Source organism: Nannobrachium achirus, assembly GCF_963921795.1.
Source record: "Nannobrachium achirus genome assembly, chromosome: 22".
Taxonomy (NCBI): Eukaryota; Metazoa; Chordata; class Actinopteri; order Myctophiformes; family Myctophidae; genus Nannobrachium; species Nannobrachium achirus.
The window spans coordinates 25,601,491-25,672,334 of record NC_137829.1 but is presented as its reverse complement, the minus strand read 5'-3'; the positions used below and the strand labels follow the sequence as shown (position 1 = coordinate 25,672,334).

The 70,844-nt window shown below is 39.6% G+C and overlaps 7 protein-coding genes across 8 annotated transcripts in view; 3 read left to right on the top strand and 4 right to left on the bottom strand.

The window, feature by feature from the left end:
• Window positions 1-4,481, bottom strand: part of phgdh (phosphoglycerate dehydrogenase) — a gene marked incomplete at both ends in the record, with an annotated part of 13,900 nt that extends 9,419 nt beyond the window's left edge. Inside the window, 9 exons of the mRNA XM_080752624.1 lie at window positions 374-512; window positions 1,446-1,598; window positions 1,740-1,888; window positions 2,008-2,140; window positions 2,244-2,342; window positions 2,530-2,584; window positions 3,277-3,342; window positions 3,476-3,627; window positions 4,344-4,481. Coding sequence (XP_080608750.1) covers window positions 374-512; window positions 1,446-1,598; window positions 1,740-1,888; window positions 2,008-2,140; window positions 2,244-2,342; window positions 2,530-2,584; window positions 3,277-3,342; window positions 3,476-3,627; window positions 4,344-4,481 — 1,084 coding nt within the window. The remainder of the gene's footprint in view (window positions 1-373; window positions 513-1,445; window positions 1,599-1,739; window positions 1,889-2,007; window positions 2,141-2,243; window positions 2,343-2,529; window positions 2,585-3,276; window positions 3,343-3,475; window positions 3,628-4,343) is intronic.
• A 1,094-nt stretch (window positions 4,482-5,575) lies between these two features.
• cfap210 (cilia and flagella associated protein 210) lies at window positions 5,576-10,637 on the top strand (the record flags this gene model as incomplete). Its single annotated transcript, XM_080752789.1, has 6 exons — window positions 5,576-5,761; window positions 6,429-6,602; window positions 6,697-6,902; window positions 8,521-8,713; window positions 8,832-8,996; window positions 10,284-10,637. The coding sequence occupies 6 exons, from the start codon at window positions 5,576-5,578 to the stop codon at window positions 10,635-10,637; spliced, it is 1,278 nt and encodes a 425-aa protein (XP_080608915.1).
• A 432-nt stretch (window positions 10,638-11,069) lies between these two features.
• ppig (peptidylprolyl isomerase G (cyclophilin G)) lies at window positions 11,070-19,269 on the bottom strand. Its single transcript, XM_080752596.1, has 13 exons — window positions 19,164-19,269; window positions 18,482-18,569; window positions 18,325-18,399; window positions 17,328-17,435; window positions 17,119-17,163; window positions 16,945-17,032; window positions 16,789-16,818; window positions 16,504-16,643; window positions 16,220-16,382; window positions 14,669-14,854; window positions 14,471-14,552; window positions 14,149-14,282; window positions 11,070-12,706 (listed from the first exon to the last, which is right to left on the bottom strand). Exons 2-13 carry the CDS (start codon window positions 18,540-18,542, stop codon window positions 11,689-11,691), a joined length of 2,130 nt encoding a protein of 709 aa, XP_080608722.1. The 5' UTR covers window positions 18,543-18,569; window positions 19,164-19,269; the 3' UTR covers window positions 11,070-11,688.
• Window positions 19,270-23,412: 4,143 nt separating this feature from the next.
• Window positions 23,413-40,364, top strand: cers6 (ceramide synthase 6; the record flags this gene model as incomplete). 2 transcript variants are annotated; one of them, XM_080752649.1, is made up of 11 exons in its annotated part: window positions 23,413-23,582; window positions 24,983-25,088; window positions 25,198-25,328; window positions 29,909-29,966; window positions 31,711-31,761; window positions 32,058-32,150; window positions 34,226-34,354; window positions 35,199-35,305; window positions 37,054-37,210; window positions 37,481-37,504; window positions 39,468-40,364. In XM_080752649.1, 11 exons carry the CDS (start codon window positions 23,413-23,415, stop codon window positions 39,624-39,626), a joined length of 1,185 nt encoding a protein of 394 aa, XP_080608775.1. In that variant the 3' UTR covers window positions 39,627-40,364. The 2 variants fall into 2 exon arrangements, with proteins under 2 accessions (XP_080608775.1, XP_080608776.1); XM_080752650.1 differs by lacking the exon at window positions 37,481-37,504.
• An 891-nt stretch (window positions 40,365-41,255) lies between these two features.
• Window positions 41,256-47,343, top strand: nostrin (nitric oxide synthase trafficking). Its single transcript, XM_080752695.1, has 16 exons — window positions 41,256-41,285; window positions 41,491-41,576; window positions 42,498-42,581; window positions 42,813-42,875; window positions 42,976-43,057; window positions 43,240-43,302; window positions 43,615-43,713; window positions 43,811-43,936; window positions 44,113-44,211; window positions 44,324-44,449; window positions 44,652-44,760; window positions 44,890-44,978; window positions 45,078-45,203; window positions 45,315-45,564; window positions 45,662-45,754; window positions 47,149-47,343. The coding sequence occupies exons 1-16, from the start codon at window positions 41,259-41,261 to the stop codon at window positions 47,283-47,285; spliced, it is 1,659 nt and encodes a 552-aa protein (XP_080608821.1). The 5' UTR covers window positions 41,256-41,258; the 3' UTR covers window positions 47,286-47,343.
• Window positions 47,344-49,272: 1,929 nt separating this feature from the next.
• On the bottom strand, window positions 49,273-53,342 carry spc25 (SPC25 component of NDC80 kinetochore complex). Its single transcript, XM_080752680.1, has 7 exons — window positions 53,264-53,342; window positions 51,942-52,101; window positions 51,456-51,521; window positions 51,076-51,222; window positions 50,853-50,957; window positions 50,347-50,445; window positions 49,273-49,575 (listed from the first exon to the last, which is right to left on the bottom strand). The coding sequence occupies exons 2-7, from the start codon at window positions 52,090-52,092 to the stop codon at window positions 49,451-49,453; spliced, it is 693 nt and encodes a 230-aa protein (XP_080608806.1). The 5' UTR covers window positions 52,093-52,101; window positions 53,264-53,342; the 3' UTR covers window positions 49,273-49,450.
• A 2,883-nt stretch (window positions 53,343-56,225) lies between these two features.
• Window positions 56,226-70,338, bottom strand: abcb11a (ATP-binding cassette, sub-family B (MDR/TAP), member 11a; the record flags this gene model as incomplete). Its single annotated transcript, XM_080752788.1, has 26 exons — window positions 56,226-56,426; window positions 56,978-57,124; window positions 57,495-57,701; window positions 58,233-58,430; window positions 58,715-58,871; window positions 59,401-59,642; window positions 59,909-60,112; window positions 60,647-60,808; window positions 61,149-61,253; window positions 61,703-61,870; window positions 63,396-63,498; window positions 63,605-63,686; window positions 63,770-63,965; window positions 64,476-64,646; window positions 65,524-65,727; window positions 65,816-65,941; window positions 66,030-66,140; window positions 66,260-66,373; window positions 66,620-66,794; window positions 66,963-67,087; window positions 67,740-67,911; window positions 68,269-68,402; window positions 68,580-68,664; window positions 68,750-68,982; window positions 69,399-69,447; window positions 70,199-70,338. 26 exons carry the CDS (start codon window positions 70,336-70,338, stop codon window positions 56,226-56,228), a joined length of 4,011 nt encoding a protein of 1,336 aa, XP_080608914.1.
• Between the last annotated feature and the right edge of the window lie 506 nt (window positions 70,339-70,844).

Below are 70,844 nucleotides of genomic sequence, written 5' to 3'. Positions count from 1 at the left end.
TTTGGGTGAAGAAAGAATTGAGGGCCAAATGCCAGAGCAACAATGACATAAAATAAAAATGATTTTACAGAAAATAATGATTTGAATTTAAGGGTTACAGATTATTTTATATGTAGCAAAGTAACTAACTCAAAAAACGATTTACTTCACAAAATAATACCTCTGTGAGGTAGAGAATGTGTGAATGAAAACATTTTAGAATTACACCACCAGAGGGAGTTGAAGACCAACATTAGAGGGCCATTCACCAATGATGTCTTTTGTTATTCCTCATTCAAAGTAAAAAAAAAATAGCCTTGTCATAAATGTATGTCTTCTGCTCTAACTTACAGTTGGTCACAATAAAAAAAGTGTATAACGTTCAAGTTCCTACCACGAGTAGTGATTTGCACTTGGCTGAATGGATGTTTGGAAGTACTACATGATTGCAGTACAGCTCCGATGGCTTTTCCAAGTGTGATCCACTGATGTGATTCCTGGGAGAATGTGCTTGCCAAAACCTGTGCGTTCACCTGTATTGGGACAAGATCACATTATGGAACATTTGTATTAATAAAATGCAGACACACAGTTGAACACAAACTTTCACAGTGGCTTGATTCGGATGCCCAGATCAAGTTTCTCTACTTCTTTGGCAACAGCGTATTGTGCATTCCTGTGCCTGAGGCAACCTGGCAACCACAGAACACCACCTCTTCCAGGAATAAAGAGAAAGAGCCCATGTTTTGTTGTGGACCAAAAAACGTCTTCATGGACGACACTGACACAGCCATTTTGCACACACATCATAGTATTTTTTTTTATTGCAGTACACGCTCGATTTTGGCTTCAATTACTACATTTACAGCAAGTCACTTTGGATAGGACCATGAGTTCAGAGGTGAGAATATAAATTATGAATGGATACTAAACAAATGCATTCAAACGCACAGTTAAAATGCATCATTTTAGGTAGATTTGAATTCCCCCTGAAAGGAGGTGTCATTCACTGCCGCCGCTTATGCATCTGTGGTTTTGTTTTGTTTTTTTGTACATATGAGATGTATTGATGTGTTAATATTCTATGCTATGTTGATAAATTGCTATCAAATACAATTATCCTATATATTATAAAAAATAAAACCAAGGATTCTTTCTCCCCAGGACTTTTCTTTGATATTCTTTTAGGCTTAATGTCTGACTGTACCCACACAACGCATCTGTAAACCAGTGAAAGTTGACTGATACAAGTTTGACAGTACTAGAACATACTGTTTTGTGATTTCAGATTGACTCTGAAATGGTCTTCACTCATTTGCAAGCCTCTATATACAATATATACGAAACAATGTTGGAATATGTTATAAAAGCTAAACTACTGTATTGTCAGGTCCTATTGTCTTCAACCTTAATTTGTGTTTTGTGTTAAGACTTCAACCCTGCTTTGTTGCAAAATAATAACTCACAGCTCCAACAAGGCTCTTGCCCTTCACCATGTCCACTATCTGGAGGGCAATGTCTTGTCCACAACGCGCCTGAGCCTCCTTGGTGCTGGCTCCCAGGTGAGGACAGCTGATCACATTGGGGTGGTCCACCAGTGCACGGTCCTTTGGTGGCTCCTGTGGCCAAATGATATAAATGAAGTAAGATTACGCAAAGACAAGATTACAGTATCTTCATGTTAGTACTGAAGGGTTATTTAAATAAATAAAACCTTTGATTTACAGTAATCATATAAACATTGTCCTGAATATCCTTGCCTCAACAAAGACATCGAGGCCTGCTCCTCCACACTGTCCGGACTCCAAAGCTCTAAGGAGAGCAGCCTCATCAATGATGCCCCCTCGTGCACAGTTCACAACCTTCACTCCTTTCTTGCACTTGGCAAATGTGGTATCATTAAGTAAACCTTGGAAAAATATTGTAATTGGATATTTAATGTAGGACCAGCATTTGAGTTGGGCCTAAAAATCTGCCACAATGTTGATAATATTGTTCTCCACATAGTAAAGCCCTATCAAAACTTACCAGCTGTGGAGGGCATTAGGGGAGTATGGACAGTGATAAAGTCACACTGAGGCCACAGCTGTTCCAGCGACATCTGCTCTACACCCCAGGTAGCAGACACTTCATATGGAGTGATTGGATCATAGCCAATAGTCTGTCATGAAGAAAATAATGTATGGTTGAACAAAATAATTAAAATGCCACAGTACCACCCTGAAAGACATGTAAGGACGCAACGCTGTCATCTCATGACCTACCTTCATGCCAAACGACTGCATTCTAGTTGCAACTTCCTTTCCTATTCTTCCAAGTCCAAGTATTCCAAGGGTTTTTCCATAGAGCTCTGCACCCATGAACTGCAAAATAATTAGCAAAACATTGTCCACGGTCCAGAAGCTTGAAAACGGCACAGACTCAAGTTATCACATTTAATTAGTGATGACTGAATGAACAATGGGGCAGACCATGTGACAGTAATTGCACACAGTAGTGCCAACATCTCCATTCTGTATGCAACCAAAAATTGTTCCCCCCATACATTACCTTCTTGCGATCCCACTTCCCTGCTTTCATCGACATGGCAGCTTGAGGAACATATCTGAAAACAGAAGAATACATAAATCAAAATTATGTGTGTACAGTGAAGAAGTGTGGAAAAGTATGCCCTATATCCAGCTATGCACGTAATGCACACATAATATAAATAAGGTGTAAAAGACAGAAATATTCATATTGAATGTGCATACACTAATCCAGGATAGATCATGTATGCATTCATTGAATTAATTAATTCATTCAAACTTTATTTGTTCTCGCAATGAGGGAACAAGCCTTCATTTACGATGTATTGAAATATCAAGATAGGAGTATAAAACATAATGTTTTATTACCCATAGAGTAGTGATCAAATTAAAAAGCCATTCTCAATTATACACTGGGGAACAAAAAATACAAATTTAGGTCTGGGAAAATGGCATTTCACAGGGCAGGAATTAAACAGAGGCCATGATGGCCATGGCTGTAGTGTCCTCTCAGTTTGGCCTTATGCCCCTGAAAAAATAAATAAGGATATGCCCTGTAGCCACGTGGCCATGCTCTGCCCCAGCTCATTTCACTGTGTATAGTGTATTTAGCTTGAGGAACATAGCACAACTTCTCCATTGAAATCAATGGAAGCCCTGTTCATTTGTTTTTAAATGTGCTACCCCAACCATTGAGTTTCAAGTTTTAGTTGCGGGCGGCTACTACAACAAAACAAATTGTTTCATGAAATGAGTTACATAATCTTGCCTTGAGAGGCTCATCACAAGGGTACATGTCAGCTCTGCAGCACTGATGGTGTTGCCACTGGGTGTGCTGTAGGAAATAAACACATTATTCAGTTAATACAATAATACAATTATAAGGAACATACTGCAAGTTAACAAGAACATGCAATGGGCAACACAGCAAAGGGGTTTCAGACCTTAGGTATAGATTTCAAACTTACTTCATGACAATAATGCCCCTCTTGGTGGCAGCATCAACATCCACATTGTCCACACCAGTCCCTGCTCTTCCAATGATTTTGAGATTGTCAGCAGCATTGATGACTTCAGCTGTTACTTTTGTTGCAGATCTGACGACAAGGCCATCATACTCCTAGAGATGTATGTAAATGTTTATGTTTGTTAGCTACAGTACGAAGAAGATGATCTATTGTCAACACTACAGCACACAGTGGCATGTGGAACAAGGCTGTTGTTTGTTGGTCTACCCTAGCTGGCAGCATATTGTGCAATTTATAACTTATTATATTTACATTAAACTATTGACTATATAGTTTAGTCATTTCTAATTGGCCATGCTCTTCGTACAAGAAATCACAGCATTTGTAACCTAACCGGCCCAACTGAACTGAACTGATGATGAACTGATTTAGGTCACATCTGGACAGGCAGACAAAAGTGATGATGAGGCAGAGGGTGTGTGGCAGCAAGCCTTGGATGCAGTTGCATCAGATAATGGTACACGAGGGCGGTCCTATAGCCGAGCAATCCATTTTTGTTCTTTGCCACAAAAAAATCGAGCTGAGCGCAAAAGTGTAAACGTATATCCTGAGGTTAAAGTGCATCCTTCAAACAAAACGTATGCCTAATAATGTAAACTTTTTTCACGTGTTGACACTTTTATTCTATCATTTGTCGTTAAGATAATCGTTATATAATAGGCTATGCTAATAAAACTTAACACGTTTCTCGACTAAAAAGGACACAAAAAACACTGATTGCAATGCAGATCATATGCATGCACGCACGCTTTTATGAAAAAGAAAGTGCGTGTGAACGCAGTCATTCTGAGACCGAATACAACTTTACCTTTAGCTCTGCCATCAAATCATCCTTGCTCATATTTGGCTTTTCCGTGACTTGGATTCCATTCTCTTCCAAAATCTTCTTGCAGCAAGCATCCACACTTTCGCTAATTAATATACTTTTGATGTCTATCGGGGCCATTTTGCAGTGTTCTCCTTTTCAGTAACTTGGTGCACAAACTTCTGTTGGTGTTGGATGGGTAGGAGTGGGTAGGATCTAGGATGGATTGGACACAGAGCTCGTCTGAACGTGTTGAATGGTAAGACTGCCCCTTTAGAAGTAAACCCGCCTCTTCATCCTTTGTGGCAAACCCGTCAGTCTGCAACTGGCAAATCCTGTTTTTATCCAGGACGGCCATCATTTCTGTACAATCTGTAGCGTACGTAACAGGTTTCGTCCCCAAAGAAAGCAAATAAGGATATTTTGTTTGTTTGTTTACCAATTAAAATTACCGTTACCACTCGCACAAGTAGGCCCATAGGCATCGAGTCAAGCGATCGATCCATTGGCACCAAATTATGTGAAAGTTCAACACACACAGTCCATCACCTGACAGACTCTCACATGACAGGCATTTCAGATAATTAGGCTACTGCTACTAGTTTGGTAGCTGGAAACCGTGGAATGAATGAAAAATGGTGGTTGGTAATGAATGAACTGAAGCGTAGCCTAAAACCAGAAGGAATGGCGCCATCTGCTGTTGTCGACCAGCAACCTGTTTTCTAATTGGTTTAAGCGTTGCTTAGAAACATCTAACAAATGACCATTGTTTCCTCACTCTCAGCCTACTTTGAGGAAACCTCTTTTCTTTTATATTTAGAAGTCTAATGTTGAGGACACACATGCTATCTAATTCAAACACTGTAGATAATTGTGTATGAATGCGCTGTAGGCAGCCTATATTATGGCAGCATTGCTACAGCAAGGTCAAAGGAGAGGTTTCAGCATAAAAGGTGAGAGGAAAGTGAATATAAATGAATTTGTTATCAATGTCATTTGTTATCAATACTGTCAATAACACAAATCAGAATAATTTTAAATTGTTCTTGTTTTTTTTTATATGTTGGGTTGGTATTTGGGTATTATTGTTTACTCTGGCATTTTGTTTTTCACATAATCCTTGACATTTCATTGTTTTATGTAACAGATGCTTTCATGTGAATATACTGTATGGATTTTTTATATTTTGTTTATTTGCTTTGTTTTCAGGTGAGGTAGACGTAGACAATGGGGAAATGCAACTACCAGATCTTCGTCAGGTCACTGTTTTGCCCAAAGCCGAATGGCTTCGAATTCAAGGTAGTTCAACTTCAAACCAGTACAATAATCAAAAGGAGCGCATCAGAGATGCAGCACAACAACGAGAGGCCATGCATCTGCGCTCCAAAGAGATGGTGAAATTCTGGACCAATACCATTTCTGTACGTAGTACGTTATTTACTTTATTGGCTTGAATGCACTGAACATTACACTGAAAATGAATTTCCTTATGCAGCAGATGTGGAAAGTAATTGTACTTTTACTCAGCTGTAGCCTACTTTATTGGAACTTCAACTACACATTTCCCCCACTACATTTTCAGAGGGAAATATTGTAGTTTTTACTCCATTGCATTTATCTGACATATTTAGTTACATTGCAGACTAAGGAGCGCTTCACTTCACCCATTTTCTGTTCACAGCTTACCTTTGAGACAGACTAGAGTGGAGTTAGTGACCCTAAATTGGAGTTAGTGTAGACAGAAATGCTGCCATCTTTTAATTATGAGCATTAGTGAGGACCATTATATTATGTTAAGATTGGAAATAGGAGACGTGCTAGTTTAATACAATATGAATCAACAAACAAATTACTATTTTAGCAAAGAATGAATTGATGAGTGGGGGTAATTTACAGGCTATCCAGCTTGAATTATGAAGTAATGATAATTTGTACACCTGGTACTTTAATATTTTGATCTTAACATTTTTTGTACTAGTAAGATTTTAAATATAGGACTCTTTCTTGTACCAAAGTATTTACTACAGTGTTAGTAAAAGATTTGAGAATTTCTTCAATCACTCTGTATAAAACATACGTTTGTTATAGGGTCAAAGACAAAAGAAACTCGAGGCAAAGAAGATCCGGGAGGCCATCGAGGAAGAACAGAGAAAATTAACCGATATAGAAGAGGCCAAATATCAAGCACAGAAGAGGAAGGAGGCTATTGCAAGAGCCAAGGCTCAGCAATATTATCAAACTGACCGTGTCAAACAATTTCATGTTTGTATATCTGTTGGAGTTAACACCATTGGCAATTGTACAATAATTGGAACAAACTTTTTAAAATGTTACTGAATGTACTTTTGTTTTGCAGAGTGCACTCTTGCTGACTGAAGTTTTGAAGGAGAGGGAAGCACAGGTCGAAATGAAGCAAAGAATACAGAACAACTATAAGGATGTAGATAAAGAATTCAAGGCCAGATTCAAATCCCAAGAGGATGAAGCTTTGAAAGTGGAGCAGCAGAAAACACTTCAGAGCAGGCTTGAGAGGCAGGCTGTTGCAGAAGATTTGAAACATCAGTAAGTTTTACTTAAACACAACTTCAAAGAAAGTGCAACTGAATCCTTTGTAATACCCATCACTAGCCTATTGTTTATGATTCAAATTCTCAACATGAATATAATCAAGTCAAATTATTTATTATAATGTTATGTGTTTTGTCGTGGTTCCTTTAATGTGAAGGCAAGCATGTTTCTCCTTTCTCCTATATGGCACGCTTCATGAGTTAAATTTGATGTAACCGAATTTTAAAATGAAAAATAGAATTGCATTGGCAGAATCCACCCTCATAGATATAGAATAAAAGTGCGGTGTGACGGTGCCCTAAGGACATAAATAAACAGTAAAGTAATGAAACAAACAACCAATGACAAATATAGATAACATCAGGGGGAATCAAAAGCTAGTCTATAAAACATCTTGAGCCAGGGTTTAAAGAAATCTGACAGGGAGGGGAATGCTGTCACACAGTCTAGGCTCTAAAGACTCTAGGGACTGCGACAGCAAAGGCAAAGTCATTCCTGGACTTGAGTTTAGCCCATGGGACAGCTAGGACCCCCAAGTCCGCCAACCTGAGGAATCTATGTGTGGAAAGAGGGGTTGATAGGTAACAATGCAAGGGGGGAAACATATTAAGGGCTTGTAAACACCACAGTCAGGAGAATCTTTAAATCAACTTTAAATCATGCTGGCAACAAGTTGAGAGGCCAGGACAGGGAAATATGTTCCCTCTTCCTGGTACCTTTCAAGAGCCTGGCTGAGTTGGGTGGGTTTCTTCAGGAAGGGCTGCAGTCCATCAGAGTTAGTTCTGACTTGTATCTATTTGTTTGTTAAGTAATTTAATTTTAATTATTGATTGTATTCTTCTTCTGTGATTTATTTTTTCTTAATAACTTTGCTTGGTTAAAAAAAATATATTATTATTTTCTTTTAATCCTCATCTCCTTAAGGATGAACGAACGTGAGCTGGTGAGAGAGAGAGAAAAACAAGAGGATAAGAAAGAGGGAGAGGAAATACAAAAACTTCGGGAACTTTATCTATGGGAGCAAAACATGGAGAAACAAAGCCAATTACAGCAGAAGAGAAACATCATGCAGTCTCATTTGGTAGGGTTTGAGCAAGAGTTATTGTTGTTGACATATTATATATATATACTGTAAAAGAAAACAGTGTTAATTTAACTCTCTGTATTATTATTATAATACACATGATGTACTTACAGGAGCACCTCTCCAGCAAAGATATCATAAAAGCAATAGATGCACAAAAACAGGAGATGGAAGCGGAGCAAAGGAAATGTTATATGGCTGCAAAACAAAAAATAATGCAGTTAAGGAGAAACAAAGAGGCAGAGTTGTTTCGGTAAGTACAAGTGAAGTGCTTCAAGTTAGAACATGACTTTGAAACCTACAATAGGACATCCTCTGAAAGTCCAAATCACCTTGCTCAGCCACATTGACCATCTCAGCTCTGACCTGCTCCTTTGTCACCTGTAATGTGGTGATGCAGAAATCGAAGCATACTTATGTTACAGTTTCACTTGTTCTGAATCACCCTGGCAGGATAACACTATAAGACAAATTAATGAAATATGATGCAAGTACAATGATGTAATATAGCTTAATTTTGTCCTTCAGAGAGGGTCAGATGCTTAGGGATAAGATCATCGACAAACTAACAGTCACAAAACAGGAGCAGGTCATCAACGAAGAAGAACTGATCGCTAAGGCCATTGCTGAGCAAGAAGCTAAGCAGGCACAGAAACAGAAGGAGGAAGATGACACAAAGGCTGCAATGTTGACGTCAATTACTGCACACAGGGAACTGATGGTAAATCATTGAGTCACGTTGAATTTGGATGAATATCCCAAAGTATACAAAGTTGTTTCTCCATTTTTCTCTTGTGAGAACTAAACGTTTACATGGCAATTTTCATCTACGTTTTCAGAGGCAGCGAAAGGAGCAGAACAATCTGGCAGAACAACAGAATTCACTGGGCATTCTACAAGCCAGGAAAGAGGCTGACCGTCTATTCTTTGAGAAGCAACAATTGAAGGCTCAAAAGAAGAAAGAGGGTGAAAGAATGTTACAAGGTCACTACATCAATCAGATGGTAATGACCAGAAGGGTGACTATATCAAACAGTGAATTACATATTACTTCCATGAGTAACAAGCTAATATAATGCATTACTTTTATACATAGGGTTACTAAACTTAGGAATGCATACATGTTTTATTATTACAATGAATTAATGCATACTATTCACAATGCCGTGAACTATTTGGACTTTTATTACATTTTGCAAAATATCCTGTTCCAAGAGAGTGCCGGAGCTTCTGAGTTGTTTCATCATTTTTGAAATGTAGGCAGATAAAATAGCACTTCAATACCAGTAACATTACTGGGGCATTATGTTTCTTTAAAGGTAGTTAAGTGATATTTTTGGGTTAAAACTAACTTTTTAGGTTGAAGCACTATTTTCTGATAGAAATAATTGCTAGTGTTTGTTCACTAACAGGAGTATTCCCCATCTCTCCTGCACAAAATGTTCAGGCAGTTGCAAAATTTCAGCCAAATCAGGAGATAGCACCCATTTATCGGTTTCATTTTTAGTGTTCCAGTTCCAATTTTGTGTGCTAATTTCTGTCCCATCACTTCAAATTTCACTTGTTTTATCTGTATCCTGTCTGTTCTTTATCCTGATTGGATAAAAGTGGTATCCCGAACTGAAATGCATTTTATGTTTGATTAATAGCTGGAGACATGGAGAGCCCAAATAACTATTTTACGAACCATTTTATTTTAACCCCTCAAAAATTACTTACCCTACCTTTAATTAAATATTTGCCTTAGTACTTGTGTGCTTCACTTGAGGGTGTTTTGTCTGTCTGCCTTAAAAACATTAAATGGAAAGTCTAGCCTGACAACCTGAATTACAATTTCACTTCAAAAAGCATGATTAGCTGGATCCAGGCAAACAGTTGGCAAAGATAGTACTGTTGTGTACCATGTAACTTAAAGGACAACTCCCTAAATAACATCTAGGCTCATTTTCCTACTTATATTTATCCCAAATTACTGTCCATGGGGTCTAGTAGGCCTGTTGTCCAGTTTCCCCAGCATAACACAGCTGCCCTCGTAGCTTAGAGAGTGGAGCCTATCGCTTTTACACTATTTGTTGCAGTCACTCTATGCTACGAGGGCTGCTGGGGAAACTGGACAACAGGGATATTTCTGCCCAATAAAGAGTATTTTGGGATCAATGTAAGTAGAAAAATGAGCCTAGATGTTATTTAGGGCTGAGTTGTCCTTTAACTTTAAGGAAGGCTTTAGACTTTAGAGACAAGTGGAATGACATTTCAAGATTCAATTAACATTTTCATTCTTTAATTTGTAGGCTGAAAAATGTGCTATGGACCGGAAACTGAGAGCAGCGCAACTGGAGTTTGAAGCAAAGAACACGGACGTTGTTGTTGAAGAGGAGAAACAATTCAGACAATATGCAAAACATGTGATAAATACAGCAGCAGAGGCCAAGCGAAATGTCCTTCCGCTACGCAAAGCAGCCAGGGAAGGAATTGGAGGTGGGCTTGGACCCATTTTTGGGGGAGTTAGACCTAGCTACCAGGTTCATGATGTTACTGGTGTTGAGATGCCAACATATATCTGCGGTGCAACCCAGAATATCAAAGATCTTCATGAGACCTCAGATATTCTTGAGGCAAAGAAGCGTCTTGGTTTCACATGGTAACGGGTTAGCCTTTTTGACAAATTGTGACCAGCTGTCAAAAGTGAAATTGTTAAATGATCACTATGGAGGTGTTAAAAACGACATTATACAACTTACTTCTCACATCTCCTATTTTACTGTAAAAATGTCCCCAAGACACTGAAATGAATGCACAACCACCATATTGTACTCTTCACATAAAGTAAATTCCTTACAGGAAGGCAGTTTTAAATAAAATGATTGGAGTGACACTATTTTCCACTCGATATTTGTGAAAATAAAAAATAACTTCACAAATAGGTTTTTGTACAAACTCATTTTATGTTTGTTTTTTTTCCCCTACAGCATTTCAGAGACATATTTTTCCTTTTGAACAGCACACAAGACATCTCAAAAATCAGTAAAAAATAAAGACAATAATGGTACTTATCAATACAGATTATCCACAATGAATCAGGGATAAGCAATAAGCATGCAAGAAATAACAGGAGACCGACTCTTCCACATCATCACTTGCTACAGCAAAATAAACTGCCCAGTGAACGTATGCCATGTGCCTATACTGCCCGATAAAGCCAAAGTGCAGTTTTGGACACATGGCCTCATTTGTCTCAAAGGTCAAATCAGGCTTCATGATTTTGAGGGACAAACAATTATCTTATGGATTACTGCAATATCATTTGCTTACTGATAACCCATGTAGCTGATCTGTTCAAAAACACTGTGTAGGTTAGTGCACTTTGGTTTTGTAGGACAGTAAGTGTAAGCAGTCAATTACCTACATTCTTTAGCCCAAATCCAATGGCATTAAATAACATTTATAAAATTACAGTAAAAATAAATGCTAGGAAAAAAAGGCTTTAAAATGTCTGTTCAACGTATTCATTCAAAATTCTTTCCCCCCAATTTCTTTTTTTTAAGAAACTGTATAATTTGAAACCGTATAATTGGATATATATCGTAAAGCCAACATGTAATTTACAGATGCATTTAAAAATAAAAACCTCACACTCCCATGGGTATTAACCAAGTCCATCAGATCAAATGTCTAGCTATGTTAAGAATCACACACCTAGTCATCAGAACTTGAACTCGAGCTCATCTTCCTGCTGCTGTTTCTGTCCTTGCCCTTCGTGTCACGACTCCCTCTTGAGGAGATGACGGTCACAATTCTGGTGTCGTCTTTGGATTTGGAAGGGGATTTCCTCTGCGGACTACCTTCCCGCCTCTTCTTAGAATCGGGACTCTTTCGACTCTGCCTTTTCTCATCTCTGTCGCTCTCAGAACTGCTACTACGTCTGCTCTTAGACCTCTTTCGGTGGGTGGACTCACCGTCTTTATTCTTCCTATGAGATGAGCGGTTATTACTGTGGTCTCTGTGGTTACTCTTGCTTCTGGAGCGCCTGCCTCTATTAGAGTCTCTGGTCTTATTTCTGTCTGGGCTTCTTGTTCGCTCCCGGTTCCTGGATGTCGCTCCCCTTTTATCATTGTCCCTCTCACTGTGGCGCCGTCTTTCCTGACTCCTGCTACGCTCCCTTGCCCTCTCTTTCCCTTTCTCTCGATGGTCCGGTTTGTCTCTTGATGAAGCACGCCTTCCTCTGTCCCTGCTCCTACTATTTGACCGGTGTCCATCTTTTACAGTGTCGATTTCCTTGCTTTTTGACGCTCGTTCTCCATTTTTTCCTTTAGCATCGTCTCCATGTTTATCGGATGCTGAATGCTTGTTTCTTTCTTTGCTGCGATTTGATTCAGACTCCTTTTCTTTCTCTTTGATGTTTTTGTCTTTGCTCCTGGAGCGGCCTCGTCTTTTCTCACCCTTTTGTTTATGATCCCTCTCCCTGCTCTTCGATCCCTTTTCCCTGCTTTTACTGCGGCTTTGAGATTTGGCCTTTTTCTTTGCCTTGTGTTTGTCACCCCTCTCCTCTGCCTTCTTCTTTGAAGTGTCCTTTTCTTTGCTTCTAGATCGGTGAGAGTGGCTCTTCTTGTCTTTCTTACCCTCAGTGGCATTCTCATGCTTTGTTTCAGAGGGCCTTCTATCACCACCTTTCAGAGCTTTAGCAGCTTCATCCTTGGCGTCGACCATGTCACCTCTGCAAGAAATGTAAATATCACAATGTTGTGAATAGAAAGGACAGCTGAAGCAATGGCTCTTCAGAAAGCAGTAATCAAGTCAGATTCTTCCAATAGCTCATTAGCATTGCTGCATGACATAACATATACTGTATGAAGCCATTTTTCAGAAACTGATGCAATGATCAAGGACTATAAAATCAGGGTTCAATTACACTGATGTCCTTTATTTGTAAAGAGAATCCCTTCAGTCAGGCTTGTAGGTGCTCAACAGGGACTTACAGAAAATACATGGGCACTACCTAAATAAAATATACTAGACTACAGCATTCAACTGGTCTGCACATGTTTTATTGTTTTGCAGAGGTAACTTGTCTTCAGGTAGTTCCAGATAGTAGTCAATAGAGTTCTCGGCTTCTCGCCTTTGGACCACAAGGTCATGGGTTCGATCCCCTGATCATCTGCACCTACTCAGCGCCTTTGGACCACAAGGTCATGGGTTCGATCCCCTGATCATCTGCACCAACTCAGCGCATCAGTAGCACGGCTTGGGTGAGGTAAGCTGTACGTGCGTTAAGTACTGGGAGCTGATGGTAGGCTCTACATCTCTTACGGGTCTAGCGTTTTGTAATGGGGACAGACTCCTGCGTTATTGGATGAAAAACATGTACTTTAAGTCGCACTGGCACATGGATTCCAAAATGTAACATCCCATTACACCATCCAAAATGTTTTTATTTAAGCTGCACGCCCTGGCATCACAGTGCAGTGCAAGGGTCAGTCAGACTTGCGCCCGCAGTAACAGCTGAACCAACCTGCTACGTCGGTAACTTTATCCTGTGGGATTTACCGGTATCCAACTATTCCAGCTCTAATCGACTGTCGACTAACCGTTTACAAAATTATCATTTAACCCATGTCAACATTACGTGTCAACCATGAATTCATCTATGTGTTCACATATAACACCAATAAATATAATAGCCTTTCATTTCTTATTGCAATTGACCTAGAGAGTACAGAGATTCGTTGAAGAAGCCATATAACTTGTCATGATCTAACAGGTTGGACAAGTGGTGCCAGTGTACACGTCAGCGGTTGCTAAAGTAATGCTCCGGGGTTTTGTGTTTGCTCAGACCATTGAAAAATTAAGAGGCAACACTGGTCTCGACACGTGCTGCGGTTCCAAAGCACCAGATTTTCCCACTGTTGTCTAGTATGGAAATAGTTTTTGAGTAAGCAAGACCTCCTCGACCCCAACCCCACCCCTGAAAACAGCACCAACCCCCAACAATTTCTCCTTTTAGATAAGATTTGATGTTTACATGCTAGAAATGGATGGTTTCTTTCCAAAATGTATGTTAGAACATTGTGTCAGTGTCAATGCAATGAATAATGCATTTCTTGCCCTGTAATCACCAGGAAATGTAAAATTTGAATAAAGAGGATTATAGTATCTTACTTGTCACCCTTAATCCAACGCTCGCCACTGGTTGCTCTCATCCTCTGGCGCTGCATCTCCTGTCGCCAATGTGGAGGAGTTTCACTACGCCGGAAGCGATCCCTTGACCTCGAGCGAGACGGAGTCCGATATCGCTGGAAGAGAAAAGGTAATATAAAAGGTATAAATAACCAAGTAACCATACAGTATGTTGCATTTTGGCTATTTGGAAAACATCACATCTACAAGCTCACAATCGAGTGAGCTTATTAAAATGGCTAAAAGGCTGAGTGACCCAGTCACACTTTTTAATGAGCTATTGCTATATAGTCCTTGTACCTACCCGTGGTCCCCTGCCTTTAATCTTCCTGCCAGAGCGTGTCATCACAAGTCTTCTGTTGTAGGCAGACTGAGAGTTAAACATTCTGCCAATCATCAGGGGAAAAGAAAAACATGTAAATGATCACACATTAGATTAGAAGACCAAACTATCCAGGAAAGAAAGCACATCCTGGATTTAGTCAAAGAGACCAAGACCAACCTCTCTCTTTCTCTGGGTCTTTCCTCTCTTCTTCGATCCTTTCCAGTTTCCTCTTTCTCCTTCTGAACTGCTTGGGGACTTCTCCTCATAAGAAATCTGTTCTCTGGAATAGCCGGAATTTCTTCAGGTCGTACCGAAGATAAAAGCACCTCTTCGTCTTTCTCCTCAGCGCTTTCAGGCTCAGATCTAGAAAGAAAATTCAGAGCTGTAGTGTCTTTTATCCTTTATCTTAACCACCTACTCGGGCCATGCAAGTCTGGAACGATCAGAATACACGCCCCACCCGTTGCCAATACTCCCACTATCTGATGTACCATTGTCAGCAAGCCAGTGGGTCAGGTTGGCTAATTGGGGACTTATGCGACATGAAGTTTAACCAGTCTGTGAAGCCAGCCGGTTTAGCCACTTGCCACCCAAAAAAATGTTGCATCCTCCGCAGACCCACAGTCAGATAATTACCAGTAAGACTCCCTAATCGGGAGATAAGCGACCGTTGGTCGCTTATCTCCATAAATAGAGCAAAAATGTGTTTTTCCAAAATCTTCCTGATCCATGTTGTTGACATGAGTGTAGACATACTGTGTAGTGATTTTCGTGATTTTAGGGCAAAATCTGAATCGGCCTCATGGTGGCGCTAGAGGGCCATGTGAGAAATGAGGGGTGGGGTCTCCTCGCCGCCAAGGCGGACGAATAGGTACCGGCCCCGGCTCTCCCGGTCGCTCCTAGCCCGAGTTACGGCATTTTATGTGAGCTGCAGTGGCAGGGGGTCCTCCACTGGGGGCGCCACCACTTTTGCATCCGTTCTGGAGCACCAGGAGTGGGTGGTCCCCGGGAATGCCCCGTGAGCAGCCCCGTTGGGGTGGTCATTTGGTCATTTTTGCACATTTGGTAATTTTTTACACCTGGGGGTCCCCCAGGGACCTGGGGGTCCCCGAAACTCCGGGGGTCCTTGGAGGTTGTAGTTTGGCAGGCAAGGAGTGTGTGTGCAAAATCTGGCATGGATCGGGGCAACGGTTGCAGAGATATGAGCAGGGCAAAAGTGTGACGTGTGACGTGTGACAGAGGGAGTGACGGAGGGAGTGACGGAGGGAGTGACGGAGGGACAGCCGGTGGAGGTTTGGATAGTGTGCAAGTAACTGCGACCTTATTAGTGCCACTCAGCACTGTACACTCAGCTGGGTCATAATGGGAAAAATATGCCAAGTTTGAGGATGTTTGGTTGGACAGCGCCCGCGTCATGCCTGGGACGCAAAACACATGCACAGGTTTCGTGAATTGATAGAGATAAATGTTTTAACCAGGGGGGACCCTAGCATTCCCATATTCTGGGGCAAACAATTAGGCAAAAACAGCAGAGCTATAACCTCACAAAAAGTCATACATTGTAGATTGGCAGACCTAGTATAGACCGGTCAAGTGCATAGGGTTAAGTGGTTCATTTGTATTTATATCTAAAATTTTCTTTCATATGAAAACATACTTTGACCAAAATAAAGGTTTCTTTAATTGCTAATAATCAATGCATAATACATTAATGCTATAATTATGTACCTTTTTTTATGTTTCTTTTTTTGTTTTTTCTTTTGCGTCTTTGCCTTCTTTTTCCGCTTCTTGGCATCTTTACCCGAGTCTTCCGACTCTGAGGACTCAGAGGAGCTGTCAGAGTCACTAGAGCTGCTGCTTGAGGATGCCTTTTCCTTCTCCTCTTTTTTTGCTGCAAATAATTTAAAGCAGTAGTTAAGTTCCTCCACCAACTGTAGCAGTCAAGACAATAATATACATAATTACATTGGCTAAGGACTCGATAAGTTCAAAAACACTTCCATCACGCATACCTTTCATTTTAGGGATGAGCTCTCCACAGTTCATAACCTTCATCTCAGCATATGGTCTGCTGTTGGCATCTGTTTTCTGGCTCTCCATGGTCTGTACAACTTCTTGGCCAGCGATCACATGGCCAAACACGACATGGACACTGCAAAATACAATTAGTGTTAAGCTGTACAAAATATACTCTAGACAGTACCACAATGTCTGATTCATAAATTTAACTGCACAGTATATACTCCCAACAGTACCATAATGGCAGATTCATACAGTACATTTTGCAGAACACTTACCCATCTAGATGTGGTGCTGGTTTCGTTGTTCTGGGGATTGGCATTGAGATGAAGAATTGAAGACAAAGATGACATTTTGCTGTTCATGTTTAAGAATGATGGGACCAACTAATAAAATAAATGAAAGAAAAACAAGAGGCTTAACATGGCACTTACATGAAAAACTGGGATCCATTGGTGTCTTTACCCCTGTTTGCCATGGACATCAAGTATGCCTTGTTATGTTTGACAGAAAAGCTTTCGTCTGGGGAAAAGAGTATGGCCATGAAGTACGATAATCTTTTATGACAGAGTTAAATAAATGCCATCTATAAGAGCAAGTCTTTTTACCTTCAAAAAAGCCTCCATAGATGGATTCACCACCTCTTCCATTGCCTGTTACAGAGAAGCATTAGAGAAGCAGTGTTCTTATCATTTACATACAGCGCAGGTTCCAAAAATGCTCAATCCAAATGTACAAATTTGTGTAGCTTTTGTAGAAGTCAGTTACATGATGAACTAATATCTTTGCTTCTGTAACTTGTCGTTATAACGCTTACCTTCACTGAAGTCTCCTCCTTGAATCATGAAGTCCTTCACAACTCTGTGGAAGAGACATCCTTTGTAATGCAAAGGCTTTTGTGTTCCTTTGCCAATACCTTTCTCACCTGGAAGACAATGATAAAATGCCATAAAACATGGAAGAGCATTCACAAGCCTTTTTTAAAAACATTAAAGCAGATTATTAATTAAATATAAGGTTGCAATTTCTCATCATGATTCTTACGCTACTAGCTTTAACAAAATATTGTAACAACCACTCTGTTGTCATCTGTGGTTTGTGCTGATGTCACAACTTTAGGCTAATCTTGTTACTCTCCCTCGTTCTGCATCAGGAAGATGTTTGTATAGATTGTAGTGTCTGTGTTCTGTACCAGCCAGGATGATGTATGATATGTTTTACTGTAGGGTGTATACATCTGTACTTTACTTCTATGCCCTGACCTGTATCTGTTAATTTTACTCCTGTGCTGTCTCTGCATGGTGCCTGAATCGCCCTGCGGGATCAATAAAAAGGTTTCTATCCATTCAAACTAAATTACAAAGAGTAGCCTACACTGGTGGGGACACCTAGGATCTTATGATGGCTACTTTCAATTGCAGTTCATTTTAGCCAGTTAGTATCAACTAATTTAAGTGAATTTCAGGGTAGTGCCAACTGCCAACTTGTAAATGTATGTCCCACACACAACTCTGGAACTCTGTAAAGCTAGGGTCAGAATCACTGAGTGAAATTGCATCGATTTCATTCATGACTCATTTTCACAGATACAAATAAATCAATTTGACAAACAGATCAAATCGGGGTCCTCCCTATGTTCCCAAGGTTCTATGTTTCCAGGTTAGGTTTAGGGTTAGTTAGGGTTAGGGTTAGGTTTAGGGTTAGGATTAGGTGGTAAATGGGGAATATAGAACCCTGGGAACATAGAACCTTGGGAACATAGGTACGGTCCCATCAAATCCCTAGAGACTCTACTACAAGTCGATATCATTTACCTGTGCAGAGGCACCTGAAGTTTTCACAGGTTTTGGGGCAAACATCTGAAAACAACTCCACCACAACTCGGCCCACTGTGGAAAAAAATATGTTATGGTCAAGAACATTAATTCAAATAAGTTGTTTAAGTAGTCAGCGACTTGGTTTCTTACTTACCAAGCACGTTGCCGATTCCAATGTCAAGAAAGCATCGAGGACGTTGAGCCTTGATCCCCATTGTTGACGTCCTCAAACTGGGCTCAAACTAAATACAAGACAAAAATGTTGTTATCTCACTACACTCAATGGCCCATCGACGTGGTTTATCAGTTAACTGGGGTCAAATCTGCCGGGATCCTAAAGACAGATATAACTCTTACTGTTAAGTGTTAACAGTTTAGTATATTTATCAATCAACTCTTCTTGCAGATGTTCCAGTTAAAAAGTTGTATTGCCATTAATAACCTCAGTTGAGAGCTAGGTTGCAATGTTTTCGGCCAACAGCTAATAGTTAGCTAGTTTGCTGGTAGCCCCCAAGCTAACGTTAGTAAATCAGCCATAGAAATCAGCAAGGCGTGCAATGTTATCAGGCTCCGGTGAAGCCGGTGGGGCGGAGTTAGCACATTTAGCAATAATGAAGGCCTCGCACCAGAAGCACCGCCAAGCCGGGATTCAGCGTAGAGGCACCGTTCCTACAAACACCTCCAACCTCGGCCTTCGGTTAGCAACTTAGCAATGGATTCTTGGATTCTAATAGCATATTGTATTTTTAGCATGGCAACACCACTTACCACGTTCACACACAAACACACACTCAAAACATATGGTTTTTACCGCCGAAATTAACCCAATGACTTACCTCACCCCGAGAAACCAGTATATTAGTTATCACAGCAAGCTAGTTCTTCTTGAATGACGATGAAGCCAAGTTTCATTCAGTTCACACAGACAGACAGTACTGTTTTCCAAAGATGGCGCGATTGTAGACGTCACGACAATGCATTTTAGCACTTTACACATGCGCAGTGCAACTAGCTGGTCGAGAGGTCAGGTTTACACCACCAGGTGGCGCTCGGCTGTTAATTGGAAGAAAATTAAAAAATATAGGCTATTATGCTATTATATTTTGTATCTTTTTAGTTTAATTGCCAAAAAATGCCTGATGAACATAACCTCTGTATATATTTCTTAGAGATGTGGCCTATTTATATTGAATCCTTGTAGAATTTAGATTTTTGATATTTTTGTGCTGGGCGTTAAGGGGAGCAAATGCTAATTTTGTGTAAATTTGTCTTAAAGTGCCAAATTTTGCACAGATGTAGCCCAGGGCATGCTCTAATGATTTAGCTAGGGCGCCCGAGTTTGCGACCTTCGGGGTCGCCACAGGGGCCAAATCAAGTTGGGCTCCCATCGACTTTCTATACAGGAGGAAAATACCCAGAAAAACATTTTTTCTGGGTGTTTAAGTAGGATGTGAGAGGTCTAACTAGGGGTTTGTCATGATGCTGAATCCATTGCAAGCATTTGTTTTGCACAAATACATTCCTTGGGCTACAAATGGCCCAGAAAGCGATGGTTTAGTGATGAAAAGTGATGACTCATCACTTTTCATCACTAATTACAGGTTTGTGGGCGTTTTCTGGAGCCATTTATAGCCCAAGGAATGTTTTTGGTGCAAAACAAAAATGGATTCAGCATCATGACAAACCCCTATTTAGACCCCTCACATCCTACTTAAATACCCAGGGTATTTTCCTCCTGTATAGAAAGTCGATGGAAGCCCAACTTGACTTGGCTGCTGTGGCGACCCCGAAGGTCGCAAACTCGGGCGCCCTAGCTAAATCATTAGAGCATGCCCTGGGCTACATCTGTGCAAAATTTGGCGCTTTAAGACAAATTTGCACGAAATTAGCATTTGCTCCCCTTAACGCCCCACACTATATTGTTCGTTATAATTTTGATAAATGTTTTTATATTTCATGCTGTCAATGAAAATAATGATGGTGATATGTGATATACAGATGAGAGACTCAGCTGAGACATTTGGAGATCCCAATTAATTAACCTGTTCCTGTTGGACAGAAGGAGAGTATTAGGTTGTGAATAATTTCAATAATCTGGTAATCATATGCTTCAAATAAAATAAAGCAATAAAGCATGAAGTTAAAAGCTACTGTGGACAAAAAAAAATCTAATGAATCCCAAATTCTTCAGCTCAAGACCCAAAAGATACATTCTCCCTGTTACCCAAAATTATTATTATTACAGATATTTGAAGGCCTATTTTGAAAATAATGAAAATAGAAGTATATGTGTTCACAAGTTGTGAACTTGTAGACTGACAATTATTTTTTTATATTTTATTTTTCTGAAAGTCTTTAATATATATATATATATATATATATATATATATATATATATATATTTTTTTTTTTTTTTATTATTATTTTTTTTTCTGGAAAAACATTACAGATTTTCTTTTTTTTTTATGTTAAGTGGTCTCCTCTATTACTTGTCATCTATACTTCTGTTTAATACTAATGTACCGGTATTCACCGTTCTTACATTTGAATGAGATTATCCTTTGTTTACCAGACACTTTTTGGGTGCACAAGAAATAAAAGTTACAAACTATTCGGACTGATCACTTCAGGAGATGCAAATGTGTCTGGAGACACATTGGAGGCTGTATGGTCCTAGCCTGGTGTAGCCATACTATATCACGTGAGTAGCCTATATATATATTTATCCCACATTTTTGCAACCCATTTTTCTCACCCGGTGCCAACTACCTAACCTTTAGTCCTGGTTCCCTCGCTCTCCCCATGCCGTGCCAGGGAGGTTTGGGAGCACCTGGCTGGCTAGGGGGAGGTAGTATAGAAACCAGGACTATACTGCATGTTTTTGTGTGAGGGCATATACCCAAGGAGACACGGGGAGAACATGCAAACTCCACACAGAAAGGCCCTATCGCCAACCCCACTTAGGGTGTGGGCGCTGATGACGCGGGTGGAGGAACACACCCTATTTCTCCCTTGTGTTAACATGGGTGGATAGTTTAGCTGTGCTAGGCTAGTATGGTCCACTTGTCAGGACTGCCTTCCCTGAACTGTAAAGCTGTTCCAAACAGTTCAAGAGATTATGGAAGGTCGTGATTTAGAGTAGGCCTAGTGGTTCTCAAAGTTGGGTCATTGGCCCCAGGATCGAGTCCTTGAATGGGTCCCATGGGGTCTCCAGCAGTAAAGGGAAAAAAAAGTTACTACAGCATCGCAATTGGCCCGGACCACTGGCCTATAGCAATCAGTTTAACCCGTGGGCCCATGGCACACTGTTGGTGTATATTCTCATGCATGGCAGACGGTGACCCCTAAACAGTATTTATTTTGTGCCAAGTTTGGTGTGGATCAGAGCAACAGTGTGCCTCGCAAGTCCTGTTTGTAAGCAACAAGAAGACCTGTTCTGCAATACCACAGGACCCCCCCCCCCCCCCCCCCCCACGTGTACTTTGTTGTTTGGGAATATGACCCATGGAAGCACATCAACATGGGCCTTAAGACAAGATATTAAGGGCCCCTCTACACAACAATGTTTTAAGACCAGATATTATGTTTACACATGACTCTCTACTCGACAGCTCGAGAACAGATATTAACACTGCGTCCCTACTACTCGACTATATATGTATTGGCTTCAAACTAGATAAACATTTGCCCTTTTTTTAAATCAAAGATTTATTTATCTTTTTATTTAGATAGGATACCTAGGAAAGCTAGGACAGAGAGGGCCAGTCCGGGAGATAGACACGTTGCAAACCTGGGGTCATCATGAAGATCAAATGTCCAGCATAAACATTTTTTAACTAACTAGCAGTTTTACTTATGCTGAAAATAATGTTGTTTGATTGAAAAAGTGGGGAAAATATGATTTCTTCATGTTTGTTACATCCATTTTCATCTGAATGTGTTGTTGTGTTGCTGTTTTAGAAGTAGTGGGAATTGTACTGCTTTGCCTGTATCTAGACCAGTGGTTCTCAACCTTTTCAGGCCGCGACCCCCAAAATAATCATATTTCAACTGGGGACCCCCCTCCCATCCTGACGAGCACTAAGAGTCGCGGCATTACATTTTGTACAACACAATTCTATTGTGAAAATAGCAGATCTGCATGTAGATCGGCTATTTTCACAGTTTTTGCCTCTAATATTTGACAATTTAGCCATTGTTTAATTTGTCATTTCAGAGGTATTAAAAAGTCCTCAAATTGTCACTTTAGAAATGTGCAGATACCCAATATAGGCTACACTTAAACTTTATATTGGTTTGTTCACTGTTGAGTGAGAAAACAATGTTGCACATTAAGTTAATCATCTGGGGACCCCTTGGGGGTCCCAACCCACAGGTTGAGAACCACTGATCTAGACTTCAGTATCACACCAGACATAGGACAGGATAGGGATTGGATAGGCTATTTATGTGTGAACTTTTAGAATGCCATACTTTTGAGATTTGTCATTCACAAAAGTCTTGCACCGTGGCAACTGAAAAATGGTCAGTAGATGGCGTGGTTTACTAATACGTGGTATTTTAGTAAACCCACGTTTATGTGAAACAAAAGTGTTTCCCTAATCCCCAGTGTCTACTGTCTACCAGCACCTTTAATTGTCTTTATTTAATCGTTAATTGACTCGACTTAAATAATAGAAATGCGGAGGGGGCGGAGGGTGCGAGTTTGTGTGTGTGGGTCCAATAAAACATGATCATTATTAATCAATTGAACAATTATATTCCTTCCTAATTTATGTGTCTGATTGTTGTAGACTCGTGTAACCCTCCTAAAGACAGGTTGGGCAAAACAATTTCACCTTGATTGTGCTCTGATCCAGTGGGTTTAACCTATGGTGGCTGCATCATGCGTGACATTTCAATGCACCAATCACTTGCGGAGGAGCAGATTGAGTCTACTTCCCTACACTGGGCTAGCAAAGGGGAAATAGACGGACAGCGATCTAGCACAGATTTCATCACCAAAACCTGCATAGATCGCCGGTGAAAGAACATTACAACGCATTGGGCCATTTTCTACCCTGTCAAAGTGTCTGCTTCAAAGAGATGGCCGGTATTTTGGCGTGGTTTTGGAATGAGAGATTTTGGCTCCCTCATAATGTAACATGGGCTGATTTAAAAAACACAGATGAGGCAACATTCCCGCAAGCCGAGGATCTTTATCTGGCGTGTCCTTTAGCCTTCTGCATCTTTATGATACGGCTGGTTTTCGAAAGGTGGGTCTATAGCTGTTCAGTTACTGACTTTACTATTTCATACATATAGCGATTGTGTTGGGTTGATTTGATAATCCAGTGAGTGGATATTTTCCCATTGACCTGAACTTGTGTTGATTTGCTTGTCAGTTATCTAAACAATGGCAACCCACAATGATCAAGGATGATCAACCTATTTTCTGCAGGCCTATATCATTGCATTGCTATTCTTATAGTCGGTGTACATTACAAGTCGCAACGTTGTACAGTACAACGTTGCGACCATGCAGTAGCAAGTTGCAGAATTCAAGTAATAGGCTATACTTGCCCAACCTTCCAATTGTCTTCTCAGTAGGCTACAACACATAACAGTAATTCAGAGCTACGTGTAACAACAACATGACATCGGATTTGTCATGCCATACAAATGTCATTATACAGGCAACTGGTAAACTCCTCTTAACAAACCATTCTCATAGGAAGGATGTATTTGTACCATACACCTTGGCTCTATCTCACTCTGGCCCTTTGTCCAATAATCCCAGAGCCCTAATGGTTGTCTCTGCGTCTATGTGGCTGTCATGCAAATGTGGGTCAACCGTTTTTGGCATCAGAACAGGCTATTATTGACCCCCCCCTTCTCAAATCACTCACAGATGTTCTTCATATATAAAATGAATGACCATATCATGGCCGATAGTGTATGAGTCAATTAATAGAATGAGTTGAGTAGCCTAACATTGTTTAATACATAATGTAACTTAATTAACTCATTATTAGAAAATATTTGGGAAAAACAAACTTGAGTTCACCATAGTAGACTGTTTTAGACACAGACTAAAAGTTTGCTTTTTACTTGATGCACTCGGTAGTATTAATAACTTGAATGAATGAATCACTTTTACAGTATAGCCCAGTGTTTCTCAGACATTTTCATGTCAGGGACCCTAAAAAAATGTATAACATACTACTGTACTAGGCTGTGAGGACCCCCATTTGAAGATTTTCTTTTGCCAGGAACCCCCATAAGAGAAGATGAGAGGATGAGATTTATTTCAGAATAAAACAACAATAACAAACATTTCAAAATAGCTAAATAGCACTTCTATAAGCTCAGTGTGTCGCATCAAAACAGGGGTTTTGAACAGGGGTTCAACTGTTCTCAAATTGCTGGGGACCCTCTGCAACCCTTCCAAGAACAGGTGGGGGTCCCAGACCCCACATTAAGAAAAACTTGTCTAGTCTTTTCTTTTTTCTTTTTTTATTTATTTTTAAAGCAAATGGGATTTGTAGATGATGTATTGGCTTGTTGTAATCACTGACTCTCACTGAATCACTGAATTCCCCATCTTTTATTATGGTTTACAGTATTGTACAGGTGTTTCTATATTAATCACTAATTCATACATATTTACTTACAGGTTTATTGCGAGACCTTGCGCTATGGGCCTGAAGATCCAAGCCAGTGGCCCACAAAAAGCCCAACCGAATGCTATCTTAGAGAAAGTTTTCACTGCTATTACCAAGGTGGCGCCCTTTGTTTTCTATAAAGTTCACAACAATTCTGTCCCATGTATCATTTTATTATCACCACCATGACTACTAGGTTTGAACAAAAATGTATTTTTATCTCCAGCACCCAGATGAGAAGCGGCTGGAAGGCCTGTCCAAGCAGCTCGACTGGGATGTGCGGACTATCCAGCGTTGGTTCAGACAGCGCCGCAACCAGGAGAAGCCCAGCACTCTAGCCCGCTTCTGTGAAAGCATGTAAGAAGCATGAGCTAAACACTGTTTCCTAAAAACTGGGTCGGGAGTCATTTTTATGGGTCCCTTAATGTTTTTGGTTCCTTTATTTCGTTTCTAATTATTATTTTCAGAAATTATTTTTCAAAAAAAATATTCCCCAAAAAGCTAAGATTCCATGATGTAAATTAGAAAACAAATGTTTGTGAAAATAGACGTTCTACAAGCTCACAACGTGGCACGAGGCAACGCGTTGTGAGCTTGTAGATCTGCTGTTTTCACTAGTTTGGGTCCCGGGCAAACGTTTAATGTCTCTTTTGGGTCTCGACCTGGAAAGTTTGGGAACCACCAGTGTAAAACACTGGTTACCACAGACATACAATGTCTTTTTATTAGCTGACATTTAAATAAGTGCCGACTCTGTGTCTTTGTGTCTGGTTTGACCATAACAGTAATGTGACCATGACAGTAATGTGAATACCAGCACTATGACAAAGCAATATATATACACACTGCAATATCCCAAGGGTAACTATGTAGAATTTGTACACTTAATGTTGGCAGTGCATCGCTGAGGGGGAGAGCCCACCAAACCTTAACCCACTGGCCAAAAGGCCTGGCTGATCTGCAGTAGATTGCGTCCCATCGGCAAGATTGTGGTTATTTAGTGGTGTGAGAGCGGAGGACAACAAGGGAGTGTGGCTGTCAAAGCGGAGTCATGTCTGACACCAGTAGAGCCAAGCTGGCAGTAGGAGACACAGCCACACAGTCTGTGAGACCCTTGGGGCTGCTGTTCACTCAGCAGCACTCTGTTGGTTGATTAAAACACTGGGTTCTTATTACAGCTTTGGGATCTCAAAGCTAAAACTCTTTTGCAGAGAGAACGTTAGTGTTTCATAAGTCCCCTCCAATTTGTGTGGGCTTTCTGAACAAGTTTCAGTTTGCATTCGTTATTTTTACGGCAACAATATCCCCACAGCTGTTATCTGCATGCAATATGAGTGGCTGCAGTGCATACTATAATCGACTTTTACAATTGTATCTTTGGCTATAGTATGTTGTGTCTACTGTCTTTGTTGCTATGCAATGCAGTTCTTCAGTCAGATCCAGCCCAGACCTTGCAGCAGCAATCATATTCTATTTAGCCTGTCATATATTGCTGTTTTTTGTTATTTTTTATCATCTTTTCAAATTCTATTTATTTATACAGCACTTACAAACAGCAAATTCTGACCTAAGTGATGAAGGAAAATCAAATGAGTAAAAACCTAAATCAATAAAACGAAGACAACCAAAATAAAAACACAGTACATCTTTTGCGGACTCCTGATTTCAATACGAGATTTAAAAGTGCCCATAGAAGGGGAAGAATTGATGTAAGGGTAAACTATTGCAAAGCCACGGATGCACTCGCCCTTAATCTTTAATCAGGACTGTGGAATGGACCAGAATAATTGTTCAGAGCATCATAGAGGCCTGGTTGTGTCATGGAGGCAGAGGAGATCTGAAATATAAATTGTTGCCAAACCATGTAGTGCTTTAAAAAGGATAAGTAGTTCATTCAGTATTTACTATTTAATAGCCAGTGAGGAGACCTTGCAGAATGCAGATCTAGCAGTATCTAGTTTTATTTGAGCTTTTGCAATATTTCTTTCTCTCCCAGTATTCCTTAGACAGGACAAGAAATTAACTTTTTTCTGTTAGTCCTGATTTAAACAAGTTGGGAATGCATGGCACCCATTTGTACCCAGTCTGTGTCCCTTGTATGTCCATATGGAGATCTCTGTTTTTGTCTGAGGTTTGTATGAGGTTTCCCCCAAGAGCAGCTATACTGTACATAATGTCAGTACTATTATTGGTTGAGCAGTCATGTTTGTTTGCCAGTGTTCCAGTGTTTGTTCGCAGATGAGAGCAAAGGGGCTGGAGGAAGAAGTTTTCTTGCATAGCTGGCCTTTTCAATCTTTCATAGCCACCGTTAAGGCCAGGGGTGTTGATCTATGGAAGAACACTTGGCTACTGCTCTGAGATGGATAATGATAGAACTCCAGCAAAATACCTGGTTTAATCAGTAATCTACTGGCAACAAGTTTGACTTTTTTTACCCCTTTTTCATAAGGGTACAGCCATTTATTAAAATTGAATTGCATGTAAATAAGGCAAAAGGGGGCCGCGATTGTTATTATCTAAATCTCCTTTTGTAGCTTTGCAAGCAAGACTTAACGTACAACAAAGGTTGTTCATGAGATTATTCTCAGTAGCTAAAGTGTGATTTATATTGGGTCTGGGAAATTAATTAAAATTAATTGAAACTGATATTTGGAACCTTTAGACTCAAGAAGTTGTGTGTGTGTGTGTGTGTGTGTGTGTGTGTGTGTGTGTGTGTGTGTGTGTGTGTGTGTGTGTGTGTGTGTGTGTGTGTGTGTGTGTGTGTGTGTGTGTGTGTGTGTGTGTGTGTGTGTGTGTGTGTGTGTGTGTGTGTGTGTGTGTGTGTGTGTGTGTGTGTGTGTGTGAACACACACAATATAGCTTTTTTAATAATCGTGAATCATAATCGAGGCACATGTTAGAAGTAATTGTGATATTGATTTGAAGTAATATTGACCAACCCTAACTTATGTTAGGGTTGGGCAAGTTATTTCAGTGCTATGAGTTATTTGTGTTGTGTACAGTGTGCTCATTTGGATAGGTGACAAAGTTGAACAGAATCAACAAGCATGGCCTGCAGGTGCATGATCCAGAATGCGTGCAGACCACATTCATAAACAAAGCCAGCAGCCTCATTATTGAAACTGAGCTCTGAGTTACTCACCCAGAATCCTTTGTGCCTAGATGAACTGCACAGAGGATCGTATTTAAATGTACTCTCCAGTCATCTTACATAAGTGTTTCATGACTGTGTAATGAAGCAAAAAGTGTTAACGTTTCTTTAATTGTGGCTCATAGAACATGCAGCAATCCTCCCATGAATGGGGAATTTAAGCAGCTCACAGAAACTTAAATGTATCACTGCCTACCAGTTTGTATTTTTTCTACTAAGTATTTGCAACACTTAAAGAAAAAAAAGAAAAAGAGGCAACCATGTTTCGACCATGAAGCTGGTCATCATCAGGTCAAGGAATGAACTTAAACAGCTAGCTTCAAACCACTGCTTACATATAATTGTAATTTTGCCCACAGCCTATAAATACCTGCATTGTATTGAGGAAAAGAATAAACGGATATGGTCAGAATTTAGCCACCCTCTAAATTCTATTCAGAGAAAGTAGTTGTGAGTCATCGTAATTGTACATACAGTAGATGTGATTCAGCATCACTAGAAACAGGCTCTTGTGGTGTTTGAAGATCCAGTTGCCATGCAACAGTCTTCCAACGCCAGGTAGACCAGTCCAGTATTTGTTTTAACTCCACTATTAATCAAGCACAGAGAGTACTGTAGATAATGGCAATTTCACATGCCATATTTTATGTGCTGAAGATTTCTGTCATACACATTAAAAATGTAACAATAAGACTCAACAACGGTCATCCATGAAAATTACTACCTCAGCAAGTCCCTTCAGAAAGTTATACATTTATGTTTAATAGATATCTTTTCTCAGTTAAGCGTTACCCTAATCTTTTATCTAGCGCTATGGAAAGATGCTAAAGTGACGTTTGTATTTTCGTGTAGCTGGAACTAACCGCAGCACACTTTCTTTTAAAGTATGCAAAACCCAGGGTCTCTCACAATCACATGATCTGCTGATCAGAGAATGTCGTAGCATCCTAGCATTACTTTGGCCGGGTTCACGAAGCTGGGATGATGTGTTACAAATTACCTTGTCCTTGAAAAATAACCTGTATCACATTGCAAAATTTTGTTTCAAGCACCCAGCAGCCAATATTCAGCATCCTTTCCATCTCTCCAGTTGATTTCGGTTGTGAGCTGGGTTTCTGTGCATGCTTTGATCAACTGTCAGCTCAGGCAGCTACTGTATACTACGTCTACTGCCTAATAAACCCAGCGCAGACATGATCACAGGAGAACTGACCAATCAATGTGCAACAGTGGGGTTCTAGTATAGGGTTACGTAAAGTACAGAGCAGGGCTTAGGACTCGGTCTGGGAGAGAGCGAGTGCGTCCTGCTTAAGTCTGAGCCATGCTGCTTTGAAGTCAGTGGTGTCCTGGTCTCAGTGACTCACCAAGGAACCACTCCGGATTTTGTAGTATGATCTTTCTTGGGGTCAAACATTGGCAGCATTTCTTAAGATGTATCATGTATATGGGGAAAAAAAGGTGTGTGTGTGTGTGTGTGTGTGTGTGTGTGTGTGTGTGTGTGTGTGTGTGTGTGTGTGTGTGTGTGTGTGTGTGTGTGTGTGTGTGTGTGTGTGTGTGTGTGTGTGTGTGTGTGTGTGTGTGTGTGTGTGTGTGTGTGTGTGTGTGTGTGTGTGTGTGTGTGTGTGTGTGTGTGTGTGTGTGGCCTTATTTACATATTTAGAATGCATTGCTGCATTCTTTGTTCTCTACTATAATAGATGTGACTAACTTCCCCTGTGAATCTTAAAGCAGAGGGAAAAAAATATTAAACATAACCTGCACTCACTTTACCTTTTCATTCCTGCAGGTGGAGATTTACATTCTATTCATACATCTTTACCTATGGTGTACGTTTCCTTAAAAAGGTATGTTTTTGCTCCTCCGTCGAGCATTTATTGGCAGCAACTAATGCAATGAGCTATGAATTTATTACAGCATTACAAAAGTATTTTAAAGCAGGTCTAATCCTTATCATTACTATTACCACAGCTGTGGAATGATGTTAAAAATTCCAATATCGGTCAAGAAAGTTAAGAATGGGACATTGTACGATTACTTGAAGTGGTGATGGAGGTGACAGGGAAAGGAAGAAAAGCTGATAAATAATATATATCTTTCACATACTCCAACCAGGCAGGGAGCAATGATAAATAATGGATCTTTTGCTCTTAGCACAATATCCATTTTTAAGATATTACTGTCACTGAACAAATGTATCACCATTGAGGCAACTGTGGAGCCTCAGTCTCAGCTAACATATGTTGTTAATGTCGGCTTGGTCAATGGAGGGAAAAGAATGTCACATTGGAATCTTATTGTTCTTTGGATATGGTTCATCTCTTTTTTGCTTCTCTACACTGATGTTGTGTAATGCACTGTGCCTACTGGCCGTGCCCGTGCAGTGCCTCGAGTAAATTAACAGCGAAACCATTTTGGCTGAGATTGATTAAAGTAATCATGATCAAGGGAGCAATAGGTGAGATAGCACAGTGGGGGGAAAATGTCTTCACTGAAACAAGTTGCATGACGAAGCACTTTGTAAAATGAGTTCATTCTCTGGCAATCCCTGCCGCAGGGCCAAGTCTCCTGGGGTTTTTATTAATAGCAGCAGGTCTAGAGAGGAGTGCAGGAGATTCAAACACAATTGTCTTCCCGAAGTCACAGTCCTGTCTCATGGTTTGATCATGGTGCACCTTTTCTCTTTTTAGTTTTAAAGCCATCATCAATTGTGAGACAGGGTGTGTTGTGAAGTTGAGCATGTTATGAACATTATTTGGTAACGTAACATATATGCATTAACCCTTACCAGAGTCTCGCTAGCCAGACTAAAGCTTCCATCATACAGTCTGGAGCACGGAAGCTCTGAAAGTTATCCAGGGCTAAAGTGGATGTGGCGCCTCCTGCACGCAGATTTGTCATAACATACAGTAAATCGAAATAATGGAAGCCTATATAGCTTTCTACTTAGCAGTGGTAATGGAAATGACAAACGGATGACAGCTTCTGTTCTTTGCGTTTGGTATGGGTAGTTCCAGACTATATAGCATTCGGAGATTGTGGAATAGTTGTCTGTCTACGCGAGACTACACGACCCTAACTCTTATTCCATCTAGCATCCATTAAGGCAATCTGTTTTGTGTGGCCATATTGATATAAATGTGTTGGATTTTATTTAAGGCCAATGTTCTGCCAGGGACTACCAATTGGTCCGACAGTCCTTAAGTCAGAAAAATGTGAGGTTAGGGTTAGGCTTAGGGTTGAGCTTAGTTATTAATATTATGCGCACCTTTGGACCAATGGTACTTCAGAATAATGGTCTCTCAGACTAACGGCGTGGCACCTCTCTGCCTTGGGTATCAATTCAACTAGCAGAATCTTAATTGTACATTTGTGAATAGTGTTAACATTGATGGTGCGGGAAATGAAGCTTACCCTTCAGGTTTGTTTAGGGTTTACCATGTGAGAGTTTTTCTTTTTTCCTTTTTTGATTGACATTGATGACATAAATGCATGGACATGAACATATATTTGTACATGTCTGTCAAAAGGTTAAAACAAAAAAGCCTGAGCTTATTTACATTGCATTGATTCTTATTGCTTTCTCTGTAGACTCCATGGCTATGGAACACAAAAGAATGTTGGTACAACTATCCTTACCAGGTAATGCTTTCTATATAATTGACCATCAGCTTCACATGGAAAGTCATGTTAATATAACTGAGAGTGTACAAATATTAAATGAACACTCCCAAACGGGGTGATTAATATTATGACTTCATTATAAGTCTTGCCTTATCAACTAATATAGTAATCTCTCCAAGGTACTAAAAAAATGTGTAAATGTAAAAAATCCCAGTGCCGAATCCGTTCTGAGCTTGTAGATCGGCTATTTTTTTAATTAGGGCTTAATGGTTCATTCTTTTTCTTTTTTTTTTCTTTTTTTCCCGTTTGTCTAGCCACTGACTGTGGACATCCATTATTACTATACTCTGGAGCTATCGTTCTACCTGTCCCTACTCTTCTCCCAATTCACAGACATCAGGAGAAAGGTAAGAATTACAACAGATCAGAGGCCACTCTTAATTAGCACATATCGTCGCTGTCCGGTAGAAATCTTGTATCTCCATACTGCATCTTTTACAATTTACTGAAAATTGCCTATTTACAAGTTTATAACAAATCACACCGCAAACACAGGGTTTATCAACTTCCTAATCAATGATCTCTCTTCACACTTGCAGAATTTTTAGGAACCATACTAATTGAGTGACAGATAACTGTAGTGTCATGACTCATGAGACCTAGTTTTGTGAACTATTCTTGCTTAATCCTCAATCTGTGTTCTAACAAATAATTTGTGGGAAGATAGCTACAGAATAGCTATACATACATACATACATACATACATAGCAGACATACAGTACAACAACACACATGAAATATGGATGTACTAAACTGCAGTAAATTACTATAATTATAAATAACTATTAACACACACAAACAGATCAATTTCTAATGTACCCCAATCAGGGCATATCAGACAACATGTCACACATGTATTGTACCTACCTGTGTATCTGTGATAGCCATTGATATTGGCTAACTGATAAATCGTTCAGGCTCTAGTAAAAACCTGATTGTGGTGTTATCTGCAGAGATTCCATGAGCAAATACAGTAGCTTAGCGTTTGGAAGGATGGAACTTAGATTCAAGCTTCACGGAGTCCATCTATGCAAACATTCAGCACTCTTCAGCGCATTTTAACTTCCATTGCTGTTTCTTTGGTGAATGGTTTTACTCTCTGGTCATGGTGTTTTCAGCGTGTTTTTGCATGCCTCCTTGCCAAGTCACTCACACCCATAAGCACTGTTTGTCTCGATGCCATGCTCTGTATGCATTCATCCTGTCATCTTTTTTTATTTTGTTGACTGTCTGCATGTTGTCTGTGTTTTGTTTCTCCTTTTCAGTTTTTTCATGCACATCTACCACATTGAGGAGGTCCCCTGCATCCCCTGACAATTCCAGTATGTTCTCCCTGCACACTGCTGCCTTGCTTCCGTTCCTTCTTATGTTTTACACAGCATTGCTCTTCCTTCGCATACAGTAGTGTACCATTTTCCTTGTACTCCTTCTGCTCTGGCTGCTTGCTGCTGCTGTCCTCATGTCAGACATTTTAATATCCAGGGTGCCAGAAGAAGGCTCCTCCTCCATTTCACCCATCCACTGCCTCGTTCAGCTATAGAGCTGGCCCAGAGCTGACCTGAACAGAGTTCCTCAGACTTGAGGCCGATTTATGCTTCAGTGACAAAGTGTTGGACGACGTGTCTCTCAAGAAAAATAATATATTTTTGGCACACAACACGTAGACGCTAAAGCTTAAATCAGGCTTAAAACAGTACTTGCATTTTGAGCTCATGTTGAATGAATTGATTCTGTTCCTGAGTACCTTCATTGCAGATATATCATGTATGGGATGTACTTTTGATCGCTTTGATTTATAGTAGGGCTGCAGCTTAGTCAAAGTATAGTTTTTGATCAATTGAATAAACGAGAAGTGCATTTTTGGATAATTAAAAACATTGAATATTAGCTTTGTCATACAACATGTCGTGCACAAATATAGAAAATAGATCACAATGTGTCGCATTGTGATGAGTTGTGAGCTTGTACATCTGCTATTTTTAAAACTTGTTTTTTTTATAATCGATTAAATCGGTTAATTCAATTATCTGTTGCACCTCTATTATAGTTCAGTATATTATTCACACATTCCTTGTGATATTGTTCTAGTAGTATTGCTATTACCATGTATTTGTATTATTATGATATGCATTGCTACAAATGCATAACATAAGCACAGCAGTGCTTGTGTCCTACACCTTGTAATCAGGCTTTCACCTGTCACACGTAGCTATCAATGGATGTTCAGGGTATAGTGCATCCTTCTTTGTTGGTATTGCTCGCTGAAAATAACTGATTTCCAAATGCAAAACACAGATCAGTTATTTTTTGCGAGTGACACCGTCGGGCAAAAAAGTAAAATAAGAATTATAGTGAGAGTTAGCTTTTGAAAAGATTATCTGTAGTTGTGTGTGTGACATGACTGTGGCAACTGTGTCTACAGGACTTCCTGATCATGTTCCTGCACCACCTGGCAACCATATCCCTCATCACGTTTTCCTATGTGAACAACATGGCGCGGGTGGGAACACTGGTTATGTGTCTCCACGATGCCGCTGATGTGCTGATGGAGGTGAGCATGGAAGGAATGACTGGTTGCCAAGATTGTTGGGTGAGAGGGGTGTGTACCTTGCCCCACTGTCCCCTATATCAGTGGTCCTCAAACTTTGAAATGTGAAGTTCTCCCCTTAACTTTGACAGTGTACAAATGGAACCACATTTTTCGTTCCATTTTTGAACTGTCAAAGTTACAGACTTGAAGGAACAAAGAGAGTCCGTGACATCCACTTTGAGAACCACTGCCCTATATCAAGGTGAATTCCTATTGGTTTAGATGTAATGTGATAATTTCTCAACGTTTAACAAAGACAAGAGACAAACACTAGGCATGTAACGATTCACTCAGCTCACGATACGATTTTTCCAGATATTTATCTTTTTAAACACAAATTTATTTTCCAGACAAATCCAAATACACAAATCCAGTATTTTTTTTTCCTCTTATCCTCTTTTCAATACAGTGGCAAATGACTGAAAACTATTTTTTAATTATTTCTCTTACAAAGATCCTGTATTTCCTTATCATTTCTTACGCGCCCTCTGCAATTCAAATTGTGATTTAATCATGATTTAAATTGTCACCAGTTTGAAAATGGATTTTAATCGATTTACGATATATCATTACATGCCTAACAAACACCATACACATTTCAAAGTAAAACAAAATCCAACACAAACTGAGTAAAAATAAAAACTGTGCTGTTTTGTATTTAATGCTGCCCTCAATGTACAGTACATTTATAGTTCCATCAATGAGTTTGTGATACATTTTATTTAGACAGATAACATTTCAAGCAAATGTATCTTTGAATGAGTTGTCAAGGAAGTGACTTTCCAACCATTCTATCTTTTTTCAGGCTGCAAAGATGGCCAATTATGCTAAGTGCCAGACACTCTGCAACCTCTTGTTTGCAATGTTTGCAATTCTATTCATAAGTTCCAGGTTGGGAGTTTATCCTGTCTGGTAAGTTTCATTCACTTGTCAATGTAGTATGTTGTATCAATCTGATTGTAACTGTCAGTTTCATTGGTACATTTCTTTGCAGCTTTCAGTAAGCCAGACTGTTGCCTCCGCGATTTGGTCAAATGCTCCCGGCATACAGTCTGGCAAAGCAGAATAGAAATGATGAGTGCGAGATGAAAGCGGAAGTGAAGCCTCCTCGTCACTTCCGTTTCTGTCTCACATCACACACATTTATCATTATATAAATAAAAATCATATAAGCATGTTTAGCTTGCTGCTTAGCAGAAATTACATTACACTTATTTTCTTGAACGGTAATGACGGGCATTACCGTCCATTACTCGCCGTTAGGGAGCTGCTGTTCCAGACTCTATATAGCATTCAGAGATATTGGAATAGTTGTCTGGCTACGCGAGACTAGTGTCCTACCGAACACCAGGGTCTAAATCTCTCAATAGACTATAGGGACTCTACCTCCAACCAATGCAGATGCGCTAGTTATATTGTAATTATACTCTACCATACAGATTGGTTAAAATAATGTTTTATTCATTCAAATAAATGTAGCTTTTATAGGAAGGGCTAAATCTGACAGGTGGTATTTTGACCTGTGGTAGCAGTCCAAATTTAAATAGTTATTTCAAGGAATACATGTACTGTACTACTATGGCTTTGGTTACGGTATGGCTATTGTAATGTTTAAGTTTCCCCCTGGAGATAAATAAAGTGAAATCTTTGTTCTCACACTGTAACATTATTACTATTATTATACTGTAGCACATTTTAGTCTGTTCTCCACCACAGCAGCAAGAAAGGTTATCATTATTGTAAGGCTGTTGCCATGGCATCAGTAAGTGCAAGATGATTCACAGACAGCCATACAGTATGCAATAATTGGTCCAAGGATAAATTTAACCTGGATCATTGAAATTCTGATTGCGCGTTTGGTGAAATTATGCATAGCTTTATAATCTCCAAATTTATTCAATCCCATTACCCATCATCATTATTAGGGATTTTGATTTAACACTGTCTGTATTTGAATTCTAAATGCAACAGTGTAATACATTATATAATTCTCTTACTGTTGAGTGATTATTTTTGTGATTTGTGGAGCATGTTGTACAGTGTAGTTAACCGCCATCTCTACTCTCGGGGAACATTTGCAGAAAACAGCTGATCTTGTAGATCGGCTATTTTCAAATATATTGGCAAAGATATTTGGTGTATCCCATGGAAATTCGGACAACTACTGTAAGCATAGGTTTTGTGGTGTTGCATTACTGTAGGACGTTAACGGACGTTAATGGATAAAAATAGAGGCCTGTTCAGGCCTTTTTTATCCCCCTTTGGCTTCTGTTTAGCTATGCTACCCTTTCTTACCTCACAACTTACAAGAGTGCCCCAAGAATAGTGCTATTAACCTTAAAGCAGACCACGTGTCTCAAAGCTGTCCTAATGACACAGGCTACCTTACTTGTTATTACATCTGCTGCTATTTTAACTATAGCAGTGGGATGATGACCCACTACTAATTTAACCATAGCAGTGGAATGACCAACTGCTATTTTAACAAAAGCAGTGTGATAACCCACTGCTATTTAACTATTTCAGTGTTTCCGTTTTTCTCTCTTTACAACTTTGAAACTGCAATGATGGAGCTTGTAGGACGCCTGTAAACCTGTGATGTCTGTTTCGCTCATAAAATAAATGGAATATGTGCTTGCCTCCCCCTTGTCCCACTGTAGGATTCTAAACACAACTTTGTTTGAGAGCTGGGAGATCGTAGGACCCTACCCATCCTGGTGGGTGTTCAACCTACTGCTGATCCTGCTGCAGTTACTCCACTCCTTCTGGGCCTACCTCATAGTGAAGACAGCGTGTCGAGCCATCTCAAAAGGAAAGGTAAGGCACGGCTGTCAACCATGACACTGAAGGATTCCTTAACAAAACATAAACCCTTTATTACTCGATATTATTATCGGTGTGCCTCTTGTTTAATTCAGAAGTGCAGTATAATGTGGTACGAAATGAAACTATTCAAATAACATATAACTACCATCTACCATGAAAGCGCCTGTGCTGTAGTATTGCTGTATGTGGGGTATTTTGTTGTGAGCTGGCATTTCTAACTTTTCCTTTTCCATGTTCTCTGCTATTTGGACAACCCTGAAGGCAGGAAAATGGAATCCTTTACATGTAAGTGGTCCTTCAAACTGTACACTGCATGTCTGGTTTGATCTGTTGAATTTAATTTCACTTGCATGTCAGTTCCTCTCTTTCATAATACATTATATGGACTGAATGCCAATCAACCCTAAATTAAATGGCTCCCTTTTTTCCCTGACCTGGATGTTGTTCATCATCACCATCTTTTACTGCTTCAAAATATGATTTTAAATTCTCAGCATGAGACTCAATTATTTGATTAGATGCTTTCATAGACGGTTTAATTAAGAGATTTAAGACTTGGATGAATGCAGGTTAAAGGCCCACTTCACCTCTGGGACAACCAGATCTTATTTTATTGTTGTTTGAGACACGATCAACACAATCCTGAGTTATTTTTTGTGTTCAATCTGTGTTTTGAGATATTTTAGTATTTCAGCATGACTAGTGATGCATTTTGCATCATATGATGCAGCATGATGCATCATTGTCCCAGAGGTGAAGTGGGCCTTTCATTTGACACTTAAATGTATATCACTGCATGTCAAATTTCCCCATATTTGGCAGTTCTGAGTTTGAAAACAGCTGTAATTGCTGACCTCTGCTTTACAATATTTAGCAGATGGTTTCCCATACTTTAGAACTCAGCAGCATGTTCCTTATATGTTGTTAATAGCAATTCAATGATAAACAGAAAATGAAACAAAACGAGCTGATGTGTTTTTCGTCATACTTTTCTATGAACAGGGGAACCAATCTAACATTACATTTGGAGGAATGGTGCCAAAGCTGAATGCTTTAGTTCCACCTCTTAAGTTCATGCTCCAGTAGCGACTGTGTTATTTTCCCTTCAAGGATTGCTCTCCATGCCTCATTTCAAGAATGGCCTCAGAGTATTACGTCTAATTTATGTTATATACTGTACAGATATCACTCACTGTACAGTAAATTATTTATTTAAATATTTTGGCCTTTTAAACACTTCTGGGGTTGTATTCATTCTACTCAGACCTTTGTGTGCACTCAGACTTTCTTCTCATTTTAAATGTTTACTGTTAAAATACCTGATGCCTGAAGGTCTATGACCGAAACGTTGCCTTAATTAAAGTTGTCCTTATTATGCAAGTGAAGATGGTGTCTGGGTTATTTTATTTTATTCTATACAGTAGATCTGAACCCTAGTACCTATGCACCTGTCTGGTGCATAGGTGGTCAGGTGTGAATAAAGCCAACTCTAGCTGTCAATATTTGTGTGGTATTGATGAGGGGGGTAAATACTCCACTGTAGTGGACCTCTAGTCTGCTACTGTTGTAGCCATGGATCACACAACGCTCGTCATGTTTCAGGGGTGACTACTGGTGCAGAAGCAAGCCTAAATAAGCCAGAGACATTTGCCTGTCGCACATTTGAACTAGATACCATATTCTCAATCTCAACTCTCAATTCCTATAACAATCGATCAACTCCAAAGCAAAGCTAGCATAAAGATGGTATGGTATATTTGTTTTTGTGTGAGACTCTGGTGTTGCCAGATTTTGTGAAAACAAGCCCAAAGCCACTTGAGCCCTATTACATCAGCTATTTTCAAAAAGAATCTTGAAAGCAAGCACAAATAAGCAACTACACTTCAGAAACAAGCCCAAACAAACCTGCTACTATGAATATTTAAGCGACTTTACAGGAAAACAAGCCCAAAGTCACTTATAATAAGCAGACATGGCAAACTAAATGCCACATACTGAGTCTGAAGTAGTTTGTTTGGTGGAGAGTCACCTTAAGAAGAAATGGAAAATGGAAAGAAGGCCAAAAGGTTAATCTGACTGTTTTTAATTAGATCTTTTCATTAGATTTTTTGTCTCACTTTTTTTCGCTTCATAACGGCAATGGCATTAAGCCACTGTATATATCAAAATTCAATATCAAATATTGAATCAAGCCACTTAAAACTGTGTGGAGTGCCTTTTTTCCTTAACCACCCTTTAATGTCTTTAGGTGTCTAAAGACGACAGCAGTGACATAGAGTCCAGCTCCGATGAGGACGACAGTTCTCCAGCCAATCAGAAGCACCACAGCAATGCCACTAATGGTACCAACAAAACACATGGGACCAATGGCTACCTGACAGGAGCCCCTTGTCCAGATGAACACTGACTAACACCTCCAGATATTTCAACACTGGACCCAAGCTACAGACACCGTTCAGAAATCTGTGTGTGTGTGCGTGCGTGTGTGTGCGTGCGTGTGTGTGTATTTGAGTGTGAGATAAAGACATGAACAACATTGCCTGTTTGGTATTGGAAGTTCTTGAATTATGTGAATGCAGTTTTGCTATGAGTTGGATTCATTATTCATTTTCCTCACACAAATCTATTCTCTTTATCTATATATTTGCATCGAAGTGCACTCGGCAAAATATAAAAGCACTCCTGTTGGTACAACCCACTTTCTGTTTAGCCAATGAATGAAAGCATTCCACTCTATTGTGTAAGCATGCTATTTAAACATACAGTAGTCTGACATACGGGGGTGATATATTTTGTTGGTGTCATTCTATGTTATTTATTTTTGTTATACTGTAGGTATGTTGGCAGATTACGGTCAGATGTCTTACCTGCTTTCATGTCAGTGTTAATGATTCTATGACCTTGAACAATTCAGCTGTTTAAGTTCATTCCACACACTGCAGACTCATTCGGTACTCCATAATAGTTTGTGCTGGCAGAATGCTGAAAAACTGGGTTTGTTTGTGCTGTGCACAGTATAAACCTAAGTATTAATTTAACTCTTGAGAGTGTACAGATGGAGAAATTAAAACTGAGGCTTTGACTGTGTGATGCTATACAACCTCCCCCCTCCCCCAAAATAATGATCGAACAATGATTCTCTTTTTTTTCCCCCACTCACAAAATGAAGTGTAATGTGTGTACTTTACTCACAGCTCATTGTAATGGAAAATACATTCTCCAATCATAAACTGTAAATGAGATGTCAATAACAGTATTATGTGTGTGCAAAAGATATGGCTAGATGCTGTATTTCCAGTTGAAGCATTTTGTTAAGTATTCTGATACATTTCTGGTAATAATTTCATTAAATGTACTTTGCCCCCCCCCCTGGGAGGCAGACAATAAGTGTTTGAATTGTTATTGAAAAAGAAAACTTGAAGATTGCAAATCTAATTGGTTTCAATCAACAGAGACAATAATTGATATAATTTTGAAAGTAGCTTTTCAATTTTTGAGAGATGTTGAAATGTTTATTAGTTAATTGAGATTAAGTGATATTGATATCCAAGCTAAACATGTCATCACATTAAGAATTGGAACTGTCCCCCCATCCAATCTATAGACACCTTGACCTTTCTACACTTAATAATTTCATAATTGTTCATTAAAACAGAAGACTGAATTTTCTGTCATGCTTGTTTTGGTGCACCTGCTCAATTTACCATCATGTAATGCTTGATCACATTTAGCTTTGTCATAGCTCTTATTGATATAGACTGAAGCTACGTACAAGCCCAGGTGTTAAATCTGTCAATGGAATTTTCCCCTTATGCTGTCCACTGGCAGAGCTCAGGTGATTTCCGCATGAGTGACTTTGGGAGGAGAGTGGTCAAAGTTCCAGGTACAAAGTCAATAAACAGCCACGCAACAAAATCCTGAGTGTTAATTTAACTTTGGAAGTGTGAAGACTGACCTTAACGGATCAACTTTTACACTTTTACACCCACCCACGTTTACACCCACAACACTCTGGATTTTTATTGTGTGCAGTTTGAAAATGAAGGAACCTGTGAGCACCTGCTCTGTGAGTAGGCTGCTACTTATATTTCTTTTCATAAAGGACAGCTATATTATTTTTCTTAAATCATAAGTATTATCTTGTCCATTTACTTTTGCAAAATATAGTTTCTGTCAAAGAATTTTAAGTGTCAAAGTTTCCTCTACTGTTTTAACTTGGCTATTGCAGAATGTGGCAGAATTCTCATGAAGGCTTTTGAATTTTGTTTCAGTACAATCTCTTGTACCAAAATGTGAAGCGCTTCTCAAAAAATGGGGAGTACTTCTGCAAAGAGCTCATGACAGTCTTTCAGCAGAGGTAAGCTCAATGGATGATTGATTCCTTAACTCCAGAAGCTGGAGCTATATTTATTGATCAGCTTAAGGTGTGCTCAGCAGAACCAAACTTAAAGTCTTTGCCAGTACAAAATGTATTATACTGCAAATTTTGAATTATGTATGTGTACTTCTTCAAATAGCCACAGTGAATAATTTAGATAATTGCTTATTTTTTACAATGCTTTAAGAATGATATTATATAATATAATTAACGTGAAGCCTTGGCTTTTCACCACATTCATTATTCATTACACCACATTATTTTGGGTTGTACAATGCAATATAACGTAAAGAGATATTTTACTTTCAAACATGATTGGGGAAGTTTTAATGTCTACTTAGGCTTTTGTGCACCCAAGACAGTTTTTAAATTGCTTGAGTATTTGGATAAATTTGACATTCATTTTATCAGACACGCTAATCCCCCCCCCCCCCATACAAACAAACCCATTGTAACTTCAAACTAATTTTAATCATGATAGATTCCTTGGTCTGGTGATGGATATTGTCCTTTTAATGCATGAAGGGAACGTGTTTTTTTCCCCCCCAATTCTTTTTTTAATAATCTTTTTTATATTTTGGGGGAAAAAATCGAAATCAAATAAAATGAATGAAAAAACATCACCCCTCACGTATGGCAGTATGAGTCAGCAGAATGTTTCCGATCGATCATTGCTAAAATATATTTTGAAGTTTCAATGGGTTTTTATAGGAAGGTGGCGTGTCTGATAAGATGAATGTCAAATATCTACTGAATCAAGCAACTTAAAAACTGCACACAAAAGCCTGAGTAGATGTTAAAATGACCCCAATCATGTTTGAAAGTGAAATATCCCTTCAAGTTGGTCTCCAACAGTGACTTAAAGCATTGACCTTCCTGAGACCTTTACTATCACTTCAGGGCTGAGCTGGAGCATTCTTATGCCAAAGGACTGCAAAAACTTGCTGGTAAACTCATCAGGGCCTCTAAAGAAATGACAAACAAGTAAGCAATTCACATGACTACTCTAAGATGTCATGCTTGGTTTACATTTGTCCACCACCACAAGTGGGGATTGTGCACAGCATTGTGTGAAGTGTGAAAAAATGACCTTTCAGAGTTTAAACTGACACTGGATTGTACTGAAGTATGGTATGGTATAATAGGTACCTGAAAATCGCACAACTGAGACGTCACATGACTCCATAAACATTTTCACGATTTCTTCCTCCTCAGTTCCATCTACAACGCATGGAGTCATGTGTCAAATGAGATGTATTCAACAGCAGACATTCACAGGTACCGTACTTTTTCAAACTACAGGTACAGGTACTATGTGTTGTTTTTGTCAGCCCACCATCTTCAGTGTAGACATGAAAATGTGATGTTCTTATTTTAGAACATTAGGAAATGCCTTTCAGCAGGAAGCAATCCTGGAACTACGACAAGCCTCAGATGAACAGAACAAGAGGAAGAGGCCTGTATGTAGGGCTAATGTATTCTCTCTTACTCTGTCCCATCTACAACGATACATAGTATTTAAATGATCACTAAAACTAATTCTATGTATGTGTGCGTATGTATTTATCTCATCAATGTCTCTCTTCCATACCATTCAGCCATTCCTGTACTGCTAACTCACTGATTCTGTGTTTTGTCATAGCTTGATAATATTGTTGAGAAAACTGGAAAACTTGTTGCTAATAACTGGAGTGAGCAGCTCAAGGTAGGCACAGCTTACTTATTGCAGTTTTTCTCAACAGCTTGGGTGCATTCTTGAAACTCTAACTTCATCCCCAAAACAGTACAATTATTTCTCATAACAATATACTTCCCTTGGGAAAAAAAATTATTTGCATCAAATGACACAAAATCAGTCAATCGCTACAACTATGTCACCAAATGTTTAGGATCTTCTGAACAATACATCAACCCTGACAATCAAAAATGCAAAGTATTTGCATGTAACTTAATGCACTTAATTATAAATACAACAAAAGTTCACCGTACTGCTTGTGTTTTCTCTTTACCATGACAGATGAAGAAGAAATTGGTTGGAATAACAAGAGAGCATGAGGCGCTATTCAATTTTGTTGAGGACAACAAGCGCATATGCACAGAGAAAGAAAAACAAAAGGTAGAGTACTGTCAAGTATGATTTGTCCATAAATACTACAAATATTATGTTGTAGCACTATTCAAATGCTTGCTAAATAACATCCGCTACGCTATAGATGCTTAACAGACTGACTAAGTCAGCAGAGGCACAGACACGTGTGGATGAAGAATACTTCAATATCAATATGGAAGGCCATCAAATCAGACTGAAGTGGGAAAATACACTGAAAAACTGCTATCAGGTTTGGACGAATGTGATGTTTTATTTTTTTAAAGTATCTCTAAAACAAAAATACAACTATCCAATCATCCATAGAAAACGAGTCTGAGATACTTTATGTATCTTGAGTGATGTACTGTAGCCTTATTTAGGATTAAACATGTCTCCTGACTGAGATACACTTTGTGTCTGTTTCAGGTCATCCAGGAGCTGGAAAAACAGCGGCTTGAAACTCTGTTCAACATTCTGAACAGATACAATCTCCAAATGTCCAGCTTTGGGCAGACTCTCAAACATGTGATTTCTTGATCTCTAACCTCTACAACAGCATACGAGTCACACAAAAGCTGCCGATAGATGCCATCATTCATCGATAAAAGTAACACTTGTTCTGTCATGTCACCTTCAGGGCCAGAAACAGATCGAGCAGGCCGTTCAAAGGGTTGACTTGGAGAAAGACGTTCAAACCCTGGTAGAGGAGACCAGTGTCATGGCTGAGGAGAACAAAGCAGAGTTTTTGATGACCGATTATTTTGTAATTTCTTCATTAAACCTCTCTTGATCTTCTTGATTTGTCCAGGCATTGTAATTTAGTAACCGTTGATTCAGGACTCAGGAGAAACATACAGTGCAATACATTCTAATGAATTAGCTGTAGAATTGCCATTATACTCCATCAATAATGAAAACAATCATTGATCTGTAGCCTTTCCTTAAAGTGATCTGTCTTCTATCAGGAAGAGGACAAAAAGTCACTGATGGGAAAAAATAGGAGAAGAGAAGCCATCAAAATCAAACTCCAGCGACTGGAAGATAGCATCACAAAGACAAAGAAAGACTGCGAGGGTACTGTTATTGACTCAGTTAATTAACCTTGTCATTATAACTCTGTATTACATTAAACAACAATCATTGTTGTACATAGGGAATGCTATTTAATTGAACTTATCTTATCTTTTTATATTCTCATGTTAGGGCTTGACAAACTGATGAAGACTTATTCTGAAAATCCATCTTTTTCAAACCAAAAAAACCTTGAGGAAACTGAACAACTGCATGATGAGGTACCTCCTCTGGATTCGATCAAACTTCCAAAATAAAGGAAAGGTTAATTTACCGATTATAGATGTCAGCTAATTTATGTTTCATATTGATATCTCTAGACCACTCTGAAGTTGGATCTTCTCGAGGCTACTCATTACAAGTTGTCCATATCACTGACTGAATTAGAAGGAAGACCTAAGGCTTTGCACCGATTCAGTGAGAGCATCACCAAATGGAAAGACAAGGTAGGCATACACATACTGTCTCAAGTAGGCTACATACTGTAATGTCACATTTATATTCCCAGTATACTATTGAGAAGCTCTCAGCATACCAACTTATTTCTTCTGTCCAAGGATTGCGAGCACAGTGTTGTCCATCTGACCCGCCCGGTCAAAATAAGGAAAACCCCATTCAGATCCCGTCAATCACTGAGGGCTTCCATCATTTACAAGGGGCCTGTTGTGAAAAAGGCATCTGTGGACTCTTCATCTGGTCCCATTGAGCAAGTCACTACCACAACACTGAGCCAAGAGACTGCAGCTATTGTCTGTAGCAGCACTGTTAATGAAGCCCAATCTGAAACAGATGATGACACAGGACAAGGTGACAGGACCCTATTTTACGGTTGTATTATTCATCATAACATTTCTAATTCCATCATATAAATAAATATACACAAATAAAAAATAACATTTAACAGGTCAAAAGGGTGAAGAATGGGGCAGTATAGGAAAATGTAAGGCTTTATATGATTTCACATCCGATCAAGATGATGAATTGAATATGAAAGAAGGTAAGATTGTCACATTATGCGCAATACATTACACATCAATTCAAATAGTAGGATTAAAGGAGTAGTTCAACTCCAAAATGACTTTTTTTCCATGTCATGTTATGGAGACTTGAGTTCAATAGTATTTTTTTTTGAGCGGTGCAAACCGCTCCTATATTTCACTTTCGGTTTATCTAGTTAAAACATATTAGCATGGGACGATTCTTTCATTCTTCATCGATTGGCTAGTTGAGTAACTAAACATTAGAATCGACCAATCAGAAACCGTTCTACTCATGACGACATGTGTTAGCCAAACAGAACAGACCAATCAAATGCTGTGTTGTTCATGTTAATTTAGATCTGTCTTGGCCATTACACTTGCACTTGAGACCGGTTTAAAGTTCATGAAAGGTCCAGGCGTAATGGCCAGGTTGTTTCATATCCTGGACCTCTCCTAAACCTTAAACTAACAGATTGAACACCACACAGGATTCGAAACAGCAACCACGCTACATTACCCTTGCAGGCTATGATTACTGTTTTGAATCCTGTGTGTTGTTCAATCTGCCAGTTTAAAGTTTAGGAAAGATTTGTGCCGGTTTAAAGTTCAGGAAAGGTCCTTCCATCTTTCTGTCTGTCTGATCCCCTCTCCGTTCTGCCCTCTGTCTGTTTTGTTTGCCCAACCGCATATCCTGGAACTTTCCGGCGCAAATCGACCCCCACCCAAGATTCAAGACAGCGACCACGCTACATTAAAACCTGTAGTCTATGATTGCTGTTTCGAATCCTGGTTGGTGTTCGTTTTGAGCTGGTGTAAAGGTCAGGACACACGAAAACCTTATATAGTCTGAGCAGACCTCCAGACTGACATCATACACAACACAAAGAATATTGCCATGCATGCCTATCAACACTGATTCGCGCAGGCGCACTTGCAGGAATTAGTTTGCACCGCTCACTTCGCACGGGTGCGATTTTTATATATATGTTGCATTCCTAAGACATAAAAACGATTATAGTAAATTTACCCCCATTGATTCTGAATGGGGACCCAAATGCATGGGCCTGGATGGGGACCCAAATGCATTTGGGTGAGAATCAATGGGGTAAATTTACTTGACCCTTTACCCTAAATTTACCCCATTGATTCTGACCTATCTGCATTTGGGTCCCCATCCAGGGCCTTATTTGAGTCCCCATTCAAGGCCATGCATCATGGGTCCCCATCCAGAATCAATGGGGGTACATTTACTATAATACATGTTTTTGTCTTAGGAATGTGATGAATACACACAAATATTATTGCACTCAAGTCTCCATGGCATGACTAATCAATAGGGGGAAAAAATCATTTTGGAGTGAACTACTCCTTTAATGGCTGAACTAATACAATAATAAAAAATATTTTTCAGGGGATCTTCTGGATATCTATGGGAAGGATGACAGTGGTTGGTGGTTTGGCACACTCAACGGGCAGATAGGCCATTTCCCATCAACCTATGTTGAGGAGCTGCCCATGATGAGCATTGTCAAATCATCTGATGTGTGACATACCTGACTACCAATTGATACCGAAATGATGCACAAATTCTGACTGTCTAAAAGCAAAAGAGAACTGAGGCAGTGCTGTCTAACTAAGTATTTGAAAATAAATGTTTTTTTTCTTAAGAATGCTTAGAGTTCCATTTGTGGTTGAACTGTATTGTTCTTGAGAAAACACACACATTCAACCTACCCATAGCATGATTTAAAATTCTCTGCCTATCGGTAGCTACTGTAAACCTTTTATTTGGGGGGTTTAGACAAACGAAAACCAGCATGTGAACTTCAGAAGCCTACTCACCTGTCATTTCATCCTTCTAAACATATTTTTTCATAAAGGTCACGCCTGAACCTGGAGCCACAACAATGCATAATGCTAAATGTAGTGATTCTAGATTAATGAGCAATACAACTCTGAGTGCACATATATCTGAACTATTTATTACCAACAGGCCTACTTCATGTTCAGGCTAAACAGTACATTATCTTCCCACCTTCATTTTCAAACATTTTGTTGTTGTGTCTTTATTTGCATCATGGATTATGTAGTGTGGGGTAAAAGCCCCCCTGGCTGTTCTTTCTCCAAAAACCAATCAAATGTCACCAAATGTTATTTCCTGGCTCCCACTACTGTTTAATACATTAAAACATTGTATTATCTAATTTTATCAGTTCCACAAAAACAATATTGAAGTATGGAAGAAGAAATGTATCTTATTGTTTGTCATTCTATAAAGGTTGTAAACAAAATATAATGGAATTAGATTTATTTTTGTTATGTCACTAGGAAGGGATTAGGATAAATAATCCACTTTAGAGGGAAAAGTGAATATTTATTGGGTCAAAAGGCTTCTGGGGGCTTTCCCCCCATTTCTTCCATTTTGTTTTAAATAAATATCTAGCGATAGTCATCAAGATATATCTGCAAGACAAAGAAATATATGTAAGGCACTTGGCTAGGCTTGCTAGTGTAACTAACAGCATCTAGGCTAATCTTGACACATCAAGAGGATATTTTGTTCCATCAGGAGACTTGAATTCATGGATTTTTAGTTTTTGTTGCGTTCCTAAACCAATAATTTGATCACATGCAGTGGTTTCCTATGGAGACACAAAGCACCTCCTTTGTTCCCTATGGAGACTCCTCAAATTATTGGCTTAGGAATGCGATAGAAAACTAAAAGATATCCATGAATACAAGCCTGCATGGGGTGATTAATCAATAGAAAAAAGATAAGTTGGGGGGTGAACTATCCCTTTAATGTGGAACTAAACTTAATTTGGGTCAAAATGTCCCATGGGAGGCTTTTTGCCTAATGGAGGGGGGACCTTTTGTACCAACACAAATGTACTTTATGTACTAGAACATCAAATGTATCTAATGTAATTACTCCTATAAGTGGTTGAACCATGAGAACAAACTCCTTCCTTGTGTTTGCCAAGGATTAGAAGTTATTGGACTTTTAAATTGTCACATCAAAAATGTACAAGTTGGGTGAGCTCGTTTTGCACTACCCATGAATTGCTTAGTAAAATAAGTGCCACTAACGGGAGAAAGAAAAAGTATATTAATAGTAACACTCATAATTTCATCAGACCTTTGGTGTAAAGGCTCTAGGTAACCTAGTAGTTAAAACAAAGAAAAAAATGTGGCCAACTTTCTGAGGGGAGATTTTCCTGGAATCACTACAATAACATGTTATGTTGATGCTTTACAGTAAATGTAAAACAACTACCACCATTTTATGATTTTCCACATTTTGTTGCGTCTTTGCACAACTGGTGATGTATTAAGAGGGGAGCGTGGAGCAGCAGAATCAAGTCAAGGTGGTTTAAGGTGTTCTTCACTGAATACAAACTCAAATAAATCAATGCAAAAACACTTTAATTCGTGGTTCAAACAGTGCAAGATACATTAAGGTATGTCATCATTTGCTAGAATGCAGCTTTTTCAAAAGGCTACTTGTACAATGCTATGCATTCCACTGGGAGGCAACATTTCTTACATAGTATTACTAGCCAAATAGAGGTCAAGACCAAGCAAAGACACCTCATTTATAAAAGATTATATCACTGATGCCATTTCAGACCAAGACTCAGTGGCTGTAGATTGTGGCAGCCATATTGACACCTAAGATCAAAAAGGCAAAATGGCTTCTGAGAGCTCAATTCCTACAAATGTGCTAGAGAAGCAAACTCCTTCCTGATATTTACGATGAATGCTGAGAAGTTATTCGTCTCCTGCAATCTGCTTGCCAGAACAGACAAACATTCAAGCTGTGGATCGCTTGACACAACTGTGGATAAGGGAAAACAGGGAGAGAACCGATTAAATATACTCATTAGAACGAATAGGTCACTTACAAGATAGTAATAATTTCACCGGACGACACTGGTTTTGCTTTATATGTCAGAAACAGCATACATGTATTAACGCAAAAATAAAATAAATAATCTCACTGCTGAGAAGTTAGGCCAAGTCAAAATCTACAATATGGGAAACAGCATGAAAGGACTCCACTCTAGTGCTCAGTTTCCTAAATGATTCACATATTTAAATTATGATTGTTATTATAATTCTAAACCTTTTTCTGCTGTTCTACATGAAGAAATTGTAGAATTGTAGACTTTTTATGTAATATCCAAGACTATTAAGAGTTTATGGAAGATGATTCTGAACATGCATTCTATTGCTATAGTTCGACCAATTCAAATACACTTCAACCTTAAAATGACTTTAATATCTATTAATATCGTGTAGGGCTTGACATTAGCGGCCACATGGGTTAGCGTTATGCCTCAGCCTGATTTATACTTGGTTGCACGCTCTGTCAAGCAGAGGAAATAGCAAATTTGCAAACTCACAATGGGTTGCTCTGCAACCATTTTTGGCGAGCGACTAAGTATAAATCATCATTTAGAGAAAGAAGTTAGCCAAGAGACAGACATGTTGGTCCTAGGAAATTCAAATTACTGAAATCAGTCATGGCGAATGGAACTTCAATCCATGATTGTAACATATTGCAAATGTACATGCATTAAGTATTATTACACTTAAATTAACTTACTATCATAAATCCCATCTTCTGTTAACCCCATTAGGAAGGTGTATGGCCTCTTCGGGTCAGAGGGGCTAATATTGCAGAAGACAAACTGCAACTTGTTACCTTTGAAATGAAAACAAAACGTTTAACACATAAAATCTTTTGAAGGTTTGAAAATAAATATTCTTCATGGGATCAACGATGTGGGCAGTGTAAATGTTTGCTGTAATTCACTTCTGGTAACATAATAGTCTCCCAATTACCCCCTGTATGCATGAATTTTACCTTTACCCCCAGCAACACACTACTTTAGCAAAGGTTCCCAGCATACATCAAATAATGTAAAACATTATTCCTTTCTCTCCATATTATTGACAAGCCCCTCCAAGATCTATTATTGAGGCCATTAAAATAATTTACGTGTGTTCCATGAACTAAACCTGCTTCCTTATTCATGTTCTGTTGCTACCTACAATGTTGGAGCCTGCCAGTATGACACAGTGTACAGACTTTATGTGAACAATCTTTACCATGGATTCTTCTGATTTCCAAGCCCAGATTATCCTGAAACGCATCTTTGGCTTTGTTGAGATTTCTCATTTTCTCTTTGTATGCCTTGTGTTGAGACAGAGTCACTGGGGACACAAGACAAACACGGGTAGGTGTCAGTAATAGAACATAGGGTAAAAAGGCCACCTCTATTGTGGTTGAATATGGCAAAAGTCAAAGTCAAACTTTAGAACATCAACTTACACTCTCTCCTCTTAGCTTGATCCTCCGTCAGTCTCTGCATCTTCTGGATAATGTCTTCTTTCTCTGCGTCTTTGTCCTGAATCTCATGTGTCATCTCAGAAATGGCATTTATTTTCCCCTTCATTGATTTATCATTTACTTTCATGTCTGGGGAGAAGATATTGCAATGATTCCCTTGTATGCATAATATGCATACATACAGTATGCGGAATGTGTGGTTTTCATACAATAAAGGACTCAAATGAGTTAAAGTGGTGGAACCAAAACTAATATTACACAACCATACAAAAAACATACCACTTAAAATAAAAATGTCCAGTGCTGAAGTGAATTTTGAAATGCACATAGACTGTGAAATTGCTTAGCACAAAGTAGCTCACCTCTTTTGTATGCCTCTACCTTCTCGAACAATGTCTGGTCAGCCTTACATTTCTTTGAACATTGATCTGTAAACAGTAAGAAAGCAGAGAGAGAAACGTACTTAATAAGTATAACGAGGCTGATCAATCAATTCTTAATTTATACATTTAAACAATGCAGCAAGTCGGCAGTAAAGCATCTACCTACAATAAAGACAAACTTATTTAAATAGTCACCAAAATGTCACAATATATTTTGCTTTACACACTGTGTGTGTGTGTGTGTGTATCTCACAGATTACTACAGACAAATTATTCATGCACCTCTTACTGAATAAGATATTCATAAGAAAGTCTTACATCTGGTTGGGCACAGCAATACTACGACTAACAACAGTGAGCTGCATGTTAATGATTTAATGAATGCATACGTATCCAAGAAGCAAAATGAACAGACTGTACAACAACATACTCAAAAGACAGATCACACTCAAAGTTCATACATACCAACGGCAGATTGCAGGAACTGTTTGTGGCCAATACACAGCTCTACGACCGCCTCAGAGTCTTCAGAACCCCGGGTGCACAGCTTGTTGCGGATGTCTGCCATTGCACCAACAAACCACTCACCAGTATTTGGATCTTTAATAGAAGCCATGATAATGACCTGTAATGAAACAAACAGACAGAGCGGTGTTTGTTTATGGTGTGCGTACTATGGATAAGACATGTCTGGAGAATTTCATATGCATATGCATGGAGATAACATTACCAGATGTGACACACACATACTTTAATTGGGCCGCAAGCAATTTAGATGCCAACTAGGCCACAATACTGAGCCGAACCGTTATACCGAACCGAATGGCCCTGTACCGAACCAAACAGCCCATACCGAATGAACCGAATGTCTTTATTTTTTTGTCTGTACACTTTTTGGGAGAAAATCTTCCTCCTAGTATAATCATAATAACTGATTATCATGTTTTTTTGGGAAACAAATGATTGCACCCCATCTTGATTGAAATTAACTGGACATTTTGGATTCTCTATTTTTTTCATTTTCAATTTGTACTGTACCGAAACCGTGAGCCAAAAACCGAGATACGAACCGAACCGTGGGCTGACTGAACCGTGGCACCCCTAATGCCAACTATCACTATGGTATGTTGTTGCAAATTAATACATTATCAGGATAGGTGGGCACTAGGGGCATCTGGGCACCTCGATGTAAAATTGACAATAAAAAAAAACGTATATATATATATATATATATATATATATATATATATATATATATATATGTGTGTGTGTGTGTGTGTGTGTGTGTGTGTGTGTGTGTGTGTGTGTGTGTGTGTGTGTAGAAGGGTTTTAAATTAAGGTAAATGGTACATGATAAGAACATGCTTGCTTAAACATTCGACAATTAAGAGCTAATATTTTGACAATTGCTTCAAAACTTGTATATTCAGTCATTTAGGGCATAAACAAGAAATTGGAGGATAAAATTAAGTCTGATTTGATGTAGACTACTGTTCATGTTCACATGTATACTTTGCATTACACACAGGTCCATTTGGTTTCATTTTACACTCTCAAGAGTTAATGATCTATAAGGGTCCATTTGGTTACCAACTCATGAAAAAGTATTGAGAACCACACTGACGCTGGTCTATGGTGGGTGCATGCTAACATCAGTTAGCATATGTCGCTATCTTAAGGTTACATGTCGTTCACTGTCGGTTTAGCCTCAGCATTTCAAGGAATTCTGAGTCGACCCACCAGTCATCAACGAAACATGTGTTACTCTAGTACAGAAAAATACGTACCTTTTATCGAAGTTAACTAACAGATAGAGCTGTTGCTGCTGAGCGCGAGGACTTGGTTTGGTTTTGCCGTTTGTGTTCTTCTTCTTCTTTTTGGTTTCCGGCAGTGTGGACGCCGCAAGGCGTATTACTGCCCTCCACAGGTCGGGAGTTTTCACAATTTTCTCGTGTCCCATTTCAAGTTTAAAATAATGTCCACCCGTGTTCCCATTCCCCACAGCTTCTCTTAAGTCATTCACCCTGAACCACTCGTCTGAATAGACGAGAATCCTTCCCTCAATGTGTAGTCTAAATCCTCCCCCGTCACGTCCACCACATTGAGGAATCTCTTGGCTGCATCAAGCACCATTTTAATTCTCTCCGATTTAGTTTTTATCTCTGCAGCGCAGTTGATTACCATGGCAATAAATGCTAGGAACTGCCTCTTCTCCATGGTTACGTTCATAATCTTTTCATCTGTCTTTCCTTCTGTTTTCTCCTTTTCTGCTGGTACTGTTGTTGCCCTCGTGCTCTCCTCCACTCTCCTTACCGCTTCTGAATAAGACATTTGTCCCCTCGCTTCCTCTCTTACTTGATTTACCTTGATCTCCTGCATTTTCCTTGTGCATTCTGCTGCCCCAGCATGATGCTCGCCGCTACAGTGTAAACACCTAGCTTGTTCTTGTCCTTTACACTTCTCCTCCTCACAACTGTCTTTCCCGCACCTCCCACATCTCCTGTCTCTCCCACATACGGCTGCAACATGTCCATATTCCTGACACCTGTAGCACCTTAGCGGTGCTCTCACGAACGGCCTGACCCTGTAACATACATACTCATGGTATACTCTTTCTGGTAACATACTCCCTTTAAAGGTCAGGCGTACAGACTTTGTTTTTTCTCGCTCTCCGTTTCTGTAGCGTGTTAGCCTTCTCGCTTCAGTAACTCCGCACACGTCAAGGAATTGGTCTTCCCTCGTTGTCAGAGGCACTCCACTTATAACTCCCCTTCTCTTTTCTCTTCCCTCAAGTTGGAAACAGGTTACTGGGCACTCTCCAAATAGTCTTATTCGCACTGCTTTCTTCTCCTGCTCCTCGTCTTTACACTGAATAATAACCATTCCAGTCCTTGTGATCCTCACCAGTTCTACCTTCCCAAGCTCTCCTTCCACGAATTTCCCTACTTTGCGTGGGTCCCTGAATACTCCATCTCTCTGCTCATCAGCTGTCATCCCCACCACATATTTCGCTCTGGCATCCACTGATCCACTGGAGTCTCCCCTCCTTCTCTTCTCTGCTCGGCCCGACATGGTTACAGAACCACCTGTGTTCTCCTCCACCGCTCTCACTCCTACTGTTTGACTTTGAACTTCGCGCTCTGTCTCCGTCTCCGACTCCATTTCCTCCTCCGAGTCCGCCTCTGATGGCGTCCGCCATCGCGCCGCCATCACTCCGCTGGTCCCCGTTTGTGTTTGTTTTCGAAAACTCGCGGTATTCCACTCTTCTCTCTTCTTCTTCATTTCCAGCAGACTAGATAGACGTAGACGCCCGTCAGCGTATTGCTGCTGCCTCCCACTGTTGGTGTTAGGTACTGCCTGTCTCACCATTGGTTTCACCTTCCTACACTGTTACTGTATTATGTCAAATGATATTTGGCTGTGGACCCCCATCTGAAAATATGTTGTGCTAGTGCTAGAGACCACCTATACATACACGTGTGTTGTTAAAATGTTCCAAAAATATAAATAAATAGACAATGTAGGCTATAGCCAGATAGTATTTTTTTTTCCCCCAGCAATACTGTATTAAGAGAAAGCACTGCAAAGAATGCTTATGTCCTTTTCACACACACTGAGGAAGACCTGTTGAAAAGCATCCCTTAGCCTTGTAAACCAGACTCTCCTTGGAGGAGTCAGTTTATTTGGCTAACATTACATTTATTGTGTGCTGACTGTTTTCTCATGCATTAGGGCTGGGTGATATGGAAGAAATTAAATATCACAATATCCTTTACCAAATACCTCAACATCGATATCGTGACAATAATATTATATTGTGGCGATAATATGAATTTCTAAAAGCTCACGACGATGCAATGTGAGCTTGTGGTTGGCTATTTTTGACCCATATTCATTTCTATTTCTGAAGTAGCTCAATTCATTGTGACTTGTCTTGGGAACCGAAACGGACGCCAAGTTAAGCACAGACCACAGTGTGGACTGACATGTAGAGGTGCCAGTTCACTGCCGAGGTGCCCTTGAGCAAGGCACCGGAAACCTAACTTCTCTTGGGGTGTTGATGAAGTGCTCGCCCGTCACTCTGTTTCTCCACAATCACTTTCATGTCCATAGCAGGCTCTGTGTGTCTGGACATGTCAGGCTAATGTGTGTATATGAAACTGAATGAAAAAGGAATTTTCCCACAGGGATTAACAAAGGTAATCTTTTTAATAAAATGTTATGTTAACATAATCCAGGTATTTTACACAGAGACAAACAATTCCCACATTTCTTGGAAATGGGATAAAGATATGTTTAACTGCATCTCACCATTTTTGCTTTGTTGGACTGACAACACTGATAACATGCCCACCCCACACCAATACTTATTGTATATATTATATTATTATTCCATAACCAAGAAAATACACCTTTAAACAAATAAATACAGCATAAAATGTGTCATGTCAATATCTGTTTATGTCAGATACAATGAGCAAGATGATTATCACAATGTCAGAAATCATGAGTGCTCAGGAAAATGGGGAGGCTAACTTCAGAAAAAGAAATGCTGTTCTCACAATAATTCCATGGAAAAGCACATGCGTTCAAATCTCTGAGAAGGCCTATAAAATGTCCTTGCCTCCTGCTGTGACTTACACATTTATACTTAGTTGCGGGCCAGAGAGTCTCTGCGATGCGTAGTGAGATTGTTGATCCAATATTTTCAGTGTGAGACACAATGTGCTAATAAGTACAAACCAGGCTTTAGCTTATGGGAGCTCCTGTTGTGACCAGTTTATAATAGGCAGTCTTCTTGGCCATGAGTTCATCATGTGTGCCCTTCTCTATGATAACACCCTGGGCCATCACTGCTATAATGTCAGCAGTTTGGATAGTAGACAGTCGGTGGGCGATGACAATACAGGTACGTCCTTTTCTAGCCTCATCCAGAGCTGCCTGGACAGTCTGTGGGGAGAACAGAGACTGGATCGTGAACTGGGACTACAAGACCATCTTCCTCGGTCAGCATCATTAAGTTAGAATTTTATGTTGATTATGTGGATGATAAATGATGCGTGGCTATGTTTGATGTTAATATGTGACACAAATGATGATCCACAAATCACCATCAAGTCAAGTTTATTATGTCCCAAACTGGGCAATTCATGTTACAGCAAATGGTAAAAGACTCTAAGAACACAGTGCTCATACATAAACAAGAACATAGACAGACATAGACATGGTCACAAGATCCAGATAAGTACAAGTGTAACAACAACCATCCATGAGTCTAAACAGCTACCTCAGCTACCTCCTTTACCTCTTGCTACCTTTATTGATGGCGCTTATGGAAGTACAGTAGGTACAAATTTGTACCTATTATTCTTTGTCAAGGTGACTTGTGGATCATTATGATACCCTACAAGGCTTGTACCGTTGGTAGAGAAATGTTTGTTATAGTTAAATACTGTGTGTGTGTGTGTGTGTGTGTGTGTGTATGTGGTGGTGCTTCCAACCTGTTCACTTTCTGTGTCTAGGGCAGAGGTGGCCTCATCCAGCAGCAGAATCTTGGGGTTTCTGACGATTGCTCGCGCGATGGCAATGCGTTGCTTCTGTCCCCTAGACAGCTGGGATCCCTGGGCACCAACCTGAGTCTCATATTTCTGCATGTAGAAGTAATGAAGAATATGAATATCAGTGTGTGTATATATACACAGTATATATATACACAGTATATACAAACAAACACACACACACACACACACACACACACACACACACACACACACACACACACACACACACACACACACACACACACACACACACACACACACACACACACACACACACACACACACACACACAGTATACTACAGTATATACACATACACAAGTATTGTGGGAATTTGAGAAAGAAAAACAAAATAGAAAAGACAATGGGATCACATTTTTCCTTGCATGTATTTTAATAAACAAAAGCAGTTGTATTTGAGACTGCCAACATAAATGTAGGCTTGAATGACGGCTTACATCTGGTAGAGTCATCACAAAGTCATGGAGATATGCTTTCTTAGCTGCCTCCATAACCTCCTCCATGCAAACACAGTGGGTGTTATCTCCATATCGTATATTTTCAGCGATGCTGCAGTCAAACAGCACTGGCTCTTGGGACACAATGCCTATTTGTGCCCTTATGAAGGGCACGTTGACTTTCTGTGATGAGCGGCCATCAATCACCTGAAGATGACACAGAACGTACTGTAGTACTAAGCAGCGTGGAAGAAGTACTCAGATATCTTTCGTAAGTAGAAGTGGCAATGCCACAATGTACAAACACTCTGTTACAAGTAAAAGGCACATGTTCAAAATGTTACTTGAGTAAAGGTAAAAAACTACAATCTTTGAAAATAGCAGATCTACAAGCTCACATAGATGTAGGGCAAAAATGGTTAATGTGTGTTTTATAATATAATAATTTATATATGCAAAGTAAGTGTTCAAATAATTGTAGTGGAGTAAAAGTATATTTGCCTCTAGATAGTACCTCAAAATTGTAATTTAGTACAGTACTTGAGTAAATATGCCGTAAAATCCCAAATGTTAATTTAACTCATCTAACTTTAGACGTGGAGAGGGGCAAAAGCACACAAATTCAAATGTAAACGTATAGTTGAACCTTTACACTTTCAGAGATAGAGTCACAGTGTATCAACAATCAAGATTGTAGTGAACAGGAAAAGTAATGGAAATGACAGAGCTTCAACTTACCACTTTTCCCTCATCTGGGTCATAGAACCTCTCCAGCAGTTGGACACTGGTGCTCTTCCCACAACCACTGCTCCCCACAAAAGCCAACGTCTGACCAGGCTTCACGGACACCAGCAGCCCATTCAAGACCTGGACATCTGGCCTTGTAGGGTAGGTGAACTTACAGTCGTTGAACTCTATCTCTCCCTTGAAGTTATCCTAAAAGACAGGTGAGGGAAGTGTAAAGGAAATCACTTTTCTGCATTTAACCAGCTGATCGCTGCTCAGATGGCTCGGTTGAGCACATGGGAGAAGCTAAACTGTAAGACCTGGTGTTACTTTAACTCTAAGAGTGTACAAATGTAACCAAATGGACCCTTACAGACAGTTCCATTTGGTTCCATGTGCACACTCTCAGAGTTACACAAGTGGATAAATTAACACTTGAGAGTAAGGTCTTGGCAAAGACACATTTGACATTGGTATTACTCATTGCCCCTCACCCATGTCTCTCCATCTGTGTGGTTTAAGCTGATTTTAGGAACGCGGTCCAGGAGTTTGAAGAGCTGGGCAGCAGCAATCTTGGCTTTGGCATAATCTGGGGTGAAGGAGGAAGCTTTTCCCAGAGCAGTTCCACTGATAACGATGGCGGAAATCACTCTGAAAAGAATTACATATACAGGTACAATACATTTTGTTTCTAGAGCCTGGAGTAGAAGACAGTCTCAGCTTTTCAAATAGTAGCTTGAGTGTTAAAGTTGGTTATTTATTTGATCATTGTTTGTGTAAATTGTTATGTTGGTGAATTGTTTTTGTTAAATGAAATGTAAAAGTGTCCTGTAAGTCCATATGGGCTGGGCTTCCTTATGTTAATATAACATAACTAGTAGTACATCTGCAGTGGTTGTAGGTGGTCTCTCTACTCTTCCATTGAGAAATGTAGACCCTGGTGTGAGGTAGGACACATACTGGTTGGTTGACAGTAGTAGTACTGCCTGAAGCCAATAAGGGCAATACCTCCCCTGGCCAAGCAGAGATTCCTTCTCAGAATGACAGACATTAAATCTCCATATGGGGATTGCAGCTTCAACAGAATGATGTCTTTTCATCTCTGCTTTGATTTTATCTGCACTGTATATATCTGGGCACAACCAAGATCTTTTAAATGAATCCCGTAATAAAAACAAACCTGAAAACAACCATATAATGCAGTCCTTCGGCGCTAACCAGAAATCCTCCATATCTAAATGAGGCTGCATACGCCATGAAGATAACACATTGAGCAAAGCCAAAACAGATGCCGTAGACGTTGGCTTTCTTCTTGGCAGATTTATATGGAGACTCAAGCTGTTTCTCATACGCATCCACAAACACACTCTCCTTGGCCAGGCCTGCAATGGTCCTGATGTTGGCCAGAGCTTCACTGGACACCTGTGGAAGAGTGCACAGATGATATTCTGTAAGTACACAGTAATGTCCTAATTGTTCTGCCAATGCATTTCAATGGGAATGGAGTGGTTTGCTGCCATTTGTGGATTTCTGCAAATAAACGCTCCGTTCCTATTTGAAATGCATTAGCAGAATCCTCCCTCATAGGTAGAATAAAAGAGCGGTGCGACCATGCCCTTACAAATAAAAGTCTGGAATTCAAATGCACTTGCTGGGGGGATGCTGACAGTCAGACAGTGGGAACTCACCTGACCTGCTGCCTCCATGGCCTCCTTATCCTCATTTGCAAAGCCTGTCAGCATTTTGGCCTGAAAGACCCCAGACAGTCCAATGAGGGGCAGGAAACACATCACCACCAAAGTCAACTTCCAGCTGAAGTAGAAGGCAATGATAAAAGATGCTCCAATGTTGGTCAAGGAATTCACAATCATGCCAATCTGAGATCCCGTTGCCTGCAGGGACAATATCATGTTCAACGTACAGCAAACACACACATCATTCAAACTGATGTAATGCTATCTCTTAAGGATGATGCAGACTTATTTGCAGACCTACTGGCTTTATACAGTAAAATCCTTTTTAATTCATCCGTTTGTAACTCAGAGACTGTACAATTGTAACCAAAGAATGGACCCTTAAGCCCGTATCAGAGTCTACGGTCAGAAAATAAGTGCAGGCCATCATAGTCACGGCCCACGGTGAAGTCCTTTACCCCGTCTAGACCGGTTCAGGTCGACCAATCAGTGAACGGGGTGTAGAGCCTGCCTGTCTGATAGTAAAAACAGAGAGATGTGTTGGGACTCACGGTGTAAAGCTCTCCACCGTGAGGAATGATGTAACGTAGTTTCATGACTCAAAAAGACTCGAAAAGACTACACCGCGGTGTAAACCCTTCCACCGCAGACCCGACTATGATACAGGCTTTAATGTCCATTTGGTTACACGTGTACAGTTAAATGAACACTCAGGATTTTACAGCCTCTCACCCCTTGGACCATGGAGGCGTCAGTGGCCAGCCTGGTGGTCAGAGCTCCAGGGCTGTTGCTGGGGTCATCAAACCAGCCCACCTCCTGTTTTAGCATTGCCTGGAAGCCCATTTTCCTGAGTCGGCGGGTCAGCAGCTCACCAGATTTAGCAAACGCATATCCCTGAAACACAACTGTGAGTTATTTCCCCTCATAACAAAGTATGTCAATAATCAGTTCACTATACCTCATAGTATTGATTTAATTACACAATCAGTAACTCCATTTGATATTTTTCTTTCTTTCTTTCTTTCTTTCTTTCTTTCTTTCTTTCTTTCTTTCTTGATGAGCTTGTAGAATGGCTACAGTATATGAGCATTTTTGTGTTCCACTGTTGTATGTCAAAGTAAGATTAATCAGACTAACTGATTTGATCAATCAAAAAAGTAATTGATGAAATAATCGCTAATAATCAACAGTTGCAGACCTAAATTCAACCACATGCCAATAAGAAAAGACCAACCTGCAAGAACTGGGAGAAGAAACTAGTCACAGCAACAATACAAAACAGAACACAAATCCCATTAATCTGCTCTCTCTGTTCGTCCAAGTCACGGATGGCAAAAGTCTGCAATTGCAAATATTATACAAAGAAATACCATTAGAGCTAAAGACGTGGCACATAACAATACACAGTAACCCATCCATTTGAACATCCTTTGAGTTAAATGAATGGTTAAATTAACCCTCTGCCTCTGTGTTCATTTATGCATTTGTAAATCAAATGTGACCAAAACGGGCACTTACGGGTCCATTTGTACATTCTCTGTACATCATAATATTATGGGAGCAAAATGCAGTGTGGGGAAAAGAAGTCCAAACCACAATAATGCATGAATAGTGCATGTATCCCACCACTGGCCACCAGTATAAAAAATACAATACACAAAAAAATAACAAATAACAAAAAACAGTGCATATATAGTATAAAGAGGACAGGACGTGCAGTGCAAACATTCAATCACTGTCAAAGAGTGTTAAGTATTCCAAATGCAATAGAAAAATGCAGTGTCTCACCCCAAGAATCTGGCTGAACAGGATGGCATAGATGGGGTTGACAGAGCCGTTGACGGCGGCCCCCAGAGAGCCCAGCAGCATGTAGGGCCACTCTGGCTGGTTATACTTCAGGATCCGGACCACGGGGGCCGCTTGCACATAACGTTCCTCTGGATCAGCCTTACATTTCTGTCAAAAACAGTTTCCATTAAGACCTGAGGCCAATTTGAAATCGGTTTTCTGAAAAACTTATGTTGCTCTAAGGACCCCCAAAATTATTGCGAATTGTGACCATAGGTTGCATTTAGTATGGAAACCTGCAGATTATGTCCATACGTGCGTCATGTCTCATGTTACGCTCCACGCCTCATGTCACGCTCCATATATGGCCAAGATCCCTGATGACAAGAATATTAAGCCCATATATGGGAATGCCCATATATGGACATATTGTGTCAGTCTCATGATTACCAGTGTGGTTGTCGCGACGCAGGTCATACTTGCGAATTAATTCCGTCCTTGTCCCTTTTATGCCCATATAAGGAGATCCCTGATGTCATCAATATTAAGTCCATATCTGGGAATGACCATATATGGACATATTGTGTCAGTCTCTGTTCTTAGGGTATCTTACTGGTATATATTTCAAAATAAATATAATTCATTTCAGGGACCCCCAGGAACAAAGATTTGAGTAAAAAAAAATCGCTTAACTGCCTTGACTAACCCAATACGCAGGAAGCTTTAATCTATCTACTCTGCTTCCTTCTTACTTCCTTTCTTATTTTCTGTAATAATCTTTTATTCTAATTTTTGTTTAAAAATTTGATGTGGAACCGTCCTGGGGATTGAGGGTGGGGGGAGGGGGGATAGGGGATGTTTTTTTTTTCACTCTCATAATAATGTACATTGATATCTACAGATGATATATTCATTGATGTGAGATTGTCTACCCGCCTCTGGGTTATTTCTATTTGAAAATGCAATAAAAAGATTTGAAAAGAAAAAATGTTCGCTTAAAAAAATGTAATCGGATCTACAGGCTCATAGCACGGCACGAAGTTACGCACTATGACAGGAGTGGGCAGCATTTATTTCCAGAGGGCCATACTAACTTTGATAGAGTGAGTGAAGGGCCACACTTGGTACAATTGAATTGAAACTTGAAACACATAGTGCTGAATTATGTTAAAACTGCATGAATTTGATAGACATGCCAGACTATCTTTACAATAAGTTAGGCCACTTGCTTTCACAACTTAAAATTTAAACATTCTTTGAGGACTTGGCGGGCCGGATTGAGATGGCCAAAGGGCCGGGTCCAGCCCCTGGGCCGTATATTGCCCATGTGTGTACTATGAGCTTGAATATCTGCTGTTTTTGAATTAAAGTGGTTAAAATATTATGATACTGTATTAACAATAACTATGCTGTATTAACCCCATGGTACAGTAGATGTTTGGTATCCCATGAGGGAAATCACAAATCAGTGTTGAATCCCAGACAATAATGATGTCTCTCTGCCTTATTAATTAGCCAGAAAGAGCATAGGTTCTTTTTTAGTAGTACAGTATACAGACATAAAACCTAGAGTGGGATTAAATATATATATATATATATATATATATATATATATATATATATATATATATATATATATATATATATATATATATATATACATATACACAGTATATACAGTATATATCTTTACCGTAGTCATCTCACTGTCTGAATGGAGTTTGAAACTGCCGGATATCGCTTCAGGGACACTCTCAATTGATAACTGGGTTTGAGATCGCAGACGAAACGATTTCCTACAGAAAATAAATCATATTGACTTGTTCATATTAGAATTAGTTATTAGCAGAGCATAACCCCAACCTTTCCAAAACTATTGATATGTCTGACAGCTGAACTTACCTCATACTAGAACTATAGCTCCCACGACTGAAACTCCTCACTTTTTGGGCAAATTCCTCTTCAGTGGCCTCATTCTCTGAATCTGGCAGAGGAATCGATCAAATTGATTCTCCCATGTGATGACTGACGCCAAGAATGTGACAGTACTCTTTAGACCAGACCTACCTTTGTTTGCTTTGGATGTATCACTTCCTTGGCTCTGAAGGGTGACCAAGGTAAAGTAGACACCTTGCCTTAACAAAAGCTCACTGTGTGTTCCCCTCTCTACAGCCTGTCCATGCTCAAATCCAATGATGACATCTGCGTTCCTAATCGTAGAGAGTCTGTGGGCAATGGAAATGGTCGTCCTGCCCATTTGTGCCTGCAGATAGACATTATGGTGTCACTATACCCGTATGCGTTGTATTATTGGAGTGGGTGGTCAAAGTAGTTTGTGTTTAGGCCAGGGGTCTTCAACGTTTTCAGGCCAAGGACCCCTTAGTTGAGCGAGAGATGAAGCAGGGACCCCCACAACCTTTTCATAGATTCATCGTTTGACAGCACAATCATCAGTGTATTTTGGATTCATGTCAATTTGTGTTTTCAGATATTTAACCACTTTTCCCCTCTACAAGAAACCTCTTTGCCAAAAATAGACGATCTACAAGCTCTGCGAGGCATTGTGAGCTTGTAGATCTGCTATTTTTGGCTAAAGTTCTCGAAAGAAGAATATGGATGCTAGGGTTCAAGTGGTTAATATAAAAAAGGGGAAAAAAGGTTTCTATCACTCAATGATTTGGAGGATCCCCTGTAGTAACTCTGAGGACCCCCTAGGGGTCCCAGACCCCCTGTTGAAGAGAGGTACAGATTGATGAAGGGGAGGGTACTTCACCTTATCCAGCGCCTGCTGTACAACAGCTTCACTCTCATTGTCCAGAGCAGAGGTGGCCATGTCCAGCAGCAGGATCTTAGGGTTGCGGATCAGCGCTCGGGCGATAGCAATCCTCTGCTTCTGTCCTCCACTCATCTGACCACCACCTTCTCCCACCAAAGTATCAAATCTCTGAAATATGTTTTAACAACACCAGCAGTTATACTGCTGTAGGTTTTATGAGAATGTTATTCTATTAAACCAGTGGTTCTCAAATGTTTTCATGTGAAGGACCCCAAAATTGTAAATGTATGTTTGACCTCGGACCCTCATCTGAAAATAGTTTGTGCCAGGGACCCCCACACAACATTTGTGTTGTTACAAAACAATTCCAAATTTTTCGAATTCTCTTTGAAAATATCAGATCAAGTATAACCTCACAACGTGTCGCATTGTGGCATGTTGTGAACTTATAGATCTGCTATATGAAAATAGCTGATATAGGGTTAAGATGGTTTGACTGACTTTAACTAACTGATTTTGACTATTAACAAATTTGGGGCCCCTGGACCCCACTTTGAGAACCACTGAATTACACTGTACAATTGCAAACGGCAGGTCGCAGTTACTATCAAAACCTCCACCGGCTGTCAGTCCGTCAGTCAGTCTGTCACATCACAAAAATGATATGGTCGCCACTGCAGCGCACAAAAAATGCCGTAACTTGGGCTAGGAGCGACCGGGAGAGCTGGGGCCGGTACCCACGCGTCCGCCTCGGCTGTCACTGTAGCCCGCTAAAAAGGCCGTAACTCGGCCCCCGAGTGACCGAGAGAGACGGGGCCTGCACCCAGGGGGTCCCCGGGGGCCCAGCCACCTCCCCTCTTACTGGTTTCTTACTGGTTTGTCATGGGTGTGATGTCATCACAGTGTACTTTGCAATACAAACCCCAAAATCAATCCTCCAGTTCTAGGCAACAAAGAAGGGGGGGAACTTTTTTTTTTCCCCACACTACTCCTCTAAGGTATATTAATGACATACTTCAATATTGAAAATGGGTTCTGTGAGCACCTGGGGAAGATCCATGATGAAGTTAAAGGCATTTGCTTCTTTTGCGGCCTGGACGATGTCCTCTGTGGAGACACCGGTTCGGCCATAGCGGATGTTCTCTGCTATGGTGGTAGCGAACAGAACTGGCTCCTGCTCCACAATGCCAATGAGAGAGCGAAGCCACTGGATGTTCAGACTGCGGATGTCGTGACCATCCAACGTCACCTGAGGATAAGAATGACACAAATGTGAATAGAATGGTTTCATTAACATTGCAGCATCAGGGCAGCTGTTCACACGGTCTGACTATTACCTTTCCCTCCTTTGGGTTATAGAACCTTTGGAAGAGCTGGATGGTGGTGCTCTTTCCTGACCCGCTTGGTCCGACAAAAGCAGTGGTTTGTCCTGCTTTGATCTGCATGCTCATGTCATCTAAAATCTGGAAACAACGGGTCATCCATATACGTTTTCCTCTTCCACAAAACTGCAACTGTTAACCAAATACTAGATGAACAAAAATGAGCTACCTTAACTTCTGGTCGAGAGGGGTAATGGAAAGTGACATTGTGGAATTCAATGTCACCATTTACTTTGTCAAGTTTGTGACCCTCTTCTGAGAAACAGTCAATTTCTGGTTCCTGTAAAAGTAACAATCAAATTGAATCTAGTTGAAATGCACATGTTGCTGCTTTTAAAATGTTATGGTGTTTAACGGTATGTCTAGCATGTGAGTTATATTCAATTGCAATGTTCTTACCCGGTCAATGGTGTCAAAGATTGACTTTGCAGCAGCTCGTCCAGAAGCAAAGGCTTCCAGGCAGGGGGAAGCCTGACCCAGGTTCATAGCTGCCATGAGTACTCCAAAAAATACCTGTAGACAAAAACACCAGTTACTTGGTCATTTGAGGGCCTGCAACTTTCAAAATATATTTGTCTGATAATGAGGTATCCATTATACAAAGTGAAATATTCAGTGTTCATTTATCAATTTTAACTCATAATTTATTAATGTAACCAAATGAACGCATACAGGTCCATTTGTTTATATTTGTACACTGAGGATTTTACTGGAATGCACTAAAGAAGGTAAATTATTTAATGTATGATTGCTGTGTACCTGAATAAGAGTACCAGGAGAGAGCTCCTTGGTGTCAATGACCATTTTAGATCCATACCAAAAGGCCAAAGCATAACAAAGGAAGATGATGCACCACAGATAGCCTTGAAACACACCAATGATGGCCCCCTTTTTCACACCCCAGTTCTGAGCCTCCTCAAGGTTTCGGTCGTACCTGTGATAATTGAAACTTCTATTATGCATCCTAAAGGCTTTGTTACACGACATAATTCTTGATGAGAGAATCAATTGAGCATTTGTAATTTTTGGCAAAGGAGTCCGATACGTGGCAAAAGGAAAGTAGGGCAGACTGCCTCAGAATTTTAGAAGAATTGTGCTGTACCTTTCTGCCTCCTTCTCTTCCCCCCCGAAGGCTGCCACGGTTCTGATGGATGACAGGACCTCATCAGCCACTGCGCCTGCCTTCGCATAGGCCGTCAGCTCCCTTCCTGTCAGTCTAGCCACAGCCTGCCAGGACAAAGGCAGAGGAGAACTACAAATAACATTTGCTGTACATTCAAATCAAATGCGTCCCACATCCACATGATGAAAATGGATATTGGGAATTGCTGACGGAGAAGCATTTTTGTTTTAGATTTTTGACTTTCCTAGTGTGTTCTTTTTTCCTTGTTCAGTTATGAGTTTCATTTGAATTGTGGCTGTCTATTGGCTTTGTGTGTGAAAAAAAACAAAGCCAACATACAAAAGAAAACAAGATTAAGAGTTTGAAAGCTCCGCTAGCATCCCTTAGTGTCCTTGTTGCTCCTTACACCCAATGAGAATGTTGATGGGTGGCACTAGAAGAAAAGCCATGACCAAAATCAGTACAGTTCACCCTACAATGAGAGGGAAGGGCATAGTTTCATGCCAATCTGCCCATTTGATTTTGAGATAACTTGTGTGCAAGTGGAAAGTTATCAGGGGTAAACAAATAATACAAAAAAAGAAGAAAAGAAAAATAGAAAAAAGATTGACTGCAGGTATATACATGAGGTACCAATTTGTAAATCATGTACAAATGTATACATTGTTTACATGTGTACACTCTCAGAGTTAAAAGAACACAACAGGAGAGTTGCTGTCACAAAAAAGGAAAGATATTTAATAAGTTGCCACTCACCATAGCCATCAGCCCAGCAGCTAGACCAATGAGTGGGCTCACTGCAATGACCACCAAGGTCAGCTTCCAGCCCCCAATGAATCCCACCATGAAACCAAAGATGAACGTTGAGACCCTCTCAATGAAGATAGACACCTGGTCAGCGATGGCATTGTTGATCTTGTTGATGTCACTGGAATGAAATATAATAATCCTTTTTAAACAGGGTTTACTTTACAAAGAAAGTGGTCGTGTGTAAGTGAAATTGTTCAATTACATTAAACAATACAGTGCAGTTAAAACTATTATGTACTTAATTACATAAAATAAAACAATAACATGGAACCCTTGGCTGATTTTGAAGTTTGTTTTCCAGGTTAAAAACTACTGTAGATTAAAAACGTGGCACATATTTGTATCTTTATCTGTTATTCACTGCAAGCATTTGAAGATTTTAAAAAGACAAATGAAACAATGTTATACAAAGCTCTCCCAGCCCTACTAATTAGAAAAGACACTTACAGTATATCAAGATTAATTCGCAACTCACTCAGATATCCGTGTGTTTAATTCGCCAACTGAGTTGCAGTCAAACCAGCCAATCTCCATTCGCATTACTTTCCGGAAGTAAGTCTTTCGGATTCTCTGAATTTGTCTTGCAGCTGCTGTCACCCAAAGGGCAATCTACAAGCACAAACATCTAAATTTATACAACCATCTTTACTAGACATTTTTGTCATCAGAAGCCATGAATGCAGTTTGGTTGCTTGCTGTGCTGAGTGGCATTGCTATGACTATGAGTCTATGACAACACGTTCCATTACTGTATGTTAAATCTGAATGAAGAAAATGCATACTTACTTGAAAATAACTTAAGAACAGTACACCTAGTCCAATTCCGATATAGTAATATGCAAACATAGTCATCTGAGCCTCAATATTCACCCTGCCAAAAGAACAAGAAGTGACACATAAGAATGCACTTTTTAGTCACTGTAATCAAACATTACATGACTGCCAGCATTACTCACCCACAGAGAATGGTGTTGTTGTCATATGAAGAGCCATTGATCCAGGAGATGGTGTTGTTGATGCAAGTTTTATTGGGGTCTGACAGTTCTTGAACCTCAAACTCATAAGCCACAAAAGTGTTTGTCATTTGACCATAGACAAGGAGCATGAGAGGGGTCGCTGCACCATGTACGAGTGCACAGAAGCCTCCTATTACCATCATTACTGTGTCTTTCCAGGTGGCAAAGCGAAACTGGTGAAAAATAGAACATATCCTACTAAGCACGCCGTCTAAAAGTGGTCTAATAGTGGTATAGATTTGAACGTTTTTTTGTTGTCTAAACTTAAACTAGACGACTAATAGACGTCTAATAGTCGTCTAAATGCAGACCGTCTATATTTAGACGACTATTAGACGTCTATTAGTCGTCTAGTCTAAGTTTAGACGACAAAAAAACGTTCAAATCTATACCACTATTAGACCACTTTTAGACGGCGTGCTTAGTGGGATATTTTACTGTGCTTTTAAGATGATGGTTTGACTTGGGAATTGTTGTTAAATACAGAATATTCATAATCTTTACATACAATTCTTACATGAAAAGTCCCAACAAAAAGTTGAGAAATGATTTCATTCGTCTTTGGAATTATATAACAATAAATATTTACCAGTTGAAAGAATCCAATACTGAGGATATTCTCATTTTTTCCCTCATCTCTGCAAAATGAAGATAACAAGAAAGGCTTAGGAATATCACAAATACATAATCATAATATGGATATTAGCCACCGCAGGCTTATAGCCATATAGCTAAAGATATCAATGATAAGTTTACAGAACAACTTACCCCATTTCTTTCTCTGTAAAACAAAAAACAAAACAAATGCCTCCATTAACTACTACTGTATGGACATTTAAAAACTGACCCATAATGGTAGTTAATACTGCAGCATAAAGTTCACTCACGTCTTTCATCCATCTTTGGTTTACGAGATTCCTTCATGTTCTGCGCTTGGGATATTCTCACTTGATGAAAGGTAAAGATTAAAAAGTAACTGTTCCTCTAATATTATTCCTCAACACTGTCAAATTTGTAGACTCTCATATGCGTTTATATCATACAGTACATGTATATCTATGGCAGGGTGACGCTTGGATCTAATATGTTACAAACATGTGCCAATGACCCCTTGTTATAAGACTCATTCACGTGAAAGAAATTGCATATATTTAGTTTTAATTGTATTTCTGAGGGTACAAATGAAGAAATTGACCCATAAATGAACACTGAAGATTGAACTGGTACTACTACTACTACTACTACTTATTATAATTACCCTTATAATAATCAGCATTATTATCATTATTATTGTTTTATTATTATTATTATTGTTTGTAAGTCTAAATAACTAGGCAATACTAATGTATATTTTGTCATTCCAAGAAAGCACATAGGTCTGTAGCCTACCTTTCTGGTCCACTTGTTGGGGAGTCACAGATCTCCTTCACATTGAGTGTCCACAGACACCTCTGAGAGTCATCAGAGGGAATTCCTATCTTCTTCTGAAGTAACCTATGCCTCTGCTCTCCTATTATCTCTGACTCCATTAGACTGATAAGGGTTGTATCAGCATTCTGACCTTAACCGCCTTCAGGCAACATGCATTCATTGAACCAAGTTAATGTACATGATACTGTAACTGTTAATCTTGCTTCAGTATACAGTATAATTTCCTCAAACTAAGGGAATTCCTTTGAATGTTTCACTACAATTCTGTTATCAGAGTCATTATACAGTATTCTGTATATAGCCTTCATGCCTTAGAATATGAAGAAATCTTATTGGTAAATACTAAATAGTCTGTTCTGTAATTTCTTTTAAATAGCAGACTGGCATTTAAATGAAAAGATATTATTTACATCATGGGTAATAGGCACGCTTAAATTATCATAATTAGTAGTGAAGGTTAATGACCACACGTCCAATAGCCATGGGTGGCCAGTACAAGTAGGCCTAATAATGAATTAGTCAGACATCTCATTATCAAATTATAGCCTGTGTTGTGGATAGTAAAATGGGGGTAATGACCTTGTGGTCATAAGATGACTGTCAT

Coding starts and splice junctions, on each gene's coding strand:
- ppig (XM_080752596.1), bottom strand. CDS start 18,542: ATGGGGATCAAGGCTCAACGTCCTCGATGCTTTCTTGACATTGGAATC. Junction 16,383..16,503: donor GCTCATCCCTAAAATGAAAG/GTATGCGTGATG, acceptor AATTATTTGCAG/CAAAAAAAGAGGAGAAGGAA. Junction 14,855..16,219: donor AAAAAGAAACATAAAAAAAG/GTACATAATTAT, acceptor TTTTCTTTCTAG/ATCTGAGCCTGAAAGCGCTG.
- nostrin (XM_080752695.1), top strand. CDS start 41,259: ATGAAGGAACCTGTGAGCACCTGCTCT. Junction 41,286..41,490: donor AACCTGTGAGCACCTGCTCT/GTGAGTAGGCTG, acceptor ATTTTGTTTCAG/TACAATCTCTTGTACCAAAA. Junction 45,204..45,314: donor TCACCAAATGGAAAGACAAG/GTAGGCATACAC, acceptor CTTCTGTCCAAG/GATTGCGAGCACAGTGTTGT.
- spc25 (XM_080752680.1), bottom strand. CDS start 52,092: ATGGCTTCTATTAAAGATCCAAATACTGGTGAGTGGTTTGTTGGTGCA. Junction 51,522..51,941: donor GTTCCTGCAATCTGCCGTTG/GTATGTATGAAC, acceptor TACTGTTTACAG/ATCAATGTTCAAAGAAATGT. Junction 50,446..50,852: donor GGAAATCAGAAGAATCCATG/GTAAAGATTGTT, acceptor TTCATTTCAAAG/GTAACAAGTTGCAGTTTGTC.